General features: G+C 25.6%; 2 protein-coding genes across 2 annotated transcripts; both read left to right on the forward strand.

Moving 5' to 3' along the window:
• Nucleotides 1-12,412: 12,412 nt before the first annotated feature.
• On the forward strand, nt 12,413-14,221 carry LOC145837846 (tectonic-like complex member MKS1). The gene has a single exon (XM_082945305.1). It carries the CDS (start codon nt 12,454-12,456, stop codon nt 14,212-14,214), a length of 1,761 nt encoding a protein of 586 aa, XP_082801431.1. The 5' UTR covers nt 12,413-12,453; the 3' UTR covers nt 14,215-14,221.
• Nucleotides 14,222-14,419: 198 nt separating this feature from the next.
• LOC145839395 (intraflagellar transport protein 122 homolog) lies at nt 14,420-53,295 on the forward strand. Its single transcript, XM_082946969.1, has 26 exons — nt 14,420-14,555; nt 15,579-15,730; nt 17,444-17,522; nt 17,692-17,768; nt 18,448-18,514; nt 18,596-18,736; nt 19,863-19,938; nt 20,001-20,195; nt 24,418-24,645; nt 24,859-25,002; nt 27,260-27,397; nt 29,479-29,643; nt 32,899-33,137; nt 33,761-33,914; nt 34,811-34,975; nt 35,305-35,471; nt 35,672-35,843; nt 35,959-36,061; nt 36,655-36,813; nt 38,558-38,655; nt 38,728-38,840; nt 38,964-39,129; nt 45,733-45,844; nt 46,727-46,938; nt 50,495-50,656; nt 52,854-53,295. Exons 1-26 carry the CDS (start codon nt 14,497-14,499, stop codon nt 52,956-52,958), a joined length of 3,648 nt encoding a protein of 1,215 aa, XP_082803095.1. The 5' UTR covers nt 14,420-14,496; the 3' UTR covers nt 52,959-53,295.
• Nucleotides 53,296-56,814: the final 3,519 nt, after the last annotated feature.

Genomic DNA, 56,814 nt, shown 5'->3' on the forward strand with positions numbered 1-56,814 from the left:
TTCAAAAAATACATATAAGTGTAACAATAGCTTGACTATGTTTTGGATTTTAGTTGTAAGTTGTACTTAGATTAACTCGTTAAAATTTTTACATGTAGATGCATTAAAAATAACTAAAAAATAATAGTTATATAGTAACAATAAACCAAGTTCACATGGAGGGCTAATGTTGTTGGACATTAATGTGAAATTAGACTCCTTTCACTTGAATCGTCCATATATTGATGCATGCATTAAAATTGTGTTTAAAAACCTTTTTCAATTAAATAATCTTTTTAAAAGACGAGTTTCAAATAAATGATAAACAACAGTTTTCTAATTTATATTTTAAATTCTACTCGATATTTTTTATTGAAAAAGGCAAAAAGATACAATTTTGTATTTATCAATTGTGTGTGCAAAGCCAGGTGAGAATGTTAGCTGGCTATTAAAAACATGTCGAGCTACCTGCAACTTTTAACATGTCAACTTGACATTGTCAAGCCACCTGCAACTGTCAACATATCAAGCCACCTGCAAAAGAGAGAGTAAAAATGTATATTAACGATGAAGGACATCGACAAACAGGTTATTATACCTCAACAACCCTACGGAGCGGACCTAGGCCGCTTCAACAGGGCGACTCTTCCTTCGTGGAAGTAGTTGCAGCTTTTCACGTTGGACTTCGAGGCCGGAGACGTGAATGGTAGTACGATACCAAAAATTTGGCTCGGGACTGCTCGGCCGAAGAGGTTAACTGTAGAACGATATAAAACAGCTTACGTAGGACTTCGAGGCCGAAAACGTAAGCTGTGGTACGATATGAAACAACTTTGATAGAAATTCTACGTTCTGAAATATCGTCTTTTCCACCTTTATCAATATTGAAGCTCGTATAAGATTAGTGTGTAGAAAACTCAAGCGTCGCGCACCATTTTGTATCTTTTGTTTGTGAAAATAATAAATTTTACATAGCTTTTGTTGTTTATTTATAACTAAATTAAGTTGCTATACCTATTTATACCCGTTAAAGATAGAGATAAAATAATATAAATTTATTTACTTTTTTAAAAATACGGTTAGCAACAATGTAAATTAAATAAAAAATAAGCCTTAAGGTTATACATAGTAAAGGATTTACTTAATGTGTTAAAAATTAAAAACCAAAAAGTTGCAACTTTTCTTTATGACATAATAACCTTAAGGTCGAAATTAATGTGATTTAGTGTCTAATGTACATCTTTTTTTTTAAACATGTTGTTTCAAATTTAAATGTTTATGACTAATTGCCTGACTGTAAAAGATTTTTAATTTCAAAGTTATATGTTGAAATCATACTTTTAATATAAACGAATTTCTAGAGGTACGGATAACACTTTAGAAAAACAAATAATTTTATTTACTAATTAAGTGATGATAGATAAAGTTTTGAAACAAAGTTTTTTGAAGTTGAGCTTGAGACGAGTTACAAATAATTCGTTTGTCTTGTTTAAGTTGTAATTTTTGTTTGCTTTGGTTATTTTAATTTTTTCTAAAACGCAAGATTTGCAGATTCTATATAAGGTTATTATTATGATACTTTCATATGTCAAATATATTTTTCTAATTTAGATCTAGTATCTTTATAAGTTTTAAAGCTATTATTATGACTGTACTTTTAGAAGTACCTTCCGTTGATCCAATTTAATTATTTGTAGATGGTATGGTGGCTTTTTAACTGCATTTTTTATTGCAAATGTATTATTCAGGGGGCAAAGATTCTTATAGCGATTGAATATTAATGGTTTTGTTTTTCTTTTTTGTTAGATTTGTTTAAAATTTTTTATCGTGTTCTTGTATTATGGCTTAGATATTATTGAAACAGATATAAGACAGTTTACAATTATTTTTGGATATTATTTTGATAAGTTTTTTGTTTTGATTTCTGTGTCTATTAACGATTTCTAAAATTGCTTTGCTTATACTTATATATAGATTTTTGCTTATAGATTTTACGGATGGTTAAAGGGGGGATTTCTAGGTCGGTCTTTTTTCTTTTTGGTTGAAGTGTTTTTATTTTCTTTGAATTTTAGCGTGTGTTTAAACTTAGCATCGTTTAAAGCGTTTTCGCTATGAAGTTGTTAACTATTATTTCACTCTTTAAAAGTCTATCAATTCTTCTCTCAATAGTTTCTTCCTTGGAGGTATTTTAATAACTTTTAGGGTGATTTGATTTGTTATTTATGTATGTTTTTGAAATTTTCTTTACGGTATGTTTTTTATCATTGTTAATCAACTTTAAAGTTTCCTCTAAAAAGTTGCATATTGTTGTGCCAACGTCGATCGTTATTAGAAACCGATTGCGTTAAACAATTTAATTGTTTTCTTTGTTGTGTTTGCTAAAAATATATTACTTTTTTGCTTTATGATTGCGAGTCCGTCATCTCTGTACAATTATTTTTTTTATTAGCTTTTAATGTAAGTTTTTTTTATGATATAAGCTCTACTAAGATGCAAAAATACTAGTTCATTATAATGTAAGTATTTTTAGTAACAAAAATAAAATAATAATAATACATTGATAATCAAATATCTTTACTTTAAGTTCAGTTTTGTCAAAAAAAATCATAAACTGTTTCTTACTTAGTGATCTCATTTAAGTAAATATGACAAAAAGTCTAATTTAATCAGTATAAAAAAGTAGACATTAACTGTTGCCTGAAACTTTAAAATAGAACAAAACAAATAACAAAATTAAAAGAAATTACTAAACAAATTTTAATAAACTAAATTTTGTTTATTATGCTGGTATTATAAGTAGGTATTAAGTGTTGGTTGAAACCTAAAAGACAAATGAAATTAGAAATTAGCGACAGTAATTCGTAAACTAATTTCTATTAAGTTTTTATATAGCTTTAGTAAACAATACTTTTGATTTCAGATTTTTAAATAAGAACAATTGACAAGATTAAAAATATAATTAAAATACCTTATGAATAGTTTGGTTTTAGTACTGGTTTTAACTAAAAAATTTTAACATAAGTCACTCTTTTTAAAAAGGCTTATTTATTAATTTTGTTTAGCTCATCATCTGAATAAATTTGCTAAAAACTGATAATATTATAGTATAAATTTTCTTATAAACAGTAGTTTTCAAAACCTAGCTAAAGATTGTTACGTCATAAAGCATAAAAATCTGTTTAAAATGTTAAAAAAGAGTTGAATTATACTTATGAATTTGAAGTTCTAGAATCTTTGTTTATTAGAACTCGTGAGCCGAAAATTTGCAAACAAAGATTTTTTTACAATTTAAAACTTTATAAATAGCGTGTTTTTAGTATTATTATTGTCGTTTATTGTCGTATTTTTGTAATGTACTTTTTATTTAATTTAATTTCAGGTACTAGTGTCTTAAATGTTTTTTTTACAGTTTTGTTATACAAACAACTTCAAATTCATAAGTATAATTCAACTCTGATTTAAACATTTTAAACAGGCTTTTATGCTTTATGACGTAACAATTTTTAGCTAATTATTTCAAAATAACTGTTTATAGCTAAATTTATACTATAATATTTTCAGTTTTTAGCAAGTTTATTCTGATGATGAAATAAACAAAATCAAATTTTTAGTTAAAATACCTAAAGTAATTAAGTAGATAAATTTTTTTGTTACAATTTAAAAACTAAAGTTATTAAGTATTAATAATTAACTATATTTATTTAAATTTGAAATTTCACTGAGATAAGTTTACTACTTTAGCATTTATTTTTTTTAAATATAACAGATGTAATCGCTATGTGTCCATGCATTGTGATAATAGTTAATAAGTTTACAAATTAACTAGTTGTAAACACTGACAAGTTTAAATTTATTAAAGCACTATGACGTTTGCTTAACGACCAATTTTTAATACAAAATGCTATTCTTGTTGTAGCAACGGTCAATTATTGATGAACTCTGATTGATGACAGCACATCCACCTTATTGAATTGAATCTCTGAGTGGAATTCAGTTAAGCGTTTGAACTTTTGTAAATTTGTTGCTTTAAAAGAAAGTACCAAATTATAGATTAAACTTTGTTGCTTATTAAAGAAATTATTGAATTATTCTTTAGCTTTATTAACTTTTTGTATAATTTTACTTGAGTTAATACGTATTTTTTTAAATTACATTTGTTATTAAATATTGTATATTAAATTGTGCTGTGTAACTTATAACCAGTTGTTTTTAATTTAAGCTACTATTTAAGTGATTACTATACTATTAGAAGTGATTAAGACTAAGAAGGGCTTAAGACAAATATATAAGTTAACGGGTCTTGCAGATACTGAGCCATCAGTATCTGCTGACTTCACAGATAAAGCAATAGTAAGTATAAAAATTAAATAGAGAAAATACTAAAATGTCACGATATCAATGTTGTTGTCTTGTAATTGAAAAACATAGTTAGTTTTTTTTTAGAATGTCAGAATGAAAACTTGAAAAAATAAAAATAAAAAAATATCAAAAAGATAGTTTTATGCTTAAAGATTTGTGGCAATCACTTATTTTTTGTAAAAATACAAATTTTATTTCAAAGTTATTGCAAAATCTTATAATGATTACCAATACTAGAATATTAATTCAAAATGTTATCATATTTGTTATAATTTTCCTTTTACAAACAGGCTCTCTAAAGTTTTAAAACTATTATGATTTCATAAAATACAAATCCAATTTCAATAAATAAATAACTAAATGTAAATTTAGTTTCAGCTGTTTTCTAATTAGCGAACAGCAAAAAAGTGAACCTTCTCTAGATTTAGATAAAATTTTCATTTACTGAAAAAATTTACCAAACAAAAAAAATTTAATTAATTTAGTTTTTTAGATTTTTACCGTTTCATCTTTTTTTCAGGGGTCGCACCAGGTCCAGGAAACTAGTCTAAACACGTATTTTAAAAATAGTTTAAACTAAATAGTACTGTAGTAAACAACAGTTATTAAGTTTTAGTGCTAATAACACGTTTAAAAATATATACAAACATCAAGATTCAAGAGCATACGAAAACAAAAAGTAAAGTTTAGCAAAAAGTTAAATAATAAAATATTAATCAATAAGTGCGAAATAATATACATTTTCCATTTAAATCAAACATACTAATCTGTTTTAATGTGTACTTATTAATTTGAAACTTTAAAACTATATAACTATAAAGTTGTATTACACATATGAAGAAACTGAAAAAAAAAGCATTGTTTAAGTTTTTAAATTTATTGATGATCGAGTAATGCGCCAATTTTACCTCTACCCTTTGATCGGCAAGTCTTCTTAATACCGTGATATACCTACTTAATGTGTTTTTAAGAGAGTTAAAGCTAATATACACGGTTGCTAAAAAACTTGAAGACCTAGTATTTTGAACAAAGTTTACTAATATACTTGGAATTTTAAACAATTTTTTCATGTTTAGCAGAAAATTTTTGATTTGACACAAAAAATTTACCATATAGATAGTTTTTTGTCGTCAACAAATACATTTTCTATTAAAAAACACATTTAAAGTAGCTTTACAGTATCTTTTCAGTGTTTATATAATATTCAACACAGTTTTTTGCTAAAAACATTTGGCAACCCTGTTATAAGTTATATTTAAACGAGTATTGACTTTACTTAAAATGCAAGTTGTATAATAACTTTTATTTTGTTAAGATTTTTCATTTGTTTTTAACTTGAATGTTTGTCTCTAATTTGTAAAAAGTTATTGAAGTTTATTAAAAAATTCAGTTATTAATTGACTGAAAAAAAGTTAAAATTAGTACATATTGATATTAACCAACAATAATTCTATTTATCTTCTAAGGTTTTTTAAGTGTAGCAGTAGTAAAATAATATGTAAAACTTTATATTTAAGTATAATTATTGTTTATTGAACAACAAAAAAGCGTTCAAAAAATTTAATCAAAGGAGCTTCTGTACAAAATAAAAACTTTCGGTTATCGAGTCATAAACCACGGATACAGTTTAATGTTTTGTCCAGAAGAAAAAAAGCTTTGTTTTTAAGTTTAAGAGTACACTAAACATTTTACTTCTACTGTTTTACTGCAAAACAGAAGTGTAAATTAAAAAAAAGTTTAGTTATAACAACTTTTTTTAATGTTATTTTTCTCCACTAATTCTTAACCTAATCTGTTAAAGTTTTTAAGTATAATAGTACACTAATTTATTAACCAAGCCAATTCTTTTTTATCAGTTTTTTTTTGTTTTCTTTTACAAAAATAAATTCTGTTAGATTTTAACTATTGTTGTTTTCAAACTTACAATTTAAAGGAATGAAATATAAGCGTAAAGTTTCCTAGTAATATTTTATTAAATTAGCACTTTTTCTAATAATATTTTAGGTTTAACCGAGTTTTATTACGTGTGTTTATTCATGTTTTAGGGGTTATGTAAACTATTTATATATCTCATGAATGAATTAGCTAAGTTTGAGTATTTTAAAAATATGAAAATAACAAAAGCTAAGTTAGACGTCTAATTTAATTCAAGTTTTTATTTTCTAAACTACTTATACTAGTTATACAAAGAAAAACTAGAATGAATTTTTTTGATTCAACCTTAATCATTAAAATAAAACAAAGTTGTAGTTTAAGAGACAAAAAATACTCAAAATTTTACAATAAGTAATTTAATCTTGAAATAAATTTAGGTTTGTTAGAAACGGATTATATGAACTAAAAAAATAAATATCTCTAAAGAAAAAAAATTGGTTAATGCCTACTACAACAATTACGATGTTGTCAATTTAAAATTGTCTGGCTTATTAGCCTTGATATTTATCTAATAGTAAATCTGAAGCTCAAACAGAAATGACAAGTTTTATAGAAAGTTTTGATGTAAAGATATGCTTATATGAAGCACTGAATTTTAATACGTTAGTTGTTGATGTTAAACTTTACTTGCACGTTAATCGTCTAAATGTCGGTTACTGCAACAAAGTATCAATTTAAAACGTATTTGATTAAAAGCTCCTTAAAATATAATAAAAAAACTCGTATTTAAACTTAAGTTTAGTAATTTCAAAACTCACACAATATTTTGTATTTGTTGTTCTAAAGTTTAAAAAATAATACAAGATTTCAATATTCACTTCACAACTAAAAACAACTCTTTTACTAGTTTTAATAACTGAAAGAGCAAAATAAAGTATTATATTTCATTTTAGTTTTGCAAACACGGATATTAAAAATTTTAGTAAATGTAAACTAGCTGTTAAAATATTTTAATATTTTTTTATGTTCAGAATACTCGTTATATCAATTTTTTGATATTTTTTTTAGTTGTAAGTTATTTTTTAATAAATAGTATTAAATAAAACTTAATAAAATATTACTGTTACAAGTTTATTGGATATGTGATTAAAACAGATTTAACAAAATGTTTGAAAAAATTTAATTATCCGTTCAGCATCTTATTTTGAATTTAACATAAATAAAATTGATAGTTGAATTGTGAATGTTTTAGTTTATCATATTTTCAAAACTAATTCTAGCTGTAGCTTTAGTAAAACTATATAACATATGTTTTCATCAGGCTGAAATGTTAGCATGTGTTTAAAAATAATAAGTATTGTTTTTTATAACCAATTTAAAGTTATAGTAGTTTATTTAATACAAGCAGTTTTGTGCAAGATAGTTAGAAAATTAGATTTTTTTTATTTTAAAATAAACAAAGTTTGTACAGTATAAAGCCTGAATTAATACCATGAAAAAAGATTTAGAAATTAACGATGTAGTTGGGATATACTCAATTAAAATAATTCTACTTCTAATATTTATAATTTAGATTCTTAATCAGTTTTAATATTCTTTTGATCTAACTAAGTTTTTCACCTTAACCTTAAGAGTTCATATAAATGTTATTATGTAAAACTTAAGTAATGTTGTACTAAGCTATAGGTTGGCAATGCATGACTCTTCTGAAAACCAAATAATAATCTATGTTTTAATAGAAAATAATTCAGAAAATTATCTTAATTTAATTTCAGTACATTCATTGTCTATCAAATTATACAAGGTGGCCACTAAACTTTGAATAATGTGAAAACTTAAAATTTGACAACTAGACTAAAAAAAAATTGGAAAAAAACTGGAGAATTTTTGAAATAAAAACCTAGAATTTTGAACAATATTCACCAAAAAAAAACCTAGAATTTTGAACAATTTTTACGTGTTTAGTAGTGAAATTTTGATTTGACCCAAAAAATCTATCATATTGATATAAAATTTTTGTCATCATCAAAAATTTATTATTATTAAAAAACACATTTAAAGTAGTTTACAGTATCTTTTCAATGTTATTTTAGTATTTAATACAGTTTTTTACATCAAACTTAGTTTTCAACAAATAGAATCAAAAATGTGTATTTTTTTTTTTTTTTTTTTTTATGGTAAAAAAACATCAGTCTCAAACTCTACCCCTTGCAACAATAAACGTTTTCTGGGAAATTAAACAATCACGCACAACCATACAATATATTTCCCCATAAGATAAACGTTTTCTGGGGAAAAGTGAGTTTGTTACATCATATTTAATTTTAATAATGTAATTTTACCTGCCCCATTAATATTTAACTTTAACTATCCAAAAATAAAATAAACAAAAAACTATCTTTTAAACAAATAAAAAAACCCTTGGTGACACGCCATTTGGAGAACACTCACAAGGCTAAAATCTCAACACTAAAAACCACAAAGTGTGGGAAAATCATGAAGCTCAAATCCCCAAGTAAGTGTTCACTGGCGCTACAACAAAAAAATCACACCAACAATCCAATCATGTGATCACCGCCACCATAGTGAACTCACAATTAGTTGTTGAGCAAATGCATAAAACTAGTATTATAATGAATACATTAGCATTAAATAACTATCTTAAAGCTTGATAACTAACTAATTTACTGAAATGGTACTCTAAAAAAATTCTAAAAATTAAGCTAAATTAGAAAAAAAAGTAAAATAAATAAAAATTAAAAAATAAATAAAAATTAAAAAATAAATAAAAACTATTAAGAAAAATGTATTTTCTGAAACTTGTATTGGTGGAATTAGTTTTAGTCTAATAAAAGTAAGAAGAAAAAATAAATAAAATAAATAAACTTATATTTATGCAATTATAATTAATATATACAGCTAACAAATAATCATAACAAAAATATAATAAAAACTGGATAGTAGCAATTAAACAATCACGCACAACCATACAATATATTTCCCCATCAACAGACCAAAGCCAACCAATCATGATCAGAGTAGACACAAACAAAATTGACCATACATATATTAAGAGAAACAGATAGAAATAACAACCAAAAGCAATTAATCAAAATCTGCATGCAACACAAAATACTCAACCACAGCACTCTAAACCTACTCAGTATACTGGCTCAACGAGAATTTTTTGTAACTATATTTAAACTGATCTTTTTTTAGGTTTTCAAAAATTTCTGGAACACTAGACCACAACTTAGGGCCCAAATACTTGAAGGAGTTTAGGCCAAGTTGTGTTCTAGTGTTCCAGAAATTTTTGAAAACCTAAAAAAAGATCAGTTTAAATATAGTTACAAAAAATTTTGCACGGAGACATTTTTGCTCAGTCAATTTTTATTTATTTTTTTAATTTCTGTATTAATTTTAGAAATTATTTTTTAAATTAAGTTTATTTTTTACCATCACTGTTACCCCTAACCCCTTACCCTTGGTTGGTAAGTTGTTTTATTTTGTATTTTTTATAATTTTATTTTAATTTAATTTATTTTTTTAATAATTAATTTTTGTTCTTTTTCTTTTTGATAATAATTTTTATAAGGTATTTTTTATTTTTACTTTTACTATCACTGTTAACCCTAACCCTCATCCTTGGTCAGTAACTTTATTTTCTTTTATTTATTAAGTTTTTTTAGTTTTTTTCTTCTGTATTTTTTTACTCTCTATTGCAAAAATGTAACTCGTGCAAAATTTACCCTTGTTGCAAAATTGTCTTTGTGTAACTTTGTTCCCTTGTGCAAATTTGGCTTTGTGCAAATTTGTGAACTTGTGCAATTTTGTTCTCATGTAATTTAGACCCCTTGTGCAATTTAGTAACCTCAAGCAATTTTGTCTTTGTGCAATTTAGACCCGTTCCCCACCATAGATATTTAAGTCCATTGTTGTTTCCTATATATTGACGTTTTTTTTTCTGATATCAATGCCATAGGTAGGGGTCAGCAAACTGTGGCCTATGGGCCACATTCAATGCGGCCCGTTGGCCACATTTTTAAAACGTATTAAATATATTTTGGTATTCAAAAAAAAATTGTTAATTTTGAAATATAATCTACTGCCTTTTTTTTTCTTAGAAAATATTATTTAAAAATTTGCTTTAATAAGCACATTAAAATTTTTCTTTTTTGGACCTGCTGACTCTTCTCATAGTGAATAGTTGGCTGGTAAGTGAAGAAAGAATTTTTTTGTGACTAGAAAAACAATCCAAATGTTAAACATATTTTGGTAAAATTTGATTTCTTGTTTTCAAAATTTATTTTTCTACTCTCCAAGTATTTTAAAATTTAATAAAAAGTTCAAGGAATATTTTCAAATATTTGAAGTCTCAAAAAAAAACAGAAACTTGAACTTTTTAATTCTGATAAAATTGAAAGCTGAACAGAATTTCTGCTATACTCTTGTGTTTAAAACTTTATACAAACTTTACTATCTCTTGAAACTAAAGTAATGTTTTTAAATTCCGTCAAAGTTCATTTATATTTTCATATAAAAAGCATATGTTAGTTTAAATCAAAAGTATAAGTCTTGATCCTTTTATGGTCTTAAGTTTTTTAGCTGTTTTGCAAATCTAGTTGCATACTTTTAGTCTTGCTGTTAGCAATTGTACTAAAAGAGTATTTTTTAGTGGGCAAAGGTAAAATTAAATAAAACCTGGCAGTTGCTATAAGGAGATAAATTCACTCTCTAATCAAATAACTCACCTTGTGTGCTTAAAAAGAATCAAAATATAGTTTTGTAAGATCTACAAATTTATTGCATATTACATAAGTTCAAAACGTTTTCAGATTTGTAATCTGTCCTCAGTTAACTTATAATAAACTAAAACTTAAAACACATTTATGCAACTAAGTAAAGAATAGTGAAAAAAACATATTATGCTGTAGTAATTGAAAACTGTATTTTGATTTTTACTAATTATTGATGCTGAAGAAAAATCACAAATAAAAAATTGACTGTGTCCTGGACTGATTTAAACATTTTTATACAAATCTTGTCTTGTGTACTTAATAAGGTTTTTTCTACAAAACTATAAGTTTAAATTTTATAAAATATAGAGTTGGTAAAAAAAGGAACTTATTTACTTTTAAATAGAATCTAATCTAGTCAAAATGATAAGATTATATGTAATTGGAAAAACAGTTGTAATTCAAAGAGTCCCTATTGAAAGTACAAAATAAAAACAATCTTGATGTATTTTCTGCTAGGTGGCTACTCCAATGTGTATTACATTATTATTATATGTATAATTAATGAACTTTACCGCAAGATCAACAACAACAGCATCCAAGACAATCCTATGACCGGTTTTGTCCTAATTAGGATTCATTAGGCAGGAATAGTGTTGAGAAACTGCCTGATGAGTCTTAATTAGGACAAAACCGGTCATAGGATTGTCTTGGATGCTGTTGTTGTTGATCTTGCGGTAAAGTTCATTAGTTTTTATTGATAGCACGAAACATCTCAACTCTGTTGATGATGGTCGAATAACTACTGGTTATTATATGTATGAAATTTTAGAATATGTAAGAATTTGAATGCTACAATTAAGATTCTTGGTATTGTTATAGATTGTAAAAATGTCTTTATTGTGAATTTTAAGTCTTTTTTATATAAAGATTTTTATAACTTGAAACTTTATTATGTACCATAATAATATTTAAATTATGGTATACTTATAAATAATTGTGATAGATAAATTTTAATGTATCTAATGAACTAAAGTTAGCTCCTGTTTACTTAAAAGTTTAAACATGTTTCAAAACATAATTTAAAATAATTGAGATGTATCAAAAAAAACTATTTACTTTTCAAAAGTTTTGTTCACTTAAGCTCAAGTTTTGTCTTAAATACATATGTTTAACTACTTGAAAAAATATATTTATTTTAGTTTTTAGTTTGATTTATATTTTAATAACTTTAGCATAAACTATTAAAACCAAAATATATAAATATGTTACTTTAAGATACTTTTAGTACTATCTTTAAGTAATTACAATTTTTGTTAAGAATCATAAAATTTAGTTTAATTTCCTTAGTATCTTGTTTTATGTTGAATGTTTTTTATAATTTTAATATGATATACTCACTGATTTAATATTATATTGTGCTAAGCTTTAGACCATAGTTTAATTTCTATATTATAGGCAGTTTATTAAAAATATACAAATTTATTTCATTTTAAATTATGATATGGAAGAATATTATGATACTGATGCTGGGACTGGTACATATAGATCATCTGACCCTATTGAAAACTTAAAAATAAAAATAAAACTTCAAAAACTAAGTGCTACAACAACTGGATTTATTACAAATATTAATAAAAAAAGAGATGATTTGAATGTAACAAGTAATATAATGTTAACTGATTATGGCCAAGAAGTATATGAAACACAAGAATTAGATTTAAGTTGGAAAGAAAAATTATTTTCAAAAAGAGAATTAGATTTTTATTGTGAAGAAAGTAACTGTTCAACTGTTGAAGACTACAACTATCATGCTATGATTTCAAATTTAAACATAAAGGAGACAAGAAAGAATGATAGAATTTTTACTTACACTGATTCTGATAGATTTTTTCCAGAAGTTCTTATAGACAGTGATAAGGTAACTAACACTTTACCTAAAAATAGTTCTCAGCTTTATGAAAACATGTCTGGTATAAGAAGAAGAAGGGCTAATGAAGTTGGTGCTAACAACTGGAGAGTAAAAAAGGAGACAATACAAGGAGTAGATATAGTTAATTCAAAACCAGATAAAAAATTTATTGAAGTACACCATGTCATTGATACACCTATTAAAACTTTTGTAATAATGGCAGACCTTGGCCCTGATAAAATAAGAGGCAATCAAACATACGAAAAAAAGTTATGCACAATAGAGTTTGATGACAATAATGTTGTTCGTGTAACTCCTGATTTTAATAAAACTAAATTGCCTTACAAAGTACAGTCAGACGAAAATATTCGTTGTGTTTGGATACTAAGAATTGAACACATTTCAAATAAAATAGGTAGGCTACAAGCACATCAAGAGAATAGACTGCTAATTGAGAGTTACAAAAAACATTCTGAGTACTTAAGCAGTTTAGTAGGTATTGAGTTTGAAACTATTCCAGATAAAATTTTACGTTTAGTTGTACATGGTGAAATAATTAAATGTGAAAACTTTGAAGGTTATTCTACTCATGTAGAATACTTTCTTGATGCACCTAATGGTTGGACAAGCGATCCAAACCAAAGCTTTTTTGGATGTACACAATCTTGTAGTAGCAAACAGCTCAGTAATGGAACAACTAGAGCTTCTTATTTTAGTCAGCCATTTTCCTATCAACTTTTTTACAATTATAGCAAGCATAGTACATCTTTAATTTTTCCTAATGGCTGGCCTAGATTATATGTGCACGTGATTTCCACAAACTCATATGATAAAACATCCAGTGAAGGTTATGGATATCTAGACTTTCCAACTAATCCAGGGTGCTATCAACTACAGATAAACTGTTGGAGACCTCTAGGAAGTGGAAGTTATGAAAACATTGTAGCTAAGATGAGAAGACTTTTTCTTGGATATGGTCCTCAATTAGATGATATTACATATTTAACTCAAAGTAATCCAGAAAAGAAAATTGTAAACAAATACATGGTTAAAACAGAAAGTACTGGTACAGTTACAGTTTCTTTGAATTGCCTACATCAATGTAATGACTTTAAAAGTGATGCTCTTGCAACTTTAACTTCCAAAAAACGCCTTCAGCTTGCTGTGAAAAAAGCTCGATTAATGTCTAAAAAGGATGTTACATCCACAGTAATTGATGCATATAGACAAGCAAGAAGAAGAATGCAAATTGCAAGAGAGAGGGCTACACTAAAAGAAAACTCAAAAATTATGATGAATTTAGATAGACTTTCAACTAAACAAACTAGTTTTAATAAAAATAAAATGTTATAAGCAATGTTTGTTATAAATATGCTGTAAATACTTTCAGAAAAAAGTTTATACAATTAAGTTATTAATTTTTAATCATTGTTTAATGCTATACTAACTGTGATAAATTGAAAACAAGTTTGTTTTTAATCAGTAATTTCCTTTGTTGAAAAACTACCGTAAGTTCATTGTGTTTTGTTTTTAATTTTTAACTGATTTCAGAAAAGTAGGAAATTTAAACTGTATATTAAATTATAGTTATTAGAAAATCTAACATATCAAGCTTTATTAAAGTGAACTTATAGTATGAGAACCATTACTCTTTGGAGTGAAATTTTAAATGATAAACAAGATGTAGGTCAATGGTAAGTTCATAAACTGTAAATGTTTTAAAAGTTTTTATCTAATATTAAGGCTGTTGAATGAAGTTAAACCATTTTTTTACTGTAATAACTGAGCTGCCAGTTGATTATTATCTTTATAAAATTTAAAGTAATTTATGAGTTATAAGAAATAAAAGTTTTGGGCTACAATGTTTCAAAACTGTTTCAGTAAAATCTTTATATAATTAAAACATCTGTATTAAGGAACTTTAGAATTTGAAATGAAAAAATGTTGATCTTTTTCCTGCTATTGGCATTAAAGTTTTTATTTTTTAAATACAATAAAAATATTATAATTTTTCTAATTATCATAAAAGCTTTTTTTTTAAACTTAGGATCTCTAGCTCCAAAAAAAGTACATAGATTTTTCGTAAGTTTAAAAATTTCAGAGAAAATTGAAAATCAAAAATTGTTGTCATATGTTTGTATCGCAAGCTTTTTACAAAACTATTTTTTTTGATGGATAGTGTTTTGATGTTATCTTTAGTCAGTCTGCCAATTATTTATATGTTACTACACAAGTTTATTAAAAGAACTACTACAAATATACTTTTTTTAAAGTTTGTTTAGAATACAGAAATAGTAAAAGTATCATATATTTATTTGTATTGTTGAAATACATTTTTACAAAAAATTTTAATGTCAATTTAGTTTTTAAACAAAATTTTTGTTAAGTGATGCATTTTAAAGCAGAAAAATGTGTTTATCTAATAGTTATTGACTAAGTATTTTTTTTTAAATTCACTTGCTTTTATTCTTAATTTTTCTCCTGTATTAAAAGTTGCATTAGTAGCAAAATAAGATTAAGCCTTTGAAAGTATTCAGAGAGACCTTTTTAAGTTATTTCTTATTTTTTTCGAATTTTAGTGGAAACCCTGTTCGAAGTAGATATAATAAACATTTTATGTCTCTGCTTCAATGTTATTTTAGATACTAGTCAATTTTTTTTAGTTATGAGGAATGTTATATATTTTGATGAAAAATAATCAAGTTATCATTTTATAGTGTGTATGATGTTGCCTTCAAACCAGATGGAAGTCAAATTCTAGCTGCAGCAGGAAATAAAGTTCTTGTTTATAATGCTACTGATGGTAAACTTATTGCTGCTTTAAAAGGACATAAAGACAACGTTTATTGTGTTACATACTCTAAAGATGGTCAGTTAAATGGTTTTTTGATCTATATAACTAGCAAAAAATAGTTTGTTTTGTTAGGATCAATGTTTAAAAGTATTTATTCAAAATAGATTAATTTTAAAGCTTAGTTAATAAAGGAGAAGTCTAACATACCAACACTTTTTTTTGTAATGCTAACAATAAATGATCAAGCAAAATTTGTATATAATACTTGAGTTTTCATCAATTGTTTCTCTAGGGCAGTGGTTCTTATTTTTTTTCGTTTTTTACCCCTTTTTGGAAGATTGTAACCAAATTTACCCCCAATATACAAAATAGTATTTAGTCTGAGGAAAAATAATAGATTTTTTGAACTTTAAGCTTATTAAACCTAAAATATGTGTTTTGATTTTCAAAAGTTTGAAAAATTATTTAAAAATAACTTTTGTAAAATATGGAAAGCTCTGCAAAATCAAAGTTGCTAAAGTAATTTCCAAATAAATTTTTACCTTTTAAAGCTGTTCAAATTTTATGAGCAGCATAATGTTGTCAATAAATAAAGTATTAGTATACAAAAACAGTTATTTGATTTCTGAACAGGCTCTGCTTGTTTAGATCTCTAAGATTTAAATGCCTTATTAGTTTGTGCTTTAAAGTAATATTAAAGTATGTGTAGTATTTAGAATTTTTTGTTTTTGTTAATTTGACAACTACTTGTTATTTTATTCACAATGCTAATAAGTTCCGTACTGGATAAAATTTTATTTTGTAAATAAAATAAATAAAATAGAATAAATAAAAGTTATAAATTAGTATAACACTTTTCAAGACACTACAAAAGTAATATAACATGTTAAGTCGTAAGATAATAAAACTTATTCAACACCAATTTTAAATACTTTTTTAGACTAAGTTGTTTTTAAATCAAAGTTCACCTTAAATGGGCAAGTGTTGGCATTGTACGGAGGGCCACTTTTGCACGGACTGACAGTCTAATTTTAAAATGAATAAGCAAACTATTTTTCAATTTATTGGAAAACAAAGTGTAAAGAAAACAAATTCTTTGTTAAAACATACAACAGGGTTGCCACACAATCAGGATACTCAGGTTAACTCAGTATATTTTGTATATTTTTAAATTTCAGGCTGGCTAAGGATAATTTTGTTGTTTTATAAACAACTTAGGATAGTTTAAGATAAAAAAAGTCTCAGGACAGATTGAAAAAAACTGGATATAATTTAGTTAAATTAATTTTAATGTTTTGTTCTAAATTTTGTTAAAGAACTTTATCTTTTTTAATTTTGAAAAATTTTTTTTTTTTTTCAAGGATTAATCTCTATTTTGAAGACTCAAGACAGTTTAAGGCCACTCAGGACAATTTTTGACTCAAAAAGTGGCAACCCTGATATAAAATTCGTGCAAAATAGATGCTCTGTGCATTTGGATACCATAACCACGAATATCAACGAACTAAAAGTACTTATTTAATTGACACATAATTACCAAAGTTGTTTATATTTAAGATGTACACAAATGAAGTTTTGTTTAAATTTTGCTTTGAAATACTAAATACAGTTTTTATTTTTCTAAAAATTTTCAAATGACTCTTTTGGCAAAGCTTCTTCACTCTTTTTGATTTGGTAGATTTTGTTTTATAAAATAAAAAAAAGTCATAATATTAAAAACTTGAACAAATGTCAAAATCAAAGTAACAAAATAAAGTTTTAGTTTCTAAATTATATTATCTTACTTAGGAAAACGTTTTGCTTCTGGATCGAGTGATAAATCAGTTATTGTTTGGACAGACAAATTAAAAGGAATACTTAAGTTTACGTTAGTAACAATTTTAATTATTTTTGGTAAAAGAGTTAAGTAAACTTTTTTTTTCGATTTAAAAAGTATTTGAGTCAAAGTTATAGTGAAATTTTACCTAAAGTATAAAACATTAACGTTTCAAAGTTTAAAATTTTTTTTTTTTCAACAAGAATTTTAAACTCTTTAGACACAATGATGCCTTGCAGTGTATATCTTACAATCCAGTCACTCCACAATTGATTACGTGTGCAATAACTGACTTTGGTAATACAAAAAAAAAATTACATTAATTGTTTTTGAATCCATATTTTTTAGTTATTTTAAATAAAACTAGTTTTTTAAGTATTATAAATCTTTGGTGAAAAAGTAAGAAGTACCAGAAATCAATAACTTAATTTTATAAATATTTTTAAACTAATGTGGTTGAATTTTGTAAATTTAGTTGTAATAAAGTAACTATTTTATTTAGTAGTTTTTATTTTCTTTAAAAAAAGATAAAATCTTTAAAAGTTTTTGTGTAAAATTAAAGTATATTAAAACGTAAACTTTTTAATTTTATTTGAAATTCCAGTAACTCATATATACAGTCTGTAATTGTTGAATTTAATTTAATTCAGGGTTTCCCAAAGTGCACCATGAACTTATAAGGGGCCACAGGCCCAGGGGGGCCACAATGTCATAATTTGAAAATTACACTAAATATTCTGGAGTTGACAATGAAAAGCAAAAAAAAGGGTCGTAGGAGTTTTTAATGGTAGTTTTTTGAGAAGTATTGTTAAAGGGGGCCATAGCTTTTTTAATTTCGTTAAAGGGGGCTTTTTGAAAAAAGTTTGGGAAACCCTGATTTAATTGAACATAATTTCATGCAAGTATCTTAGTTTTTGTATAAAGTTTTTTTGTTGGAATATTTAATGTTATAAAGCTAATGATAATACTTAAACAGGCCTTTGGTCTCCAGAACAAAAAACTGTGAATAAACATAAAATACACCATAGAATCACCTGTTGTAGGTAAGATTAAAGTTGGATTTGATTTGAATTATATCCTAGTATTAATTTTGTAATCTAGTTTTTAGAATTTAATTTTTACAGTTGGACAAATGATGGCCAATACGTAGCACTTGGCTTGTATTCGGGTTTAGTTAGTATAAGAAGCAAAATGGGTGAAGAAAAAGTTCGAATTGATAGACCTGGTTCTAACCCTGTTTGGTGCTTACAATGGAATTTAAATAGGTATTTAATTTTTAATAATCAGTGAAGTTAAAATTTTTAACACTATATGACTTATTATTCTCTGTTTTATATTGTTAAACTAATTAGTTGCTGGTTCAAACAAAGGTATTCAACAAGTTACCTTTTAAAAACTTTTTTATATGTAGTGTTCAAATTATACTTAAACATTTAGTAAAATGTTTTTTTTTTGGCTGCAAACTTCCGCAATAAGTCTTTAGAAACATTTTAGTGTTCTAAACTTGAATCTTAACTGAATAAAAAGTGGTTGCCTATAAAACTATATTACCTAGTATCTTAAATAATTTTCACGATGAAATTTCGATTAGGTACGAAAAATCTATCACATACGAAAAAAAATTTGTACAAATTAAAATTTCATTTATTAAAAAAACACATTTCAAATAGTATTACAGTGTATCTTTTTAATATTTATACTATTTAAGACAGTTTTTTTACCTATAGCTTAACTTTATTCTAAAAACAGACAAAAAAAACTTGTACTTTTGAAAACTTGAAAATTTTTTTCAAAAAACCGTTGGCAACCGTGTTAAGATGTTTACTTCATTTAAGATTCTCTTTTTAATGTTTGGTTTCAGATTGTCAAACCAAGTAAGAGTTAAAAATTATGAAATTTGTTCAAATTAGGTTAAATTTGTACCCAGTCATTTTTCAATCTTTAGTTTCAGTAGTTTCTTTATGAAATTAGTTTGCTGATATGTATTTTAAGTATAAACATAGTAGTTAGTTGAAATTTCTGTAAGATGGCAGTTTGAAGAATTGTTAGTTTCATGATTTTAGTATCCAGAAAAACAATTAAGTTTCTCAACTTAATATACTATCAAAGGAAGAATACAAAGTTAATCAATTATAAGTTTATTACTATAAATATTTTAATTCACTTATAATTTGGTACATAACATACATATGTAAAATCTTTTACTATATTGTTTTGAACTTATTATTGTCTAAAAAAAAGTGATTGCATTAAATAAAAATTAAACTTACAATTTTTTACTATTAGAAACTGTAACAAGTTTTGTTTTCGTAAATAGATGGTTTTATAGTCCTTGTATTTAGCTTATTTTTATGTGACCACTGAAAAATTGTTAAATTTATTTAATTATAGCAAAGAGGTTGATGATGTTCTCACAGTTGGAGACTGGGGACAAAAAATATCTTTTTACCATCTTAATGGAAAACAAGTTTGTAAAAAAAAAATAATTGAATGAATATGCAAGTATAATTCATTTTTGCTAATTTACAGATTGGAAAAGACATTAAATTAGACTATGATCCATTAACAATACAATATTTTGATCACGGTAAGTACTTGTTAGTTGGTGGAAGTAATAATAAGTTGTGCCTGTATTCCAGAGATGGTATCTATCTAGGAGTAGTAACTGACTGTGAAAAAGGTTGGGTGTGGAGTTCTGCTGCCAAATACGATGCTAACACAGTGGTTGGTAAATAATACTATATTTTTATTTTAAAATACAAAAGTAAATACTCTTAACCAAAATAAAAGTATTTTCGATGGTAAGTAATAGTTTATAAGTAAAATTTTAATTGGTATGTCGATTATTAAAGTTAGTTTAGACAAAAAAATATTGTATTGTTAATAAAACCAGTTATATAATTAACTTTATATTCATAAGTTATATTGTTGGAAAGAATTTTATTGTATTTATATACCATTTGCAACTTAATTTGAATTTATTTCTTATTAGAAAAAAAAAATAAAGCTTTTCGAATCTACTCGATTCAATTTCAAAATTTAAAGTATTTAGTAAATAATGAACTTTACCACACGACCATCAACAATAGTATCCGAGACAACCTACGACCGGTTTCGTACTCATTAGGACTCATCAGGCAGGCATAGTTGTGAGATACCGCTGTTGAGATCTAAACCAAGCAGGCTTAGTGCATATGGGTAAAATTCAAAAAATTGACGCAGCCAAAAGTCTCAGACATTGTCAGCATATTGTGAGATTTTATTCTACGCTCGTTTAATCAGTTTCAACATTTAATTAGTCAAAAGTTAAAGGAAATGTAAAACTGTTTTGAAGATTGATAAAACTTTTAGTTTAAATTAAATATGACGTATTTATACAAAGCTTTGAAAATAGGCTATGCAAAATAAGATTTATAACAAAAATTGAGTTGAAATTTACTTATAATATATTGTTAGTAGGGCCGTGTATCCAAATTCCAGATATTTACTTATTTAGTTTTGGTTTTTATTTTTCGATGAGCATTGGTTTTAAACTTTAAAACTCACATCGATCACACCCTTTAAGGACTTTGAAATTGTTATCGATATTGGAGTTTTGACATTGCATAGAATAATGTAAGTTATCAAAAATAGACTGCGTTTGTCCTTTCCCTGTGATCAGTAATCCTTCTAAACACTTGACGCGATGTCTCCCTGATGTAAGGAGATGCTGTGGTCTACATACAAAGAATCAAGTAAATTCAAAAAGCTTAATTTTTATTTTAATTTTTTAATGAAAACATATTCATAATTGATTGCAAATGGTAGTTAAATGTTTATAAGTCTTTTTTGCTTGTATTAATACTGTAAATAAAAATATCAGTCTTTTAAAGTTAATTATATTTAATCACGTAAATGGAATCTTGTGCAAATGCAAATCTAAAAACTATTAGCTATTAGAAAAGCTTTAAGCCATTATGAATTTTAATTTTAAAATTTCTTAAGTTTCAAACTCATTTGTTTTATCTTGAAGTTATGTCAAAACTTACTAATTACAAATTAATAAGATAGTATTCCAAATAGTTTTAACTTTTTGAGGATTTTTCATTAGAATTTTTAATTTCTTAGTTAGAATATAACATTTTGAAATATATATTATGCTAGTCGATTTTTTTGTTTTCAGATTTATTAAATAAAAATTTTTTTTTTTTAGTTTTTTAGGAGTATTTATGTACTTATGTAGTAACAAATATTCTACTTAGTATAGGTGTTAATTTTTACTGGAGGGATAAGATATTTAAATTAGTTTTTTGGCTTTTTATTTCTAAAAATTTTTATTGTATAAACGATTAGTCTTACAACTAAAATGTTTTTAAAACAAAATCAAATAATAAAATACCACTTATATTCTACATATGTTCCTGAAATATGCCCCAGTACACATTGGATTGAACATGTTTCAAATTAGTGAGCACAGTAGGTTTTAGGAAACACAATATACTAAAACAAAAATAAGTTACCAATTTCTTTTTTTGACTTTTACTTTTTTAATTACAAATAATTATAAATTAAATATTAAAAAAGTTAATCTTAAAATAAATGAAAAATAGTTAATATTTTTCTTGTTTTGTAATTGAAATAGAAATAAGGAAAAATAAGAATAGAGAACGTATTAATTTTTTTATTATTTTTATAAAAAGCTATTAATAGTTTTTTATTATGTACTGTTGAGTTTAGTTAATATTCTAATTATACAATTATAACTAGAGAAATATAACATTAAATTTTTTTTTTGTTATAGTTTTTTAGATTAATTATTCAGATCAGGTTGCTTAAGTAAACTCGACTTTCAAATTTAACTTCTATGTTTATTAGATTAGTTTAAAATTTGTTATCGTTTTTATATTCTACAACTTATACATATTAAATGACTTCACTAAACATTAATTTTAAATATACCAATGGTAAAAAATTTTTTTAAATCACAAAAAAACAAATTATGTTTTCATCGCAACAGTCTAAATGATTTTTTTTTAAATTAATTTAAATCAATTAATTTCAAATGATTAAAGAAATTGTCTAAAATGTTTACTTGTCTCTTTAAAATTAATTTGTAAGAATAAATTTAGAATTAGATTGAAACCTTAAAATGTTCCGTTGTAATTCTATTATAAAAAGTATAATCGTTTCAATGACCGGAGGTTACAAAAGTTTTATAAAGAAATTTTCCCCATAGTTTTTTTGTATGACTTTTAAAATTCAATTGAACCGTGATGCTAATTGATATTGAGGATACTAAGTTGTATATTTTTTTCTTACAAGTTAATTTCTTTTGTCGCGTTTTATCTTAGCTACCAGATACTTTTAACTGCTTATAAAAATTCAAAGTAATTTTCGAGGTACAAAAGATAAAAATAGCAGAGCTCGATAGGTTACTTATTAAAGATACAAACCGAAAAGTCGAACAAAAGACTAGTTTTATTTATTTATTTTATAGTTAGTCAAAATCGTGAATGTGTTTTATGATTATTAAAAAGTTTACAGATACAAAACAATAAAGGAACAGTTATGAACGCAAAGATGTAACAAACTAACAATTAAAAATAAATAAAAGTTGACTTTAATTTATTCTTCTACTTCGGTTTCTTAAAATGTTGTTTTTCCCTTTCTTTCAGTTGTTTGCATATTTTAGATCGAAATTTGTTACGGTCATTTCCAAGCACCTCCCATTCATTATTGATAAAATTCAAGCGCTTTAGGTCGCGCTTACACACGTCACTAAAACGTAGTGCTGAACGATAGCGTTTGCATGTACCAACGACCAACTCGCTGTACAATGGAGACTTTGGGATTCGCTCTTCGTCCACCATCCTTAAAATATGATAAATCCAGCGAAGTCTGCGCTGGCTAAGAGTAAAGTACATAGTAGTGTGACCAATTCGTCCAAACACAGGGTTGACAAAAAACCTGGAATCCTGGAAAAAACTTAGATTTTTAGAAATTTTGAAAAAAAAAACTATAATTTTTAACAAAAGTTACTAAAAAACCTAGGAAGACCTGGAATTTTAAACAATTTTTACATGTCAAGTAGTAAAATTTTAATTTGACACGAAAAATCTATCATATATATAATGATAATCACAACATTTTGTCATCATAAAAATATTTTTTTTAAACACATTAAAAGTAGATTTACAATATCTTTTCACTGTTGTTCTAATACTTAGCACAGTTTTTAAACTCAAACTTAGCTTTAAACTAATATTAGACCCAAAAACGTGTAATTTAAAAATCCTGGAAAAAAATCAGAAATCCTGAAATAAATTTCTTTAATACATCTGGCAACCCTGCAAACTTTTCCTCGTTGTTCATTTTTTGATGCCATCCAATTCTAAGGGTTCAACGGAGGCATCGTAGGTGAAAGGTGTTGATTTTCTTCTCCTTTACGCTAGAAAATGTCCACGTTAATTAATGATTATTTAATATTAAATTAATTAACATTTTGAAATTTATAGTGAATTCTTTTAAACTGTTTGAGGAATGTTTTTGAGCGTCACCCCTAGTTCAAAAAATAAAGTAAGAAGTATAATTTCAGTGAATTTTTAAAACTTGTATAAAATAGATGTAAATTGTGCTAAAAAATTGGGGTAACTTTTGTACCGGAAAAGTTAATTGAAATTTTATACTCTGTAAAAGTTGATTTATGGTTTTTTTTAAAATGAAAATGAATAATAAGCTAATAATAATTCAATAAAAGTATTTTGTAAAAACCTTGTTTTTGTAAAAATTTTTGCATTTAACGCCAATATAAACCATTAATTTTTATTATTTTTAGTACAAAGCTACGCCTTACAGAGCTATAAAGACTATTATAGTTTAAAACATAACTTATTATAACCTCTGTTTTGATATCTTTTATGATAATAATTAAAAAGTTATTATTTCATACTTGTCTTCAACTTTATAGGTTATAGGGCACCAAAATGGCTTGATCTCAACATGTGCTGTCTCTTTTTCAACTGTGCACGGCTTGTACCAGGACACTTACGCTTACCGTGACAACTTGACCGAGGTAGTTGTTCAGAAACTCAATTCTTCGCATTATGTAGATGTGGCTGAAGAAGAGGGAAGCAAATTATGTATAAGATGCAATGATCTTGTGAAGAAGATATCAGTTTTTAAAGACAAGCTTGCTGTTAGTCATACTTGTTGAGTTTTTGAAAGTTTTTCATAAATGAAAAAGAATGTGCTAGTCATCAAAAAGATTGTGTTAGATAAAATTTCATCGTATAAATTTTAAGAAATTTAAATAGAAAAAATTACAATAAATTATACTTATTGTTCTATTAAAGTATGTTGTTAGTTCTAATTTTTAGTTTTAAATTAGTTAAACAAAGTTAATATATAGGTTCAATTATCAGACCGAATCGTTTTGTACCAATTTGTGTCTAATGACCAATGTGGTACGACATACAAGCAAATCAATCGTATTATCAAACAGTTTGAATGCAATTTGCTCGTCGTCTGTTCGCAAAACATCATTTTGTGCCAAGTTAGTGCTTGATGCTACTTTTATGTTTATTACTTGGTAACAGAAAGGTGGACTGACGCTCAGTATTTGTGTCTAAGTGTTGTTAACATTAATTTTCTGATATTAAATTCTTTTAAGTTGTATGGTATTTTTATAATAGAATAAATATAAGTTTTTGTTTGGTAACTAAATAGCAAATTAAACTTATAAAATGTTTTTATCTGCTGAAAATAATGCTTTTACAAATAATCCACTTTAAATTTATTAATACTAAATTTTTTAGCTTAAAGTAGTTGTATTGAAGTAATCTACCAGATTTAAAAATAAGGATCTAGCTTAAACCGAACCCGGATTTGAAAAAATCAAGATTTTTTTGGATCCAAATAAATCAATTTTTGAAAATAAATAATGCTAAATTACATACTTAATATAATTTGTTATTGCACTCTAGCTAATATATAAATGATTTTAGGTAAACTATTTCTGGTTTATTGATTTAATGACAATTAGTTTTGTTATAGAACAGGGATCTGCCAAATGATTCTTGCAAAACATAAATCTACGGCCCGCGATTTACTTTTCAGCTAAAATAGTACTTTGTTAAAACAAAAAAAAACGTGATACAAAGTTACAATTAGGCTCTTTATTTACTTTTTACTAGTGCTATAATATAACTTTTTATTATTAATATTTTTGTTGTAAAATAAACTCTGTTTTTATACTAATACAACACTTACTTTAAATAACTACGGCCCGCGGAAGACTTCTTTATAAATAGTGAGGCCACTTTATAAATAGCAACTTTTACGAAGAAAATTGGCACGCGACTAAATTAAGGCTGCCGACCTCGGTTATAGAACATAGGTCAACAAACTACGGCCCGCCAAGAAGAAATATCTGGCCCACAAAATATTTTAAAGTTCTAACAATTTGTGAAAAAAAAGAATTAAGCTTTTAATGAAAAAAAATGTTTACTAATGTGCTCTTAGATTAGTTTTAGTAGACATTAATGCTTGTTTATGAGAATTTTATTACAATTATGCTTTAAAATAGCTTTTTATATATTTTTAGTTTAGTGTTACGAAATTAAGGTGGTCTGCAAAGACTTTGTAAACAAATCAGACCCGTGATAGACTTTTTTGTATGAGTGATGCCCTTTGCTTATAAATGACTGCCGATCACTAATGTAAAACATTGAGCATGTATATGAAAGTTTGATAAGGAAATAATAGATGGTATTGAAATTTAAGAAAAAAGTTCATAAAATCTATTAGTTTTTCATGAAAAGAATGTAGCTATGATATCTATGAATCAATCGAGATACTTTTTTTAACCTTTTTAAAAAAATTGCAAATGGGGAACGAGTTTAAGTTAACTTTAGGATTTTTATAAAAGGCGTTTGTAATTTCAATAGCAAATAAAAATAGTTAATAAATCTTTATAAACTTTTAAAAAACGGTTCAATAACTATTTGTTAAAATTTATAATACTTTTAATTTGATAAAGCTTGTGTCTTGTTTTGAGAGTTTTTGCTTAAATTTACTGTGAAAATGTTTATATTTTTGTCATTAAAAAAAAATACAAATTCATGTTCTATCCAACTATTATATGTTTTGGTTTTAAGAAAACAAATAGAGAGATCTCAACTGCTGGAGGAGAAGTAATATATTTATTCTTTCAAAAATTTATTTTGCAAACTAAGTTTCGGTCAAAGACCTCGTCAGTGCTTAAATAAATCTAAAAAATTTTTAGATTTATTTAAGCTATTTAAACTAATTTTTAGATTTATTTAAGCACTGACGAGGTCTTTGACCGAAACTTAGTTTGCAAAATAAATTTTTGAAAGAATAAATATATTCTATCCAACTATAATAATCCTTCGATCCTGATTTGTTTTGAAATTTTATTTGTTTATATTTTTGTTTGTTTTCATGTCTTAATTTTTATTAAACTAAGCTACGAAACTATTAAATTTAATTTACCGTATTTTTTTTCTGGTTTATTTTTAACTGATGATCTCTTGTTTTGAGTGAAACATTGTTTTGGAAATAAAACCTTAGAGTATTACAATTTTTTTCTCTTCTTATCAATAAATTGAGATCTTCAATTCTTTTCTTTAAAAATAAAAGTTTTAGAAATCGACATCCAATAGGTTACTAGTTTAAGTTTAAAAATTTATTCATATAATTTTTGTTTGTGAGTGAGTCAGCTGTTCTTTTTTTGTTTTGTAGTATAAACTTTGAAATAGCATTTTTTACAATTATAAAAAATAATTAAGGAAAACAAGTTAATATGTTTATCAATGGAAGGAAGTAAAGAGCGTGAGTGGTCATTGGAAGCAAATATCAGATATATCAAGGTAATTGGTGGCCCCGAAGGCCGAGAAGGATTGTTGCTTGGACTGAAAAATGGGCAGGTTTTTTAATTAGTAAATCATTATTAGAATAATCTGCAAACAAGCTTTGTGCATTACTAGTTTTCATAGGATACTTATAACTTAGGGAACGGGTCTAAATTGCACGAAAACAAAATCGCACAAGGGGACTAAATTCCACGAAAACAAAATTGCACGAAGCCAAATTTGCACGAGGGCACAAAATTGCACGACGACGATTTTGCACCAAGGGTCAATTCTGCCTGAGTTACATTTTTGCACAAGACTAAAAAACTACAGAAAAAAAATAAAAAATAAACAGAAAAAAAATTAAAAATTTATTTAAAAAAAAAAAGTTACTGACTTGGTAAGAGTTAGGGGTAACAGTGATAGTAAAAGAATAAAAATAATAATGATGAATTAAATTAAAAAAATTGTATTATTGAAAAAAAAAGCTACTGACCGAAGTTAAGGGTAACAGTGATAGTAAAAAAAATAAACTAAATTGAAAAAAATATTAATAACAATATTAAATAAATAAATTAACCCGTGCAAAATTGTCTGCGTGCAAAGTTGTCTGCTCGTGCAAAAGTGACCCTTTGTGCAATTTTATCTCCTCGTGCAAAAGTATCTTCGTGTAATTTTGTGTACTCTTGCAATTTTGTACGCTCGTGCAATTTAGACAGCTACCCTAAAACTTTATATGAAAGTTCTTACTACTAAAACTTACTCATTTTTCTTTAATTTAGATTTTACTAGTCACAGAAGCTATTTATTTTGATTGTACTTGAATTAATTGTTATTTTTATTATTAATTAACTTAAGTATTTAAATAATTAAAAAAAAAAAATTTAATATGTATAATAATGAGGGTTGCCACAAGGTCAGGAAAAGTCAGGAAATTTCAGACAAAATTTGAAAAAACGTCCGATATTTTTAGTTCAAATTTACAAAATTCATTATTTTCCAAAGCCTTTAAATGTTAAAACTAATTAAAAATCCTTTAAAGTCAGACTAAAATTGCAAAATTTTTCTATAAATTTATAAAATTACTTGTTTTCCAATGCCTTCATCTGGTAAAAATTAATAAAATATCCTTTAACTATTAAAAATATGAATTTAAGCGTTTGTTAATAAAAGATCCTAGCGAAACAGGTTCACTGCAATATATAATAATATCAAATTATACAGTATCCTTCTTTTTTTACAATAACGCATGTTTCTGTGTGTCAAAATCACATCATGCAAAGTTTTAAGGGATTTCAAAAAAAAAAGAAAAATTTATGGAGCCTTGCTTGATTTTCTGAAGTCAACCCCTGTTTAAACTGTAAGAGATATTAAAAATTCGAAAGTTATTAGCTTAAAATCGTTTTACACATAGCAATTATTACAATAAAACACCTTGTACAAATTTAAACCAAAAACTTCAATACATTAACACACTTCAAACTTTACACACTTCAAACGAGCTATGAAAGTACAAACAGATGAAGTAAGTACAGACATGTGTTAGTTTAATAAAAGAAGGATACTGTATAATTTGTTATTATTAAAATATCCTTTATAAAACTGCTAAATTTTTCTATTAACATATTGAACGACTGTCCTACTTGAACAAGCAGTTTTTGTATGCTTTTTTACTTATTTATTTTTTATTGTACTTTAATAAATTGATGCTCTGTGGCAAGGACACTTCTATAGTGAAACTTGATATATACACAAAAGTTCATCTTGCAGAAATTTAGAATCAAAGCGTTTTTTGTTTAAGTAAATAATTAAGTTCTTTATAATTAAGCACCAAGTATAGTATTTTATGTATCAAGTTTATGTGTAAACTTTACCTCTTTAATTTTTTCAAAGTTGTTTAAATTTGAAAAGTAAGTTACAAGACTGTAACGGAAGTTAGATGATCGCATTCTGCAAAAAAATGTTGTTTTAACCTATATAAAAATAAGATTGAAAATTCTATATAGTTTCAAGTGTTTGAATATGTATTTTAGAATAAGTTTAAATTAAGAGTTTGATTTAGAAAAGTCAAGAAAAGTCAGGAAATTTTTCTTAGCTTGATCTGTGGCAACCTTAAATAATGGTTTAGTGTATTTTATCATTATTAAAATATTTAGGTGCTACAAATTTTTGTTGATAATCCGTTTCCGATAGAGCTTCTTAGGATTCAGTCCCCAGTAAGATGTCTAGATCTTTCAATGAGTAGAAGTAAAATTGCTATCATTAATGACAATTCTACATGTTTAGTGTATGATTTGCATACTAAAGAACTTTTGTTTGAAGTTAGTTATAATATGTCATTTTTATATACATATGTTTAAAAATCATAAACTAGACTAAACAAAACAATAAATGTTTTACCGTTAGAAATTCTAACGAGTATCAAGTTTCAGTGGAAATCATAGCTTTCGTATTTATTAAATTACCATTTCAACGATGAGTTTCTATATTTTTATTCTATCTATATCAACAATTTAAATTATTTTTTAAAAACGTCATAAAAAAAATACACAAAGTTTTTTTGAAGTAAGGGGCTTCTAAGAACAGGTAAGTTGTTACTGCTTTTAAGTTGCGCGCTTTTTCTATAATTTTTTTTTCTTTTTTTTTCCCATACCAATTTAGGTTTTGAGATGTGACCAAAACATGTTTTCTACACTGTTGACTGTACCACTGAAGTAAGCAGTTCAGCCGTTCAATATTTAGATTATTTTTTATAAAAATTATTTTTTTTAGATATTTCTTCTAAAATAAAAATAAAATTTATTTATAAGATAATCTAAAATATGTTAAGGGATTCTCCTTAAACTATTTAATTAGTTTTTGATTGCAATATTCAACGTTTATAAGACATTTCTGGAAAAAAAAAAAAACGATGACAAACCAAATTGTTATAAATTACTACCAATATTTTAATGCTTAATGGTTGAACTGCTTGTGCAAATGATAAATTCAACAGTGTAGCGCACATTGGGGCCCGCAAATGAAAATAAATAAATAAGTTTGAGAAAGCTAAGATTCTAACGCATCTAGACCTTTGAACCAAATAAAAAAAAAATTGCAGGTTGGCGCCAGGCTATTTGAATGTTTTTTTTTTTCTTAGAGCAAATTTTGATGTCTTTAAAATGGAAAATCAAGGATCAAAAAAGTAAAAACAATTTAACATAAAAGCATTTCAATGCTGTTTTCATAGTAAAAAAAGGAGTTTTAAGTCTTTGTTTTATAAATTCAATTATACTTTTATTTTAATTACATTTTTTTCTTGTAAAATAAAGATTATAAAAAATAGTTTGTACTTTTGTTGACTTTATAGTAAACTTTCGAAAATTAAGTAATTTTTTGTACGAGTTGGGTATATATGTATAAACTCGAGTTCTGCAAGTTCTTACATCTTGTAATAAAATTAAAAAAAAAAAAAACCCTTTAGGTGTGCTCCGTGTTGAAAAATTTAATTTACTAAGCTAATTAACTTATTTCTATTTATATATATATATAATTTTTTAGGAACATGCGATTTTAAAAGTTCCAGAACATATGTTTCATAAAGACAAAAAAGGATTGTCTTTAATCTTCAGCTGGTTCAATTTAAAATAAAAAGCACTTTGATAAACAGAGATGCAAAGAAGATTAAATAGAGATCTAAGACAATCTTTTGTTGTCTTTATGAAACATATGTTCTGGATTAATATGTTTGAATAATACCTTATTTTCTATATATATATATAAATATATATAGAAATAAAATACACAAAATAAACTTTTGCTTGGTACAGCTGTTTCTGCGTTTAATACGCGTCCTCAGCCAAGTTTTATTCAATGAAAATACGAAAAAGTATATATATATATATATAGAATTAATTTATTTAACTTGATAAATCAAATCTTTAACACTGAGCCCACCTTAAGGGCTTTATTGATAAAAAGCTTTATTTCAAGATGTAAAACTCAAAGGACTCGAGTTCCATGCTTTGCACTCATCAGTTTCAAAACAAATTTAAAATAAAGCAAAAAACAAACACACAAATGAAAGTTAAAAAATTTAGCATAAATAGATTATGACGTTATTTTGAAACTATCAAAAATCATGCAAAACGGCTTGTAAAATCGCTTTTAAAGTTTAACAAGTTTTAATTTCATCTTAAAATAATTTAAATTTCAATTTTTATCTAAATTTTATCTTTATCTCTCGCAAATATCTGTCCTAATATATATTTACTCACTGAAGTTTTATGAACTTTTGCCAGTTTTTTTTCGACTGGTAAATTAATTTTTGCACAAAAGCCGTTTTGCATGATTTTTGATAGTTTCAAAATTACGTCATAATCTATTTATACTAAATTTTTTAACTTTCATTTGTGTGTTTTGTTTTTTGCTTTATTTTAAACTTGTTTTGAAGCTGATGAGTGCATAAACACGAAACTCGAGTCCTTTGAGTTTTACATCTTGAAATAAACCTTTTTATTATATATATATATATATGTATGTATACATTTATTTTATTTAAAGTAACTAAATAAATATTTTCCAGCTAATGCCCAAAGCTGTTTTTTTTAATTTTTTATACGGTCCTAGCTGACGTACTTTTCGAAAATGTTCTGTAGAACTTATATTTTTAACTTTCATTGAAAAATTTTTGTAGAAAGTGTTCTTTTTTATTAAAATTCTATATGTAGCTTCTACTAAACGTTTATAAGCTGTTACAAAACAAAAATAGTTAAAATATGAACATAATTAATTTTTATTTTTTAGTTTTAAATTTAACTAATTTTTAGATATAAATGAACATCAATAAGATATAAAGCACTTTAGAAAACTATTACTTAAAGCCTGGTAACTTTATTCTAATAGGATTTTTGTAGTTAGTTTATAGTTTTTAATATATATAATCTTAAGCTACATTAGCATTTAATGTTTACAAATATTTACAAGTGTTGATTTTATACAGAATTTATTCTTTATTTCTTGTTAAACGAGATTTAGGATCATTGTGATGCGAAAAACAAAGAAAGTATGATTTAGCCATCTTAAAACGAAAGTTGATATAGATAAGAATTTAATTAAAAAAAAAATAATAGTAGAAGCGCGAAACTTATAAACAGCCGTGATGTATCAGATTTAAAAAGAAACTTTGATAACAAATGCCTTTATATGTTAATTTGTTGTTCTTTTTTAAAGAAAGATGTACGTTTTTTAAACCAAAAGTCGTATCTTACAGAAAATTAAAGATTAACTTTGTTTAAGCTAGGAAATATTAGAAAAATAAAAACCATGGTTTTCGTAGTATCTTGATATACATGAAATTTTCCCCTAAAATGTTATTAGTTTAGAAAATAGAAGTTTTGTCCTTGTGTTTTACGAAATATTCATTGCTAAATTGTCTAGAAAGTATTTTTAAGAATTTTCCCACTAAGTATTCTAAGATTGTGCAAAAAGAACTTAACAGTAGAAAAAAACTTTTAGAATACGTATAAAACTTTTTTATTTACTTATCTCTACAAAATTTATATTTGGTATAAAAGTTTTGTTTTTATTTTAAATAGGAGTTGTATGCGACAAGTGTGGCTTGGAACACACGAAATGAAGATATGTTGTGCTACTCTGATAAGGGAGTTTTGCATATAAAAGCAGGAAACTTTCCTGCGCACCACAGAAAAATGTCTGGATTTGTTGTTGGCTACTGTGGAAGTCGTATTTATTGCTTAAACGTGCAATCAATGAAAAGTGTTGATGTGCCACAGTCTGCTCCTATGTACCAGTACCTTGATCGAGGAAAGTTCAAGTGAGCTTGGGTTTTTATAAACAAAATTAAAACAATTTAAAATAGTCTTAGACAAACAATAAGTTATCTCTAAACTTATGTAAGTTTAATCACCATAGTTGCATTAATAAAATTATTGCCTGTCATTTTTCTGTAATTTCATTATATGTTTTGCTGTTTTAGTTTGTGGATTCAGCTTTAAATCCAATATCCAATGGTAACTAAATATGATATTTAACAATTACTTACAACAAGATTGGTTTAAAAAAAAACATAGAAAAAAACTATCTCAACTCTAAAAAAAAAAAATCAACAGATTCAGAGATTTTTCGTTTTATTGAAACATTTTTAATTCTTATTCAAATAGATTTTATGATAAAGTTTTTTTTTCTATGGTTTTTTTAAACCAATTTTGTTGTATGAATCAAATCATTCAAAGCTGTCCAATTTCTAACATGAAAAAGTCAGATTACCTTCAAACCATTCCTTCTTTTTTACAATTTCTAGCAACTTTTTAAATCTTTTTCATTCAATCATTTCAAGTACTTTTAATTTAAGATATTTTTAATACTTAGTATAGTATTAATAGTTATAGTTGAATAAGAGGTTTATATTATTAAATAAAATAACCATTTGTTATATAGACAAGCATATTCAATTGCATGTTTGGGGGTTACTGAAGAAGATTGGGATCAACTTGCTCATAAAGCACTTGAAGGATTAAACCTAGAAGTAGCTAGGAAAGCTTTTACAAGAACAAGAAATCTCAGATATCTTGAACTTATTCAAAATATCGAGGTCTTAAAGTTTATTATTAGATTTTGTAATAAATTTTAAATAATGTAGAATGATTAGTTAAATTAAATAGTTTTATCATTAAAAGTTTATAGCTTTTGACTAAAAACACTAATGTTACTATATATTTAAGATGTGGACCACATTATTAATTTTAAAACTATAATATAACGTTTATAGATATTCTTTTTAGAATAATTTTTGCTCATACAGTTTTTCTTTTATTACTCTTACTGTTTTTGATTATTAATTGAAAAATCTATTTTGCTTTCTACGAAACTTTGTTTCTAAGGATTTCAATTAGAATTATATCTAATTTATTCTTGTAAGCGAATTAGCACTGTAAAAATTAAGTATCATAAAAAAAAATTAACAAATTAGTTATCACTGAACAAAAATAAAAATCTAGTACGCAGTGTTAAAATTATGTTATAAGCTAAAATGCCTTAAAGATAGAAAGAGAAGAAGTCTAATTTGTTGCTTTGTATTTAAAGGCTGTGTTAACCTGTCAAATAAAATGAAGGTACAAAAATAAATTTAAACTTTGTGCTTTAAGTGTTATGGGGTTTGAGGTAACACTTTTTTTATTACAAAAAATACATAATAAAAAATTAAGCAACAGAAAGCTATTAAAATTTAAATTAGTGTAAAAAAATAAAATGTATAACTTTCACCGCAAAGCAAAACGTTTTCACTCAAGTTAAACCAAAAAGTTTTAATCAAATTTATGTTAACTGACTATCAAAAACAACTAAATCTCTTGTAAAACCATACCCTGATTTTACTGACCATGTAGGTACTAAATAAATAAGTAAGCATTTACATTACTTTAAACAACTTAATTTTAATTATATATCAACGTAGTTAGTACTGTATAATAAAAAAAAGTTAAACAATAGGAGAAACAAAAGCGGGATGGAGAAATTGATACTGATTTGTTTTTAGCTGACATTTGCGCATACAAGAGTCAATTTTTCCAAGCTGCCAGATTGTACAGAAAAATAGGAATGAGTAGCCGAGCAGTTGATATGTACACTGACTTAAGAATGTTTCAGCTTGCTAAAGTTTGTTACTAATTATTTCTCAGTGTTTTTTTTCACACTAGTAGACATAGTTTCTTTGTATTATGGTAATTATATTTATAAACTATTAACTTATACCTTTAAATTAGTATATTTGTCTAACTTTTTACTTTATAAACTATTATACAAAAACAAATACATGAAAGATAACATAAATTGTCGACTTTAAGAAATGTTAAGACTTTGTTCAATTAATTACAACGTCAGCTTTGATCTAAGTTCACCGTATAATTGTTACTAGAACTTTTGCTTTTTCTAAACAAATAAATGTTTATTAACTTTAAGTTTCAAAGTTATAATAAATTTTAAAGGAATACGTGGAATCCACAAACCCTGCAGAGCACAAGCAATTAATTGCTAAGCAAGCTTCATGGGCTAAAAATACTAATGAACCGAGAGAAGCTGCTAAAATGTACTTAAGTGCTGGTGAAGATTTAAAAGCACTTGAAATTATTGGTCAGCACGGATGGACTGACATGTTGGTTGAAAAAACTTAGTTTTTTTAGACTTAGCAATTTTTAACAATAAGGTAAAATGTCATGGTTCTCGTTTAGACTAGTTACTATTACAAATTGCTTGATTGCTAAATTTTTATCGAAAATTTAGATATTATTGATTTTTAAAACAAAGAAGGTATTATAGCTTTAAATAAATTTGTACCATATAAAAATAAAATAGGTTGATGCAGCTGGCTCGTAAATGTGATAAAGGAGATAAAAACATTCTTTTAAAGTGTGCAGACCATCTTAAGCGACTGCATCAGTTTGCATATTGTGTTGAAGTTTACAACAAGTTAGGTGACAAGAAAGCTATTATAATGTTACATGTAGACACACAAAACTGGGATGAGGTTAGTTCTTAAAATTATTTTTTGTGAAAATTTAATGTTAAATTTGTTTTTATAAACACATACAATTTTATGTTTTACAATTTGCTTGATGATGTTTAGTTTAATCTTGGTATAGGCATTTGAGATAGTTGAGAAAAACCCAGATTTTAAAAACGATGTGTATGTTCCATATGCACAATGGCTGGCTGAAAACGACCGTTTTGAAGAATCTCAAAAAGGTTTCTTTACTTATCATATGTGTTTTTTAGGTTTTGTTATACTAAATAAATTTAGCCATTAATAAAAAAAATACACCTTGAGCTAGGCAAACTTGGAAGTGTTATTGACTGCCTTAATAAATCTTTTAAGTATTTTTTGTACTATCCTGCAATTTCAAAGCAAAAGAAAATTAAAAGTCATCATCAGAGACAAAGGCTTACAATTTTTACGTGCCATGAGCAAGCTAATACTTTGTTAATAACAAGTTTTTATCATATCACTTGGATCTTCCGACTACAAGCTCTCAGTAGGTTGAGACCGGGGTTTCGTTCTGGTTAAATCTTGTCAGTCAGTCGGAGCAAAAGAAAGCTGTAGTCGTCAGTTTACAAACATTTACCGTGTTTTACCTAGAGGTTTTGATTAGTGACGTCAGTATGTCTAATTGCTAAATGTAAAATGCATTGTCTACTAGCAAGATAGCTGTCAAAATTTTTTGTGTTAAAAAAACGTAGACTAAAGTCATTACAATTAAAATCTAGGCTTTCATGTGTCGTTTGAAATATTTAAGCACTAAATTTTATAAATTTGTCATAACTTATTTCAATTTTTGCAGCATTCCACAAGGCTGGAAAGATACGCGAAGCGTTGCATGTATTAGAACAACTAACAGATAATGCTGTTATGGAATCGCGTTTTAATGATGCTGGTTATTATTACTGGATGTTGTCTATGCAATGTATTGAGATTGCAACTAATGTCGAAGTTTTAAATGGTTAGTTTATGATACTATGAATATTTATTAAAATATTATTTACCAGATATAACTAGGTAGCTGCACAACAAAATTTGTATCAAATGTTTTTATTTTTATATTTAGACATGCAATTAAATTGGTTTGAATTTTAAAGGAAGTAACTTAAATTCAAATATCTGAGCTATTAAAAGAAATAAGTATTATATAAAAAAACCACGCTGTTTTTGTACAGACTAGCTCTTAAGTTCTTTTGAGCTTACCTTACGATTATTAACTAATATTACTTAGTATTTTTTTATTATTTTTTTATCTTGTTTAAAGTTTGTTCTACTTTACTATAAAAATTCGTTTCAAAATTAGCAACTATTGCAGTGGTCTTCACGATGTGCACCTGTGTGCATAGAAATTATTTAACTGTGCACAAAAAACTTACAATAGTGAAAAAATTTAAATGACCTTTTTTTTGTCATTATTTATTTTAAAAAGCTTATTTTAATATAAAGTTTCAGTTCCAAACGCACTATTTATTTATTAAAATAAAACATTCATAATCTAAAAAATAGTGTTTTATAACAACTATTTATCATTTTTTTGTCTACTGTATACATATTTTATTTTCCAGTAATTTAACGTGCACTGTAGATTTTGAAAACGTTGAAGTCCACTAAACTAGTGTATTCGTTTCCTCGATAGTAAATATGTAGCTAAACTATTCTTTTTGATTTACATTTGTTATGAGAAAAATTAAAATTTTAGTTTTACTGCTTCGTATTGGCCTTGGTTCATGTGAATGAATTTTATAAGTTTTTTATTGAATTGCTCTGTAGTTCTATCAAGGCAATCATCAATAGTATGATGTATCACTATCTAAGAACAAATAATATTTTCAATATAAAATTTTCTTGTATTTATTAAAACTTTAATTTGAAGTTCTATAATACTTCAGTTTTTCGATTCAAGTTTTCCGTCATTTGCATAAATTTACATAGATAACATTTGAAATCTTTCACTTTCAATGACCGAAAGGTCTTTATAATTCAGTTCCTATGACCCCATTTCTGATAATAGTTTTTCATATATTAATGAATTAACTTATATTAGAAAAAATATTTCTAAATAGTCAAAAAAAAATTTTTCTGCTCATTTTCTATTAACAAGGAATTAGTCTAGCTATATGTATTAATGTAAATATAATAACTTCAGTTTGTTAACTTAAACTTACAAAACCATTGAATATTTAATGTTGATGCTTTTTAAAATAAGTTGAAAAATTTGATTACCTGTAAAAAAAGTAGTTTGCATCTCAAACGATATAGTATGGTTAAGTTTTAACATTTAAATGTTAAAGAAAGTTTTTTCAAATTTTAAATGATTAGCAATTTAATCGTACAAAATTTCATACATTTACATATAACATTTTTGTTTAGTTTGTATTAATAACACTAGTTTTATTGTATACAAGTTTAAATTTGCTTTTCACTCAATGTTTTATTTCTTAGTATAAATCCGTTAGTTATGAATTTAGTGCACAATATTTTGAAAATATTAGCTGTATTTAATTAACAAAATATTCGATAATTTTTGAGATAAGTAATTTTTTTAAATATTTGACTCTGGATGACTTTTTAGATTGAAGGATGATTTGGTTATATGATGAAAGTTAATATGGTAACTGAGAAAAATAAACTAAGAAGTATCATTTTAAAGTATATATGTACTAATTTTAGCTTTAATACTCAAGTACTTTATAAATTTTATGTAGAAGCTGGTGAAACGGAAAATGATATGTTGAAAAAGTTTAAAAAGTATCAACGCTTAGCTGAAATATACTATGTATATCACTCCATTCATATGTACGCAGTAAGTTTGCATATACTATTTGAAAAACGATTTTTAAAAACAATGAGGTGAAATTTTCTTCTTACTTTTTAGGAAGAGCCTTTTACATCTCATTTACCAGAAGCATTATTTAATTTGTCAAGATTTTTAATTCACGCCACAACTGCATGGCGTTACGATGTTCCTCCAAAAGGTGTGTCAAAAGTGTAAGTAATTTTAAATAGTTCAAAATATGTTTGCAATTTTAAAGTTTTAATTAGACTTATTTGTCTTTTAATAGAAAGCGTGTATACTACTAATATTCATACTAATGTATATTCGTTTTTCAGTGCTACACTTTGGGCATTGGCCAAACAAGCAAGACATTTAGGAGCTTACAAAGTAGCAAGATACGCTTATGAAAAACTGCAGCAATTTAAGCTTCCAAAACGTTTTCAAGATACAGTAGATATTGGGAGTGTTTCAATAAGAAGCAAGCCTTTCTACGATGCTGAGGTTTTAAATTTATATAAAAAGTTATAAAATCAAATGTTTCAGTATTTAGAAATTGAATCTTGCTAATAAAGTGTGTCTTATTAGGTTGATAGTTTACTGAAAAACACCTGTAGTTAATCAAAGTTCCTTTATACTTAATCAGTTATTTTGATATAGCGATTTTATTGCTTGTCTATCTATATCTTTAAAATTTAATGAACTATATTTTTAGTATTAGTGATCTACAAATTCAAAAATTATTGACTCAGCCGTATCCGGGTCTTAATTTAAAATTAGGATTCGGCCGAATCCGAGCTCGAATCTAAATATCTAATAATTGGAATCCAAAAGATTTAATCAGCCTATTATGTAAATACAATATAAGTTTATTAATGATAATTACGTATTATATAATTACTTATTTCGTAAAATGAATTTGAAGAATATTTTGATGTACATGCACGCAACATTTACAATTAGGTTGTACTTTTGTTATGCAAAATAAATAAATTATAGACTTTCATAAATGCTTAAAGCAGAAAACAAATCACAAAAAAAATTAAAACATTTTACATTTAACTTAAAAGTTAGTTCTTATTATGGCTATTATCGAATTAGAACATAAACTTTTGCAAGTGTTCATATTTTCAAAACAAAATGCAATTGAAAATACATGTAGCCGTAATAAATTGAAACATAATCCACTGTAGTAAAGGCCTATAAAAGAATAGGAATTACAATTGTAATAAAAAGTTTTTAGATTCCACTTAGGATTACACTTTAACCATAAAAAAAAGAAATATAGATTAATTTAAGCAACTGTTTAAAAATATAAAACGAACTACAATAGCATAAGATGTCTCTGTTATACTACAAAAGACTATTCTTGTTTTTCAAGTTGTGGTGGAGAAATAAAAGTTTTTCGCCGGTCTTTGGAAGCAATCGATTGCGCTTTTGCTCGTTCAAATTCCCAGCTTCAGAAATAATCTTTTAGAATACACAGAAGATGATGGTGCAGAAAGATATTTCTTTGCAAAACTGGCAATATGTGGGTATTTTGTTTTGTCAAAGTTCCACCAGTTTAAGACTTCGTCCTCTTCAGTTTCAGCATTCAAATTTTCTGTAGCAAAAAGCCCTTTATTTTTACTTCAATTTATTCATCTATAGAATTCTGTTGCTTGTCCTCCTGTGTAGCTGTGTTTCATTGTATTTTAAACATAGAATGTTAGATTGAAAATTTCTTCGGAACAAAATTTACAGAATGTTGTGGTTTTGGTTTCTCTTGTGGCAATATAGGAGAATCACCACCTTGATTAGCCTCGAAACAGATATGCTTTTTAACATTTAATTTAGCTGCTCTTTAACATTATTTTTGAGGTAAGAATAAAAAGCAGAAAGTCGATATCGTGGATCAACAGCTGTTGTGAATAACAGTAATTTGTTGTCATTCAGTTTTAAGTTGTTGTTATTGGATTAAAACCTCTTTTCGCAAGCCTCTGCTATATTTTTGACTAAAGTTTCACAAACGCTTGATACTTCTTCTCAATTTTCATTAAAGTTAACAAACTTTGTCAGTGATCGTGCATGCTGGATCACGCTTGAGAGCAATGCATTGATTTAGTACACTTCTTTGTTTCAAAAAAAGGTTTAAGCAGTAGAATAATGTCATTAGCCAGTTGCCATTTTCAGGTGTAATAATCGAATCTTGATCGTTTTTATAGTTAGCCACATAGTACCGGACACCTGATTTTAGTTTTTTAGTCTCTCTAGCATAAAATATGTTGAGTTTCACCTTGTATCCACATCTCGAACAAGAAGCAAGAGTTTTTGTTTGTGCGTGGTCAAAATCTACCTAGATTTGTCTTAGCGTTTAACTCGCGTTAGAAGAATGGCTAAAATGGCAAACAAATTTTTGTACCTTTGCTAATAGCTATTTAATACAATTGTCCTCAAACAATGAATCCTTCATAACTAGCTGAAGCGTATGCATAAAACAGGGTACTGACGAGGTTTTTAACAATTATATTGCCTTTTAAATGTGTCTTGCATTGTCTCGCAAAAAAAACGACAACACGATCCAAGGTAATATTCCAATTACTAAGCATATCCTGAATGTAATTACAAATTTTTTGGCCAGTGTGCTCACCCTCCATTTCCCGGCAATGCAAAACACGATGTTTGTACTTAAAATTTTCATTCAAACAGTGCCCGGTTAAAGAAATGTATGATTCATTTGTCCTCGAAATTTTCCACATATCGCTTGTGAATGACACAGACGAAGCATGTGACAACTTTTAATAATTTTCTGCTTCAGACTATCATAAGCCTGTGGAATCATGGTTTCATTAAAGAACTTAGTATTTGGAATTACGTATCTTGGCTCTAATTCAGTTAAGAGCTCTATGAAGCCTTGATCTTCTACAATTGAAAAAGCTGATTGTCCATAGCAATCATACTCATAATTTTTTATGAACTTTAATTGCTTTTGAATCCTTGATGTTCCAGAGTTTCATAGACTTATAATTATCAAGTATAGTTTGCCTGATAGCTTCAAGCTTTTTTTTCTTCGGAGGTTTGGGTGCAGTACAACTTCTATCTTTATCAAAAGATTCACTTTGAGACTTTTTGTAACTTTCGCTGTGTTGAGTTTTCAAATGCTTGTGCATGGAAGAGGTAGTATAGGACTTTGACTTGCTACTTCCTCTTCATATTAGCTCCGCAGATATTACTGTGATGGAGTTATCTTTCAAACTTATAGTAAAATGTTGCCAGACTATTTAAGACATTATTGATACTGTAAAATGAAAATAACTATAGAATAATAATATAATAGTATTATAAAATTAAAATGCACCAAATCTTAATTCTAAATAGCAATTTAATTTTTTTGTTTTGTAAACTATACTTTGATAAATCTTTTTATATAGGTCGTAATAGTTTTGTTCTTAAGTTATGTTTTCAGTTAAATAAAACATTAAATGGATACAAAAAAAAAACTGTATTTTAAACTTTATAACTTTTAATTTATGCAAACATGATACTACAAAATACCAACTAATGTATCTTTAAATAATTATTAAGCTTATGCTATTAAAAAGCTCAAGCTTTTTTTATACTGACCTAGTGAGTCAAGCTTATTTTATGAAATTTACAATTTAATTACGTTGTATTTTATCATTTGTATGTATTTACATTCCTAACAGAACAAATTTAAAAACATACAAACACAATTATTTATTAATATAATTTATTCTTTTCTTATTTAAACGGTTATTATTTTTTTTTTGGTATAAATGTTAAACATTAAATAAAAATCTTTAAATATGATATATTTCTAAACTCTACTAACAGAATCTCCAAAATGGAAACATTAACAAGATAAGCTTTATAAAAATGTGAGAATGTATAAAAAATAAATTTATCATAAATAAACTACCAACAACATTTACATTATTCAGAGTTGCTATTCTTTAAGTCAAAAAAAACTGCCCTGACTGACCTTAAACTGTCCTGAGACACCTCAAGGTTTTTCAAATCCGTAGGTAAAACTTAACATCTTTTCGAAATCAATAAAAATCAAGTTCTTAACAAAATTGGTTGTAAAACAAAGTATTGAAGCTAAATTAACTAAATCTCACTCAAAATATATGGATAAATAGCCTAAAATTTTAAAAGTCTTAAAATTACCCTGAGTTTCCCTGAATCTCCAAGAGATTTTCTAAAACTTTTAAATACCCTGCGTTTCTCTGAGTACCCTGAGAGTTTGGCGACCCTTGATTGCTAAAAGCTAACAAACAAATTATTTAAAATTATATGGTTTTTGTAAACTATACTTCCGCACTAAAAACAGTATAAAATTAGCCAAATCAATTATTTAAAGCTGTTGTCATAAAAGATATATCACAAATAAAGGTCTCCACTTATTGCTTAAGACAGGGTTGCCAAATGTTTTTGGCGAATTTTCTCCAGGTTTTTAAAAATACACATTTTTGGGTCTATTTTTAGTTTAAAGTTTAGTTTAAGGTTGAAAACTGTGTTAAATTGTATAAAAAACATTGAAAAGATACTGTAATCTACTTTTAAAGTGTTTTTTAATAAAAAATTTGTGATGATGACAAATGTTTATATCTATATGATTGATTTCTAGTGTCAAATCAAAATTTTACTACTTAGCATATAAAAATTGTTAAAAATTCCAGGTTTTTAGTGATTTTTGTTCGAATTTTCTCAAATTCCAGTTTTTTCCAGGTTTTTTAATCTAAATTGTCTAATTCCAGGGTTCCAGGTTTTTTTGCAACCCTGTAAATAGAATGATATAACTTCAACCATTTCAAGGTTTTTTTCATAACAATCTTTCACTCCAAAATATAGAACATCAAACAAATAATTTATTAAAAATTTATTAAAAATTTGTGAGCTATGGATGTTGGTGGGCCAACATCCAAAGTCTCAGTTGGTCTGGTTGACCGTCTGTGGGTAGATTGTCAACCTTACCTTTTTCCTCATATTTTTCCTGCAAACGGGGTGAATTTCTAGCACGTTTGTACTTAGGACCCTCTGCGGGCAACTTGGTATTTGTTAAACTTAAATTGGACATAATAGATATAAAATGCTTTTATTCTAACTTATTATAATGTATCAGTGAATTTTATCTACCAATACTAAAGACTATTCTAGACTACTTTATATAAATTAGGCAAGATATTTTGGGTGATGTATCTATTATACAAAACAACCACACAAAATATTACATAATTTCTCACTTAAAAAATGTAAGCTGCTTTTAAAATCTTTATAAATCATTAGGCAAAATTTTTTTGATAAAATGTCTCATCATTAATTTTAAGCCTTGTTTCTCATAACTGCAGCAAGCTCTAAATATTCTCTTAATATTCAGAGTTCAACAATGAATAATGCAAGTAGTTGCAGCAGTTCATTACAAATTAATTAAGATTTTATTGTTAACAGATTTTTTTTCTTAAGAACGTTGTTTTTAAAATAAGATATTAAAATGTTTGAAGTTATAACAAGTATTTCTTAAATTAAAAATATCAATTGAATTAGTAACAAAATATTAACAAAAAGTATATAGCTAAAAGTTTGCAAGCATCTGCTTTAATGTTACATATTTAAATTGTTTTTTTTTCTTTGTTTAAATAATGCAGCAGTTCATTACAACGAGCAAACATGAAAAACTAAACATGTGATGAATAAATAAGAGCGTTAACCAAAAAGCTGAGGTTAAACGCCTAAACTATGTACTTAATTTTATTTGAGAGTCTAATAAAATCCTTTATCATAGTTTTTATACTGTGTGCAAAACTTTAAGTCAAAATTTATAAGGCTTTTAAGTATGAAAAAACATTTTTTTATCCACTCAAGCGTGAAATCATTAACTAGTCATACGTTTCATTTAATTTTTGACAAACAATTAAGTAAAATTCAAAAAGTTTAAAGTGGTTTACCGAATCCAAGATTTTGGTTTCGACCAAATCCGAATCCGAGTCTTATATTGAAGTTTAGGATTCGGCCGGATTCGTCCTAATCTTGGATTCGGTAGATCATTTTTTAGTATATCAAATTTGTTAATTTATTTAAGTTACAATTACTCAACTCAGGAAGGCTATCATTGTGTAAAAATTTATTATATGTTTTCTGTTTTTACTTTATTGGTTTTAAAATACACATTTACTTGCCATTTTCTAGCCTAAATTTAAGCTTAAGGTAAAAATGTTATTTGAATAGAAAATATATTTTAGTACTATCCTACATGCTTATTATTCTATTGCAAAAGATTATTTATCAAGTTCTTTAAAGTCCTTGTCATAAGATTGTTTTTATGAAAATATGTTAAGCTTTTTATACAGGGTTGCCAAAAAATCTGGAAAAACCTGGAATTTGAGAAATTCTGAAAAAAACTGGAAATTTCAAATAATTTTTACTTGAAAATATTTCAATTCAGATTAGATTCGAAAAGTCTATCATGCAAAACATTTTTTGTAAAATTTATGGTTTTATTCATAATAAAACACATTTAAGATAGCATTACAGTATCTTTTTAATATTTTTATTTTATTTTACACAGTTTTACCTTAAACTAAGTATAAAAATTTTAATTTTAAAAAAGAAATTCAGAACTACCCGAAAAAAATTTAAAAACCGTTTGGCAATCCTGTATAAATAATTTATTTTTACAGAGATGATATTTATACCATTAATAGTTTTACAAACAGACTGATATAATGTTGCTGTTAATATTTTAGAAGTTATTTGGTATAATTTAAAACTAAGATATTTAAGTATCGAACAGGTCACTTTTGCACGAGCTTCATTTTTGCGCAAGCATCACTTTTTCACGAGGTCAGGGTTGAAGCTAGGTTCATAGTTAGGTTTAGGGTTAGGGTCAATTTTAGAATTATGTTTAGGTTCGGGTAGGGTGAAGACGTGCAAAAGTGACCACTCGTGAAAAAGTGTACCTTTGTTCAAAAGTGAGAGCCACCAATTTAAATAACATAAACTACTTTTAATTTTTAAAGAAAACACCATTCTATTTTAGTACTTGTAAGTTATTTATCTTAAAACGTAAACTATTATGTTTTATAAATAAGTATTTTTTAACAACAGGACTTGATGCCGTTATGTTACAGATGTTCCACCACAAACCCGTGTATGAGTCTACAAGGTAGCAAATGCGTTAATTGCAAGCAACCCTTTGTGTACTCTTTCTCTAGTTTTGGTTGGTGACTTTATACTTTCGTGGTAGTAAATTTTATTAAAAAAATAGTTTTTGAAACCGGTTATGATTACTGTTTATATATTAAAAAAAAAAGTATTGAGCTCTAATAACTAATAATCATAACCGGTTTCAAATACTTTTCACTTTATTTAAATAAAATACTATTTTCTTTTTCAACAACTTCAACTGAGCTGTTTATATCTAATCTTAATTTCAATAAGCACTGCGTTTTTCCATAAGAAAATTGTGTAAAACTTACAAAACCATATAATTTTCAAATTTAGCGAAAATTTTAAGTCAAAAAAAAAGTGTATTACTCTTTTTATAAAACTATATATGTTAGATATATTGTTAAATCTAAAAAGTTATTGAACTATTTTTTTTGATTTTTTTTAATTGTTATACCTGAAATAACTAAATACTAAATGTCTTTAAATGCACCATAGTTTAAAAAATGTAGATTTATTTAAATTTTAAGTAGTTCTATCAGAATTTTTTTCAAAATATTTTTTATCTTTTGTGCATGTTTGTTTATATAAAAAGCAACTTCCAAAACTTCTTTTATATAAATTATGCTGTTACCATAATTTATGATAATGTTTTGTTTTAGGAATTAACTTTGTATCGTAATAACCAACTGGGTTTTAAATACCTCTAAAAGTTGTTTTTATTTTAAGAGTAGATAGTTAGTAAGTATTAACAAAAAAAAAGACGGTTGCTTTAAAAAGTCTTTCTTTTTTTGATACAGATAAATATATATTATCAAACCTCATTCATGCTTATTCAAATACTTATTTTTAACTAAAAACTTAAAACATATCATACTTAGAATAAACTAAAAAAATAAACAATACGGTTTTTTATCTGGTTTCAACTTTACAGAGGTTCTTCCACTAGTTGAATTTACCTTAGAAAACGGAATAAGCGACGAAGAAGCATGCCGATTAATTGAATCAACTCTTGAAAGAAAACCGGAACACAATGATGTTCATTTTGTTACTGATGAAGTACAATCGTTAAAAATGCAATCTGGTGGTGGAGATTTCAATAAAATTTCCGAAGACCCATTTGACGCCGGCCTGTTGACTTTTGACGTAAGTAAATTCTTTAACTGCATAATCGCTTGAGTGTAGGTTTATTTAATTGATAAAAAGTTGTGCATACTTTTCAAGTTTGATCTGTTAAAGTTTTTATATTTGTTGTATAATTTTAATTAATTTAAATATAGTTTTATTTAAAACTAAGATATAAATTAATAGTTACCATTAGGGTTGTACTTTAAAAGCATACCTTTAGTTCATTTAACTTAAACAGCTGCCATAAAACTTTTAGTGAACGCTAAAAATTATTTTTGATTGCTTTCTTAGTATTACAGGGTTCGTGCGCGTCAAGCTAAATCAGTTTTTTTGAAAAAAGTTGAAAAACGTCAGGCTAAATCAGTTTTTTTATCTGAAAATTTGAGAATCTCAGTTTTTCTCAGTTCAAATGCTTGAAAATTTTTGATAAAAAAAAATTGAGAAATCTTTTTAAGATCAAATTGAGATTTGAATTTATTTCTAAATTAAGATCTAGTTAATAAAAACAAAATCAGTCAGTATTTGTAAAAAAAAAATGCTTAACACCTTTTGTTGAATCTCTAAAAAAAATTTAAGAATCTTCATTATTTTGTTTTGAGTAGATTATATGCCCAATATTTATTTTAACAGTTTATTACTAACAAAACAATGTTTCACTCCTATACTTGCATATAGGAGATCCTCAGTTGTTGTAAATAGGTCTTATTCAAATAGAAATAGAATTCTATTTGAATAAGACCTATTTACAACAACTGAGGATCTCCTATATGCAAGTATAGGAGTGAAACACTGTTTTGTTAGTAATAAACTGTTGAAATAAATATTGGATATAAATCTCCTTAAAGACATTTAAGTCGAGAACTTTAAATTGTTTGATTTAAAACAAGTTACATTATTAGTAGATTATATGCGTCATAATTATGAAAATTCATAAAAAAATACACTTTAAACATTACAGTTTAGTTCAACAACTTAGCTGTTTGTTTGAATTTGTTTACATCAGCTATGTATTTTAGAGCTTAGTTGGTTGAACTGTTTTAATTTCTGATTTAAAGGCTTTATACTAAATACTTTTTAGATTAAAACTCTAAGCAGTTTATTCATATATTTTACTGTTTGTTTAAAGTTATTAGAGATATTCACAACACTAAAACTTAGCTTTAGTATATAAGTACTAAGTTTTGTGGGAGTACAAATTATAGGTACAATTCATTTTTCTTTACAAGACCAAAATATTAAAGGTTTTTTTTTTAATTTAAGTGTAAGCTTTTTAAATCTGATACGACATCAACAATCACTGTATTTATTTAGAGTTTAGGATTTATAATTATGTATCAATTTTAAGTATTAGTCAAAATACTATAATAAACATTTTTTACTTATTTTAATACTCGTGTAATTGTTTCATTTTAAATTTTAATAAAACACAACAATGAACGTCGTTTTATTATAAATCTTCTGGTTTTCAAGTTTTTACTTAGTGCTTAATTAAATTAAACAATTTTGTTTAGTAATTTATACTTAATTTTTACACTAGTAATAGATTAGATATAACACTTATTTAAAACTTATCACTGAATTTGTTATGTTAAGGGCATAGGGAGGTCAATCACCTTTTTCACAATTTAGTCTTATTTTATTGAGTTGTAACTAAGCTATGAGTTGCTTTTTGCAGACTTTAAAAGCTCAAAATATTTTTGAGATAAAGCTGGTTGAAGTCGGAGACTACAATAGTACTAATCAAGACCCCCAAATACCAAAAATGACTTCTAAAGGGGATTGTTCTTACTTTGAAAAATGTCAGGCTAAATTGATCTTAGTCAGGCTAAATGAAAAAAATTTCGCGCACGAACCCTGGTATTAGTTTCTTATAGTTTTTCTTTACGTCTAAGTTTATCTGATATATAAACTTGCTTTATCATTTTAAATATTGTTTTGTTGGTTAGATAAAAAAATTCAAATCATTCAGCCCTATTAATTACAAAAAAATGTTAAAATATTATTATGTGTTTTTTTATTTTATTGTAGTCATTATTATACAATATTTTTATGCAAAAATCAAATAAATATACTACTTAGCTTTAAAATTATTTACAAAGTCATGAAAAAATTTTTGTGCATAATTTTAATCAAGATTTCCCAATTTTTTTTTCAAAAGGCTTCCTTTAAAGAAATCTAAAAAGATATGGCCCCCTCAAACCCAGAATATCTAGTGTAAGTTTTAAATTATGACCTCATGGCCCCCTGTGGCTCCTTTACTACTCATGGCCCTCCTTTGGCCCCTTTTCTGATCATGGCCCCTAAGCTTCTGTCATAGCCCCCAAGGGGGCCACTTAGCACACCTTGGGAAACCCTGGTTTAAATAGAACATTTAACACAACACATTGCATAACTGATATAGTTAATTATAAACAAATTTTAAATATAAGTTCTACAAACAAGTTTATTCAATAAATACGTTAATATGTGAGCTTAAGTTTGAGATATCTAGTTTAAAATAAACTTTAATTTTATTTTACAAAGATATTATAATGACGAACCATGCTAAAAAAAATTTAGATTTATTAGTTATGCAGTTTTGTGTTAAACGTTCTATTTGAAAATTAGAAGTCTATTATATATTTAACAATAGAATTGAATAAGAGGAACGGCTCATTTCCAATCTGCAATAGCCATCCGTTCATAACCCTTCCGAAATTTTTCTTTCCAATTATTTACTTTTCAATATTTTCTATATACACAGTTCCGCTTGTCAAAATTCAGATTTTTTTTTGGTTGTTTATAAAATTTATATATTATCAAATTACCTACTTAATTATTATTTCAAAAATCATTTATATACTTATACTTTAATTTCTTAATACTTTTACTTTCGTTAAACTTCAGTATATTATCTATGTCTACGTCTATAAACTAGTCCAAATATTAAATTGCACTTACCTTGTTTACTAAGTTATCTTGTTTTAGCTTATTTGATAAATGTATATTCAAAAGAATTTACAAATATGAAGAGTTTACTTAGCTTCGAATGTAATTGAAACTAAAAATTGCTTTATTAAGGATTTTTATAAAATCAAACTTCTTATGTGCATTAATACTATGGGATGGGAATTAAACGGATAGGAAATAATCCAGTGTCGAACTGATTGAGTAGGAATTGATCGAATGTGACATAGTTTAGATGGAAATTAATCGGATTGGATTTTCATGGAAAAATATCATTTTGATTGAAAGCTAGGAGATCAAAACAAGGAATTGATAGCTTTTAAATTAGTTCGGATGGGAAATGGTTTTGTTGGAATTAATCTCATAATAATTATCTTGGGTATATCGTGATGAGAATGTATCGGATAATAAATAGTTAGGATTTAAATTAATTTAAGTTTACCTAAGGAAGGATAAGTGCATAGCTAAAAGTTAGAGTTCGTGTAGATTTTTCAATAGTTGATAATTAACAATGTTTTTTTTTTATAATATGAGCACAAGCTGTAAACGAATTATAAATCACTAGGTTATATATTAAATAAGTCATTTATAAATACTTTTTATTAATGATGTTTTTCAATATTTTTAGCCCGAAGGTAATTTTCAACCAGTTGTTTGCAATAGAAAAGTTTTGAGTCAGCTTCAGAGTACTGAAGTAATCATCAGAAAATGGAACCCACCGCTCAGATATCAGTTTTTTAGAAATTTGTTGCCAGAGGTGCAAATAACTATGTGTGACTCATGTTTTCAAGTGAGTGAAATTTGATCAGTAATTTTGTCGTTTATGTTATGATTAAAATTAACTTACTTACTTAATAGAGGTATGCTTAAAATAAAAAGTCGATGTTTTATCGAAAACTTAAAATAACATATAAATAAAAATGCTTGTTTATAAAACAAACAAAATATTTTTATTCAACACAAAAATATTTCAACAAATTTACATAATCGTGATACAGTTGTAACAAAATAAAGATTTTTTTTTACATATTGAAAATCAGCCAAAGACAATTAGTGTTGCAACTTCAAATGCTCTGAATAGATCATCAATATCAGAAAATTTGGTTAAACATCCAATATGTGGAAAAACTTATAATAAAATGAGATTCAAAATATTAGGAAGTTGTAACAATATTTTTAACCTAATAAAAATTGAAGCCATCTACATTCATTTAAACAAACTAAAATTATGTGAGCAGAAAGAGTTCGATTATTCATTATCCTTGTTTAGTTAAACTATATTTTGTTTTAAAATAGTTACTCTCATGCTGTAGTTAATTATGTTTTTTAATCATTTTAATTCCTTTTTTTTTTTTGTTTTTTGATTGATTAAGTAGTTTCTGATGTAATCATAAAACTGTAAAAGTTTAAATAAAAAAAATCTTTAATTGTGTTACAACTGTATCACATTGATGAAAATTTGTTGAAATATATTTGTGTTGAATAAAAAGACTTAGTTTGTTTTATAATGAAGTAAAGTAGTAGAATAATTTCTAAAAATTTAAAAATGTTTGTAACTTTTAAGTTTTTAACCAATAATGAGCTTGAAATAAAATGTATAGATCAGGGTTTTCCAAACTCGTTTTTATAAACGCCACTTTGAATGAAAATTGATCGCCCCCACTCATTACAAACCCAAGAATAACTAGTTTTCAATTTCTTGTCAAACGTATCTAAGTACTCCCTTATGGCTCTTTAATTAAAACCCCCCTCTTGGCCATTTTGCAGCTTATCGCCCCTGAATTGCTACTTTGGCTCACTTTGGGAAACCCTTGTTGAGATCAACACCCAAACGTTTAAACATTATAAAATTAAAACTACTGTTTTATTTTTTGTTGCGAATGTTATTAATTGTTTATAAATTTTATTAATAAAAGCTCCGAACGAAACAAGATTGTTGGAATATAACAACAGCAATTTTCAAAGCACTCAATTTATTAAAAAACTAATGGCTTTTTTCTTTTTTAATTTTAACACAGTTCGACGGAATACTAAAAATATAAGTACTTTAAAGAAAATAAGATAAAGAGCAAAATATAATTATGTGTCCTATTTAACAATTGCAAACCATATTTATGAGCAAATAAATTAATAATACTTGCAGTAAATATTAATAAAGTCGAGTATTAATTTTAACATATTCGTAAAAAATGAATAAAGAATCTATCGCAGTATCACAAAACTCCATATATCATAATTTTAAATGATTACTTATAACATTAAAATGAATGATCAAAAGTGAACTGGTAGTCTGCCCTTTTTTAGACAAGATTTTGGACAGCTTGTGATAATTTGAATAAATATCAATGAAAAAATTTCAAATTCAAAGTATATTATTTAAAACTGTGTTTCATACGTTATGCAATTATCACAAATTAACAAACTCAAATTGATAAATTGAATAATAATTTTTTTGTTAAAAGACAATTAAAAAATTTGTCTCAATTCTTAAAACAATTCACTTAGTAAGAGATTTTTGTTTATTTGAACATTTTAAATACCAGTTATTGAAATTGAATCTATTTGAAAAATCAGAATTAAAATTTTTTTATCAAACGAAAAATCTCTTTCTAAGTGTTTTTTTTTTTCATGAGAGACATTGAAGTAAAATTGATAGTTAATTGCTAAAATTAAATAATATTTCGTTTCTAAACAAGTACAGCACAATAGTTTTTAACATTGAATAATAAAAAACGGTAGCTAGTTATAATCAGTATTAGATTTTAATTTGTTTGTTTATACATACAGTATATTAATAAATAAATTTAACTAATAATAAAACTAAGCACTAACATTTAAAAAATAATAACCTCTATAGATTTATTCGTATTGAAATCTTTTATATTTGATGTATAAAACAATAATGCTTACAAAAAGTATGGTAGTAAGTTCCTTGGATTTTATTTTTCATTAAATATAGTATAAAAAAACTTAATTTTAAAAAACAGATGTTTCATTCGGATGATTTCGAATTGGTGGTATTACAGAAGCAGGCTTGTCCATTTTGTAGAAATAAAACTAAACTACATTTTAGTCATGATCATAATGACTGATAAAAAAAAAAAATTTTTATTATACAAATTTAAATATATTATTTGTTTTAAAGTTTTTCAAGTAAAAGTTTTTAATTAATTCAAGAAGATTATCAAAAAAGTGTTTAATTGTTTTTTTAATGAAGACAATTTTTTTTTTTTAAACTTAAATTACCTATTTTTAAATTTATTTTGATGACCGTTTAGTGCTATAGAAATCTTTTACTATCCAAATCTGATACTGTGACTTTTTTATTAAAGTTTTATAATATAGTTATAAAACGCAGTGCAGTTTTGTTTTGCTAGCTGTTATATAAAACATGTTGATTTACTACTCAATATAATTATTTAAGATATTAAAAACAAAAATTTTTGGTAATTTATAGATTTTTTTTGTTTTCCTATTATTTAAAAAGTAAAAGATGTCAAAACGATAGTCAAAGTAAAGGTAAAATTTATTTTCTCTTTTTATTCATATTGCCCAAAATCAGCATGAGATATCTTTCTTATTATAATAGATAGAGCTGTTAACTTATTTAGTTTCACAGAACAAACCTTTGTCTAGAAATGTTAGTCAAAATGAATTGGGTATCATTATTGTAGCAGGGTCCATTTAAAAAATATTCTTTTACACTGTTTTTTATGAGTTAAATTAGTCTATTAGAAATTAATTGTTTTTTAATGGAATTATTAAAAAATGATTAAAATTAAATAAAACAATTTTTTTCATTTTTAACTTCAATTTTGAAGTATAACCAAATAAAGCATATTTTTGTTTTGACCACACTTTAAACCACATTACTCAAAGTATAAAGTTGTTTCTTAACTATCAAGAAACTGATCACCATCGTATATATTTTTTGCTCTTTAAGGTATAATCAAAAAATTAAAAAAAATATTTTTTAATTTTAATTTTTTAATATATGTTCTTAAAACTTACCTTTTTTAATATCTTTTTATTACTTATGATTTTCTTAAAATACACTATGTACAATACCAGTAAAGTAAAAACTATAAAAATCATCTTATCAGTGAAAGTGTTTTATTCTTACCAATCAAAATTTTAAAACTATATACATCTGTTAGATAGTTAGGATCTGTTTATTTTTCAAGTGTAACAGCAAATATTTTATTATTAAGTGACGATCTCTTTTTTTTGGGTGAAAAAATGTTTTAAAAATAAAATCATAAAGTATTTGAAATAATATACATGTTACAATAAATTTGTAAAATAAAATATAACTATAGAGTTAAACTTTAAATAGGTGACGAACGTAAAATAGATAAAAAAGCAAAATAAACATTTCATCAAAAAAAGTATTACTACAGACATTACACAAGTAAGACAATAGCATAATTTAATTAATAGATTTTACTAAATTTATCAAATATAGAATAAAAACGAAACAATAATTTTTATAAGATTAATATTTAATAAAAATTTAAAATGTATATTTTATTTGATTGTACCCAATATTATCATCTGCATATTATATGTTTTACATAAAAAATGTTTTTAAGTTAATTTGAGACAAAATAATTTTCGATTTCAAAAGTAAATTATATTAAATGAAACAAATAACGTATCATTTGTTTAATATTATATCATAAAAGATATGGTTTTTTGTCGATATTTATGTTTTTGTTATTTTTTAAAGGTTTACTTTAAATTAAAAAGAGTTACTTTGTATTTAAGGAATATTTTTTGCTAAAAATTTCAAATAAAAGAAGAATGAAAATAAATTGATACATTTCTATAACATATTTACTTATAACATTTTTGTAAAGTTTCTAAAAGTTATAGAAACGTTGCAAAGAACAATTTTTAACGTTATGTTAAAACGAAAACAAACGCACTAAAATATGAATCGCAAGACTGCGAAGAAGTCAGGTATGCACAGCGTCACTTTTGATGGTGTTGTCAAAAAAAACCTGAAACTTGACCAAATAATTTAAAAAAAACTAGAATTCGAGAAATTAAAAAAAAAACTGAATTTTGAACAAAAGTTATTAAAAAACTTTAAGCTACTTGTGATTGTGAAGTAACAAAAATTCAATCAGATACAAAAGATTTATCATAATGATAAAAAAATTGGATTTTTTTTTTACTTTTTACTTAAAAACCACAATTAAAGTAACTTTACAGTATCTTTTTTATGTTTGTATACTATTTAAAGCTAATGTTTTTAGCTTAAGATTTATATTATAGTATAAATGAACCAAAAAACTTGTTTGTTAAAAAAGTGGAGAAATTTACAAAAAACCTTTGTCAGCCCTGTGAACGGTTGAAATAAATGCACCGAAATGAAAATTTTTGGTTTTTAAACCTTAAATTTAAAAATAAACAAATCCCTAATGTTTTTTTCAATTACAATAAAAACGTTTTGCAAAATGTTTTTATGTCTTAAGTTTAAACATAAGTTACAAAAACATAATCAAACGTTTTAGTACTTGCGAAGATTGTTAAACATTTTTTTGTAATTTGTCTTCGTAAATTAAAATGTTTATATGTTAACCTTGATACGATATTTGTTTAGGAGAATGAGCAAACATATATCGTAATTTTTGTTTCTTAATGTATTATATATCTTGTTACTATGAAAGTATAACTAAAACCCTTAGATTTTTTTGTTTAATGTTTAGTTTTGCTTTAAATTAAAAAAATGTTAAAATTTTATAACCAATTGAATTGACATAATTAAACATATTAGTTTTAATTTACGATTATAGTGTAAGAAACTTTAAAAACTTTTATACTAAATGAAAGTTAAAAAAATTGCAAAATTTTAAACATTACGTTTTCCCTAAACTACATACCTTATGTGTATCAAAACTAAAAAATAACTGTTTAAGAGAATCGTTTTTACAATATAAGTAATTAAAATCTTTAATTTATACAGTATGTTAGAAGTTGAACAGTGTAAACAAAGTAAGTATTTTTGTTTTGCTGTACCATCTAAACATTGTAATATACTAATAATTAAATATTGATAAAAGTATTATTACAGAGTTTATGATATTTGTTTTATTCGAAAATCTATATTATATAACTTTAACTTTTTTAAATTACCAACATTAATATGGTTATTATTGTTTTTTTAGTAACTAAAACTGATCTAGTATTTTTAGTTATTAGCTATGTATAGAATAGACACTAATGTAGTGACATTTAAACTTTTCGTATAACTTTGAAGTCGAACCCAATTTACATTTAGATAGAGTTGTAAAATTAAATAAAAAGCAGTGGAAATTGATTACCAAGTACAAAGTCTTTGATTCTAAAATATTTTAATATATATATATATATAGTTGCCGTAAAGAACCTTGCCCTTTAAATAACGAATGCCTAGTGTCAAATATAATTTATAAAGCAACAGTAACATCAAATAAAACAATAAAGCAGTATATAGGATCGACAGGAAATACCTTTAAACAAAGATACAGAAACCACAAATCATCATTCAACAACATTAACAAAAGACACACAACAGAACTAGCGAATTACATATGGAACTTAAAAGATAACAATACAGACTACAAAATTAAATGGGAAATATTAAACAGGACAAAATTAAAATTCAATACTAAATTCGGCTGCAAACTTTGTAACTTAGAAAAAATAGAAATCGAAAAATCAGATGAGAACGTAACACTAAACAAGAAAAGCGAAAGACAAAACATATGCATCCATTATCAAAAATACTTTTTTAACAAAATTAAAACCAACTAAATATTATAACAAAATAAAATCGAATCGGCAAACACGAGTATTTTATAGTATTTTATAACATTTTTCCCAACAGTCTAAAAAAAATTTTCTAATAGCTTAAAACATTTTTCCAAAATAACCTTTTTAAACTTTCCTAAAAAGTATAAA

Source organism: Thalia democratica, chromosome 6 (assembly GCF_965202585.1).
Source record: "Thalia democratica chromosome 6, ktThaDemo2.hap1.1, whole genome shotgun sequence".
In the NCBI taxonomy this organism is placed as follows: Eukaryota; Metazoa; Chordata; class Thaliacea; order Salpida; family Salpidae; genus Thalia; species Thalia democratica.

Excerpts from the sequence above, each read along its gene's own strand:
- LOC145837846 (XM_082945305.1), top strand. The coding sequence starts at position 12,454 with ATGGAAGAATATTATGATACTGATGCTGGGACTGGTACATATAGATCA.
- LOC145839395 (XM_082946969.1), top strand. The coding sequence starts at position 14,497 with ATGAGAACCATTACTCTTTGGAGTGAAATTTTAAATGATAAACAAGAT. Across the intron at positions 17,523-17,691 it reads AAAGGAATACTTAAGTTTAC|ACACAATGATGCCTTGCAGT; the intron begins GTTAGTAACAAT and ends TAAACTCTTTAG. Across the intron at positions 25,003-27,259 it reads AAAACATCATTTTGTGCCAA|GAAAACAAGTTAATATGTTT; the intron begins GTTAGTGCTTGA and ends AAAATAATTAAG.